Consider the following 72089-nt stretch of genomic DNA (forward strand, 5'->3'; position numbering starts at 1 on the left):
CCATATAGATTCCACTTTTGAGAAATCACTATGATTGTTATGTTATTGAGATACTTATTTTCATTTGAGATGTATGGATAATGCTTTTGGAATACTATTTTATTTATATTAAAAATGAAAATTTTGGATCATATTTTTGGTATGTTACATGTATTGATTTTCTAATCGGTCGGCCTAAGTCTTGTAAGAGACGTTTGAGGCACAAAGCCTCATAAATGCCAAGAGCCATACTTCTAAATTCCGCCTCTGCTGAAGACCGAGCCACAACATGTTGCTTCTTACTTCTCCATGTCACCAAATTTCCTCCAACAAAGGTAAAATAACCCGAGGTAGATCGACCATCAACCTTTGATCTTGCCCAATCTGCATTTGTGTATACTTCAACACTTTCACACTTTGAATTTTTCTTGCAAAGAACTCCCTTTCCAGGAGCTGAATTTTGGATACCTTAGTAAATGCATGACTGCATTCATATGTTGTTCTCCTAGATTGTGCATGAACTAGCTAATTACACTTAATGTATGTGCAATATCAGGATGAGTGTGGCCTAGATATATCAATCTCACCACCAGTCTTTGATACCTCCTCTTCTTATCGGTTGGAACATCTCTTTCCTCATTCTTAAGTTTTAAACCTTCAATCATTGGAGTATCTGATGGTTTACAACCTGACATGCCAGTTTCTTGTAACATATCCAAGGTATATTTTCTTTGGGATAATAAGATTCCAGCTTTGGATCTGGATACTTCAATCCTAAGAAAGTATTTTAGAGGCCCAAGGTCTTTCATTTCAAACTCTTGAGACAAGTAACTTTGTAGAGCTGCTTGTTCATCCAGATCATCACTAGTAACCACCATGTCATCAACATACACAATGAGAGCAGTGATTTTATTGTTTTTCGTTTTAGGAACAACGTGTAATCCACATTACTTTGATTGTATCCAAAACTTTTCATACCTTGGTAAATCTTCCAAACCATGCTCTGGGCGATTGTTTAAGGCCATACAAAGATTTCTTTAATTTGTACACTTGGTCCTTCTGGCTCTCAGTCAGAACGCACCCCGGTGGAGATCCATATATACTTCTTCAAACAAATCTCCATGCCAAAAAGCGTTCTTAACTTCAAATTGTCGTAGTGGCCAATTAGGATTTGCTGCCAAAGATAACAAGACCCGAAAAATATTTATTTTGGCAACTGGTGCAAATGTCTCTGTGTAATTGATTCCGTGAGTTTAAGTGTAGCCCTTTGCTACCAATATGGCTTTATATCTTTCAATACTTCCATCGGCCTTGTACTTCATAGTATAGATCCATCGATATCCGACGATCCTTTTTCTTGGTGGTAGTTCTGTAAGATCCCATGTAGCATTCCTTTGTAATGAGCGTATTTCTTCATTCATGGCTTCTTTCCATTTTGGGTCAGTCAAATCTTCCTGCACGTTGTTAGGAATATCTACAACAGATAATTGGCTTACAAAGGCCTTGTTTGTGTCAGATAGATTATGAACAGATACATAATTGCTCATTGGATACCTAATTTTGGAAGATAGATCAGCTTCATATGTCGATTTAGGTATACCCATGTTGTAGCGAGGAGGAAATTTCCATATTTATAGTGGAGATTCAAGAATTTTTTCTTCAACTTCTTCAACGATAAGAGTCTCCTCATCATCTTCATTACAAAACTGGAAGTCTTCTTCTTCTCCATCTTCTGGTGGAATTTCATTATCAACAACCTCTTCACCATTTGTTTGTATTTCACTGTTTCCACCATTTTCCCCTTGAGATTCATCTATGGTGACATCAAGAGTCTCATTAATATAATCAAGAGTCTGAATTTCATCGACATTTCCCCTCCCTGAGATTTAGACTCATGAAGAAAAAATATTTTGTCTTCATGAAAAACAATGTCCATGGTAACATACATGTTTGTTGGTGGATGATAGCATCGGTACCCTTTTTATTGCTATCATATACAACAAAAACACATCTTAAATCATGTGTATTTAGTTTGGCTTGTTGGTGTTTATAGAGATGTACAAATACAACACACCTGAAAACAAGAGGGGACAATTCACGATCAGTTGGAGCAACAACCGAAGTTGTTAGAGCTTGATGAGGAATTTAAAAATTAACAGAGCTTTACGGAACACAGTTTATGAGGTAGGTAACTGTGGTAGCAACATCACGCTAATATGCTATTGGCATATGAATTGTAATCAACAATGCTCGCACAAATTCAAGAAGATGTATCTTTTTTCTTTCTGCCGTTCCGTTTTGTTGGGGGTATTTGAGCATGTAGTGCGGTGAACTACTCCATGCTCCTCTAAATATCGTTGGAGATTAGCATTTTTATACTCTCCACCATTATCAATATGGAGAATAAGTATTTTTACATCATATTGAGTTTCAACCATTTTATAAAACTTTTGGAATAACATATTCACTTGATCTTTTGATTTCATGCAGCATAACCACGTCATTCTGCTATAGTCGTCGATAAAGGTGACAAACCATCGAGCTCCACCCATTGTTGGGACCTTGGAAGGACCCCAAACATCAGAGTGTATAGTCATGAATGGAAGCGTGTTTTTACTTAATGTTGAAGGATAAGATGCACGATGACTTTTAGCGAATTCACAGACTTCACAACGAAACTTTGAAACATCACAATTAATAAATAAAGTTGGGAATAATTGTTTTAGATAACTGAAAGATGTATGACCAAATCTAGGATGATACAACCAAATATCTAATTCCATATTATTCCATTGATGCCCTTTTACAACTAATGCTTTCATTGATCCTTTTGAAATCCTTGGCTCCAACTTCAAGTAATAAAGCTTTCCTCTCGTAACACCATAGCCAATTGTCTTCTTTGTTGGGATGTCCTTATACACACAATAATCAGGCCAACAAATTTACAACACAATTCAAGTTAGTTGTAATTTGAGACACTAATAGTAGATTATGATATAGAGATGGAACAACTAAAACTGAGTTCAAGTTCAATTTTTCAGTAACATTTGAGGTACCCTCGCCCATTACTGGAGTTGGGGTACCGTTTGCGGTTGTAACAAATTTTTGTGATGTATATGTAAGAGATGTTGTATTTTTAGCATCAAATGTCATATGATCAGTTGAACCCGAGTCAATAATCCATTCACTATTACCAACATGTATAGTGGAATCTAAAGACATACCATTATGGAACTCGACATTGAGAGCAGTAGCACCAGTATGATTGTTCTCAACAACTCTTGTCATGGGTATTGTATTGAAGTTCTTCTTATGTTCACGATTGTGATCCCACCGATTTGGATATCCGATGATTTCGAAACAACCTGTTTTGGTGTGATCAATTTTGTTGCACTGAGTACACTTAAATGAACTTTTGCCAACATGGTTTGTTTGCTGTGGTTGTCTGCTATCATCACATCAGCGTCAAGGTTATCAAATTCGTTCATAAGGGTTGCATGGCGTGTGGCTTCTCTATGTATGAGTGCATAACATTTCTCTAATTCTAGAATAGGATGTTTTCGGAGTATCTCGCCCCTGATATGTTCAAACACAATATCTAGACCCGTAAAGAAAATATCTACTCGTAGGCGATCAATTACCTTGCGATAAGCTTTAACATCATATAGGTCTTTCATGACCACTTTATAACAATGGTATAATTCAAGGAAAATTGCAGTGAATTCGCCATATTATCCAGAAAGTGATTTACCATTTTGTTTAGATATAAAGGCTTTTTGATTCAATGTGAACACTTGCAATTCATGACTTCCATCATAGAAGGCCTTTGATACTGTAGTCGTGTAACGCCCGTAGATCCGGGCTAGTCAATTTAGAGATAATAAGGGTCGAAAACGACTTTTTGACAAGATTATTTAGAATAAATAATCTTAACCAACCTTTATAATATGTCTCAAGGGTTCCGTACATATAAAAAACGCTGAAATCCGAGTTATAACGAAGAAGTTATGGCTCGCCGAAGTTTTACGGCAAAACCGGCACGGCATCGGGAGACGTAAATAGTGAATTTTTGATAAACGAATTTTTAGCCTTATCGATCCAAATAAAAGTTATAGTATATGTTAAACCGAGAACATACAAAAAAAGAACCCCCAAATCTGACTTCGTATGAGGAAGTTATGAATTTTATAAGATTTGGCATAGCAGTGCACGATCCGAAACTCAAATTTTAGTTGGAGCAGTTTTTGGCCTACGCGACCTAAATGAGAATTGAAGATCTCATTAATAGGAACTCAATGGTAAAAAAAGACAGACGAAAACAAAGTCCGTATGTAGAAGTTATGAATTTTACGCGGACATTTAACAATATAATCTCCTCGTACTGTTAAATTTAAGATCGGTCGAGAATTAGCTGACGGAGTCAAAATGAAAGTTGTAGATCTTATTTTTACCTACGCGTGGATATAAAGAACGTCAAAAACGGAGCTCGTATGTGAAAGTTACGGATTTTAGAAGTTGGAAGTGTGTTGTGCGAAAATGGGTGATGTGGCACAATCTTGACCATTGCTTTCTCCCCAAGTCTTGCCACTAGATGGTGACATGTGGCACCAAGTTCAACCATTTTCACCCTATAAATAGAACCTCTCACACCCTCATTTTCTTCACACATTTCCCATTCTTTCTTATCTTTACTCTCTCTCTAGAACCTCTCTCTAGCCCCGAAACCCCCCGAAAAGGCTAGGGAACCTCCCTAGCACGAGGCGGAAGCCCCGGAGTGCTCGACGGCTCCGAGAAGAAGAGCTTTTCGGCTCGGAAACGCTGCTCCAAGCAAAGCCCGGTTTTCTGTAAAACCCGTTGTAAGTGAGCTACGCCTACTCTATTTTTAATATATCGTTTATTTAATTATGGTAACATTATTAGAAACTTATAATAAGTACTTGGGCTATTATTATGAGTTATACAAGTATTGTTTAACGCTTATATAATAGTAATAATAGCTAGACTACTTATTAGTCTCGACAAATAATAGACTAAACTCTAGTGGTAATAATACTAGGTTTCGTCGGAGGAAATTATTTTTAAGAAGCGAATCACTGTCTGAGTTCGGAATCACCACCTTTTCAAGTGAGTGCATAGTCCCTTTCATGAATATGATTTTAATACAAGTATTAATTAAAGTATTAAATATATGTTAAAGATTTAAATATTTGTTGAAGAGTTTATGCGTGAGTGCATAGTCCCTTTCATGAACATGATTTTAATACAAGTATCGATTGAAGTATTAAATATATGCTTATGTACGAATTATTTGATGTTGCCTGAGATACTTGTTAAAGAACATACCTGATTATATATGCTGATTTAGGATAAAGAGTAAACCTAAATTAATTATTAGGAATATTGGGTAGTGTTTTCTTACGATAACGAGTGAATTATACTCAGAGAATAAAACCTTAGTATATGTCATTGATCCGGAAACATGGATTAGACATAGTCATTGTCCCTAGTCCGAGAGTATGGATTAGGCATAATCATTCATCATTAATCTGAGAGTATGGATTAGTCATTTGTCCCTAGTCCGAGAGTACGGATTAGGTAAAGTCGTTCATTTTTGATCCAAGAGTATGGATTAGGTAAAACGGATAATCTTAGGTCCGAGAGTATGGATAGTCTCGTTGTGAGGATCGACGGGGGTGGGATAAGAGTTGTTTATATATGGTCAAATTGTATATTTTGTGAGTTTTAAACTATATATATGGTATAACATTGTGGGATTGAAATCCCTATGTACTCACCAGGTTTCCCAACCTGACTCACTCAGTTTATTTATATCACAAGTGTTGATATGAAGTCACATTACACTGAGAGATTAAGGAGATATAAATCACTAGTGATAATGAATGTAAGTTTTGTTTATGCTTATGTTTCTGTATTGACGATGACATCCCAAATGTTTTAAAATGAATAAAAATACTTTACTTCGGAAGTGCTTTGATAATGTATTTATCATGTTTTACTGGGAACAAATTCCGCAACATTTTTATTAAAAGAGGTACTCTGATTTTTATAAAGCATAAACAAAATCGGTCTTTTCTGGCCATGAAAATGGGGATGTCACAAGTCGATATCTCATATGCAGTTGATAAGCGTAGATACCTTTTAATGATCTCTGGTTTCATCGACATGCGTATCCACCTCTTCATGTTTTGGTTGTCGGCATATCGCTTTTCGTATTTTTCATTGGTTTCTTCTGGTGGGTTTGTTTTCCCATGTATATAGCATAGTTTCTCTCTTCCTGTGATATGCATCTCCATTAGTTGGGACCAAACATCATAGTTTGATTAGGTGAGTATGATGCCGACATTAAACACCCCCTCTGAATGGATGATGACCGATGAGATGGTTGACGAAGACCCACTATTCTCTTTATCGGATATCGTTTAGAGTTTTGAAGGTGGCGATTTGACGGGAGAAGGGTTTCTATGAGTTTGTATATTTAAGAACATAAACCTGCTTGATACCATATTGAAACGATCAATCTTTCTTATTATCAAATCAAAGAGAGAATATAATACTTATAGGAAAAGGAAAAACAACTATCCCTATGAATCAGGAAATAGATCCACCACATCTATTCCTAAAATATCGATATATATCCACTCTTTTAGTTTAAACAATAAATCTTAATATCCTTCCCATAAGTTTCTGATGGAAGATTTATCCCAATACTCCACTGATGATGTAGTCATTGACTCCATTTTTGTTAAATTTGAGATCAATGAAATCTAAACGATGATCGAGTTCATTTCCATCATTGCTCTTACTCGATTGATCCAAATTTGGAAACAACTGTTGGTGAATTAGCTAAAGCTGCAATTGTAGATTTATAACAATAGGACAACGTCGTTGATTTACCCAGTTACTCGGAAGGGAACGAAGATTGATTTTGACATACTCGCACAAAACTTTGTTGCACGTGTCCTCTGATGCCTACGATTCTCTAAGTTTCATATGTCTAATTATTTATGTTAGTTCAGTTCTGAGGAGTTTCAATCTTCCGAGTTGATGTTCAGCTACTGGATTTGTGTTACTATTAAATTAAAGCATCTTCAAACTTAAAATTTTTCATTATATATATATATATATATATATATATATATATATATATATATATATATAGATCCGGTAAGAAATTTTTTTTGGTAGGAAAGTAAGAAAAAAAATTTCGACTTTTTTTTTTGGCGAACAAAACAAATGATTCACTAAATGAATCAATAATAACAAGACTGACCAAAAAAATCCCAAAAAAAGTGAATTTCGATGATTCATTTTTAAGATGATTTTGTTGATATTCATTAAAATTGTCATAAAAGTGATTTTTTTTTATTTACCTAAAAATGAATCATGAAGGTGTTTTTTTTTCGGAAATTTTTCTTGTGAATCATCTTACTTTTGAATCATCTAATGATTCATTTCATATTTTTGCTAAGAAAATGTGCATATAAAAAATCTCTTACCTTCCTACCAAAAATTTCCTTCTTATTTGATATTGACTATATATATATATATATATATATATATATATATATATATATATATATATATATATATATATATATAAAAGGTTGGCTAAAGAGACATTGCATGGCTGTTTAGACAACCCATAATAATTATACAATGATTATCTACTTTTGACTTTTTAACGATGATTATTATTTGTTATTTCTTAATAACTATTTTTATTAACTTTTATTTTAAATAATATTTTATAACAAAATATTAACAAATATTTTTTTTTATCTTATATACGTATGCTTTCTTTTCTCTATTAGAACAACTTTTTGTTTTTCGATACTATAAAAATAATAAACACTATTAATAAATATATTTATAAAGTTTTGTGTAATTAATTTACGTATATACTTATAGACTACGAGTGTTTAAACATTTTATCAAATTTATAATCTAATTATTATATAACTATATAATTATTACTTGTTATTTCCAAATAACCATATTTATAAAGTTTTTATTTTAAATGATATTATCTAATAATTAAAAATAAATAAACATAAATGTGAGACAAACTTTAATCATTCAATTATCATCTAATTTAAAAATTCTTCAAATACGAGAAACAAATAATATTATTTAACAATCCTCTATAGTTATAAATCTTTGATTACGAGGCTCCAATTGTCTATAAAATTGTAGACATTACATAAACATCGTTTCCCATCCAGCTGCACACGGGGCTCTATTGCGGATCCAATAAGCTGAAATGGTAGACATCGGATAATCTTCTTTTAGTTGTACTATAACATAATGATCACCATGTACAAGTGAAATTGTAATAATCCGATGGTACAAAAATTCTTTTAGGACTTTCCAAAGAAGAAAGAAAGTTAGCGAACCATGCTTGGTTAAGAAAGTAAGGACCACACCAAACCTGTCGGCAATCAGAATACACATGCATAACCATCTGGTGTTTCTTTGGTGCATGAGATTCAAAGAAATACAATAAAGTCCACAGTTCATGGATTCCATATATGAAAACCATAGTGTATGCATTAGATGCACTATGTAACTCGTATACCAGTTGTTTTCGAACGTAGAGCCATTAATCTTCGCTATACCCGAGACAAACAAATAATGGTCGAAATCCGCAATGTCCATCACCCTCAACATTTTGTATATATGAGACGTATGGATGAAACACGAATGGAATTTCATCCATTAATGGATGAATGTAGCATGACAGAGGATCTTGGTTCGAATCCTAAATTTCATTTAAGTTAGGAATAGCTTCATCAAATTCTGGAATTGCTTCATCAAATTCTGGAATTGCTTCATTCATGTCTGGAATTGCGGTTACATATGAACTATGTCTTGCTGGTTCCTTGTCCATCCATGTTGAATTCATTCCATCATATTTTGATGTGGTTGTATAGCTACGTCTTTTGGGAGCTTGATTTGTAGAATCAACTCGTTTTTTGTTGTTTTCTCAAGTTTGGTTGTCCACGGGTATTTTTTGAATTGCGGGTTCCTTAATGTGTGTTTTACTTGGTAGGAACATATCTCTTAGCTTTCTTATCATACATTTTTGTTTGCTGATAGAAGTTTTTTTTAATCATTTCTAAATCATCCACAACGAATATTCTCATTTGCTGCAGAAATTGACTCTGATAAATCAAGCTTTCTCCGGAGTATATCTATCGAATCTAATGGAATATACTCACCTATATTGAAATACCATTAATATATAAAAATTCAATATATTAATTAAATTTAAAAGATACATGTTGAATATACTCACCCGAGTTCAAGTAAACTGATAACATGCAAGCACATGGTAAGGCACAACTATGTTGTAGTTTACAACCATAGTTTGATGAGTCAATTTGATTTTCACTCAACCGATAAAATTCCCCAACTAGTTTATCGAGAGCTTCATGTGACACTAAACCCCACAATAATCTAAAACATGACAAGTCGTGTTCCCGCTTACGAACAATTCTACTCTTTTCACGACTATCATGTATCGATGGAAGTTGAGACCTCACAAATCGATCAAGACAACCGATAAATTTATCAAGAGAAGAATTTGTGCCATCTAAGTACTTCTTTAGATTTGAATGTGCGCTCTCAACTCTATTTGTAGTTCGTTGTCCAAAGTTGAGATGTCGATTGATCCTGAGACAAACATTTCCTTATATTTGTTTAACCAAACTTCATCCAAGTAATTTAAAACATCTGCAAGCATATAAATGTTATTTATCTATAAAAATAATCTAAAATCATAAATAATTAGTTAGAAAATAAGAAGATTTGTAGCTTGATATTTTCTCAACATCGATTGGAGTGTTTGGTAGTTTTCAGTGTACGTTATCCATCATGGAGAGTCAACAAGTACAGTCCACATTAAACGAAAGGATTTCCACTCATCGTCTATCTTGAATGTATCTCCAACGCTTTCTAATATTTTTCAGTAATGTACCATCTACAAAGTAACCGCGTGGCACCGGGGAAAACTTGTTGACATGCTTTCATCAGCGCCAATTCCATGTCTGTTTGCTATAACGCGTGGGTGCATGCACTTGTCTAGTGTGGAATCTAGACACATTAACACCTAATTATAGTTCTCCTCCTTTTCGTTAATGATAAAGACAAAAGCTATGCTAAATGTCTTGTTGGTTGAAGTCGTGCCAACAATCTGAACAAAAGGCATGCAATATTTGTTGGTCTTATATGTTGCATCTATAATCAAAACGTGTGGAAATGCATTCCATATATTCAACGACTATGGATGAATGAAGAAAAGATTTTCCAATTCTTTTGAAATACTGTTTACAGAGAACTCCGTAACAAAATGTTTCTCGTTCAAAATTTCCATTAGAACCTACATTTAAATAATGTTAATTAATAAAATTTCAATATATAAATTAAATTTAAAATACTACTTGTTGGATATACTAACCTGCATTGGAGCTTTTCCATAATTTTGGGACAAGCGAGGCTTGAGACACTTATTGTATATGGTTTTTAGGGTAGAAACATTATTTTCGTCACGCTCCTTTAATATCTAGAGTATGTCATTCAGTGCAACATTCTGATTTTTCAAGTTAGCCACCAATTGTTTCTCACGTTTTTTCAACCGTCTAACAAAAGCATGTCCCTCCATATATTGTGCAGGTGGATGTTTATGTTGATCACATGTCACCCTGAGCCTCCAACTGTCATATTGTTTGATGTAGGAACCTACCAATTGCAAGTTACAATTGTTTTTTTTGGTTCTAGAATTTTTAATTGTTGCTTTACTTTCGTATTCACGACCACGATCACAAATAAGTGTGATATAAGACACCACACCATTTTTTTCCTTTGATCTTCTCATCATGATGACATAATCAAGAGAGAATGCAATGTTTCGTACCCATTCCATCAACTCATCACAAGATGTAAACACCTATTTAATAAAATTATTAACAAATTGTAACGCAATGATAAAAAAAATTTTATCATGATAAATATTATACCCTCTTGGTAGAAAAGGGGGATGTCGATGTAGCGTTCATGCCTTCTTTTAAATTATTTCCATTGGGGTTCCACATTAGTTATTAAACACAACAAAAAAATTATAAAAACTAAAATTATGTATAAAAAAATAATTTAAAAATAAATAAATTTTATAACATTTTAGTATAGAAAATGTGTTTACTCTAACCGATTTTGTTAAAAAAAATATATGTTAGCCGATGTTAGCCCAATTTTAAGACCCAAACCAATCTCCATATATATACTAAAAAAACCCTAATCCTTTCATTATCCACTCCAAAAATCGATTCTGCCGTCGCCTCCAAAAACCAATCGTCTGTCTCTCCCTACTATCACTCTCATAGCCGGAAATCTCCACTCCTTTAGTAAACGAGTGGAGATTTCCAGCGATATTGATTTTTGGAGGCGATGGCAGAATCGATTTTTGGAGTGGATAATGAAAGGATTAGAGTTTTTTTAGTATATATATGGAGATTGGTTTGGGTCTGAACATTGGGCTGACATGGGTTAACATATTTTTTTTAACAAAATCGGTTGGAGTAAACACGTATTCTATACTAAAATTTTATAAAATATATTTATTTTATAATTATTTTTTTTATACATAATTTAAGTTTTTATAATTTCTTTTGCCGTGTTTAATAAATAATGCGGAACCCCAATGAAAATAATTTAAATGAAGGGATGAACACTACGTCGACATGTCATTTTCTACAAAGAGGGTATATTATTTATCATAATAAAAAAAAATTATCATTGCGTTACAATTTCTTAATAATTTTTTTTAAGTAGGTGTTTACGTCTCGTGATGAGTTGATGGAATGGGTGCGAAACATTGCATTCTCTTATGGTTATGTCATCGTGATCAGAAGATCAAAGGCAAAAAATGGCTTGGTGTCTTATATCACACTTATTTGTGATCGTGGTCGTGAATACGAAAGTAAAGCAACAATTAAAAACTCTGGAACCAAAAAAATCAATTGTAACTTTCAATTGGTAGGTCCGTACATCAAACAATATGATAGTTGGACCCTGATGGTGATATGTAATCAACATAAACATCCACCTGCACAATATATGGAGGGACATGCTTTTGCTAGGTGGTTGAAAGAACACGAGAAACATTTGGTGGCTGACTTGACAAATTAGAATGTTGCACCGCATGACATACTCTAGATATTAAAGGAGTGTGACGAAAATAATGTTTCTACCCTAAAAACTAGATACAATAAGTGTCTCAAGCCTCGCTTGTCCCAAAATTACGGAAAAGCTCCAATGCAAGTTAGGGGTGTCAATTTATGACACGACACGACAAAAATACACGACACGAAACGAAATCGGGACGAAATCAAAATTTGAATTCGTTTTCGTGTCGTGTTCGTGTCAAGTTTATAAAACACGATGTCGTGTCGTGTCGTGTTCGTGTTTAAAAATCCACACGAAATTGACACGATTGAGCATGTATTTGTCGTGTTTGTCGTTTTTATCGTGTTATATATGATTAAATATGAATTAAAAAAAATAATAGTTATGTAATATTATCTTTGTCGTGTCGTGTCGTGTTGTCGTTTTTTAATTGATTCATTTTCGTGTTAGTGAAAAAAAAACACGACATCGTGTCGTGTCGTGTTCGTGTTACAAAAAACCTTATCGTGTCGTGTCGTGTCGTGTCAGACAAAAACACGACACGACGGCCCGATTTGACAGACCTAATGCAAGTTAGTATATCCAACAAGTAGTATTTTAAATTTAATTTATATATTGAATTTTTATTAATTAACATTATTTAAATGTAGGTTCTAATGGAAATTTTGAACGAGAAACATTTTGTTACGGAGTTCTCCGTAAACAGTATTTCAAATGAATTGGAAAATCTTTTCTTCATTCATCCACAGTCGTTGAATATATGGAATGCATTTCCACACGTTTTGATTATAAATGCAACATACAAGACCAACAAATATGGTATGCCTTTTGTTTAGATTTTTAGCACAACTTCAACCAACAAGACATTTAGCATAGCTTTTGCCTTTATCATTAATGAAAAGGAGGAGAACTATAATTGGGTATTAACGTGTCTAAAGTCCACACTAGACAAGTGCATGCACCCATACATTATAGAAACGGACAGGGAATTGGCACTGATGAACGCATGTCAACAAGTTTTCCCCAGGGCCACGCAGTTACTTTGTAGACGGTACATTACTGAAAATATTAGAAAGCGTTGGAGGAGTACATTCAAGATAGACGATGAGTGGAAATCCTTTCGTTTAATGTGGACTGTACTTGTTGACTCTCCAAGATGGATAACATACACTGAAAACTACCAAAAACTCCAATCGATGTTGAGAAAATATCAAGCTACAAATCTTCTTATTTTCTAACTAATTATTTATGATTTTAGATTATTTTTATAGATAAATAACATTTATATGATTGCAGATGTTTTAAATTATCTGGATGAAGTTTGGTTAAACAAATATAAGGAAACGTTTGTCTCAGTCTGGATCGATCGACATCTTAACTTTGGACAACGAACTACAAATAGAGTTGAGAGCGCACATTCAAATCTAAAGAAGTACTTGGATGGCACAAATTCTTCTCTTGATAAATTTATCGGTCGTCTTAGATCGATTTGTGAAGTCTCAACTTCCATCGATACATGATAGTCTTGAAAAGAGTATAATTGTTCGTAAGCGGGAACACGAGTTGTCATGTTTTAGATTATTGTGGGGTTTAGTGTCACATGAAGCTCTCGATAAACTAGTCGGGGAATTTTATCGGTTGAGTGAAAATCAAATTGACTAATCAAACTATGGTTGTAAACTACAACATAATTGTGGCTTACCATGTGCTTGCATGTTATGAGTTTACTTGAACTCGGGTGAGTATATTCAACAAGTATTTTTTAAATTTAATTAATATATTGAATTTTTATATATTAATGGTATTTCAATACTGGTGAGTATATTCCATTAGATTCGATAAATATACTCCGGAGAAAGCTTGATTTATCAAAGTCAATTTCTACAGCAAATGAGGATATTCGTTGCGAGGATGATTTAGAAATGATTAAAAAAAACTTCTATTAGCAGAAAAAAAAATGTATGATAAGAAAGCTAAGAGATATGTTCTTACCAAGTAAAACACACATTAAGGAACCCACAATTCAAAAAATACCCGTGGATGACCAAACTTGAAAAAACAACAGCAAAAAACGAGTTGATTCTACAAATCAAACTCCCAAAAGACGTAGCTATATAACCACGTCAAAATATGATGGATTGTATTCAACATGGATGGACAAGGAACCAGCAAGACATAGTTCATATGTAACCGCAATTCCAGACATGAATGAAGCAATTCTAGAATTTAATGAAGCAATTCCAGACTTAGAATGAAGCAAATCCAGACTTAAATGAAATTTCGGATTCGAACCAAGATCCTCCGTCATGCTACATTCATCCATTAATGGATGAAATTCCACTCGTGTTTCATCCATATGTCTCATATATACAAAATGTTGAGGGTGATGGACATTGCGGATTTCGAGCAATATTTGTTTGTTTGTCTCGGGTGTGGCGAAGATCAATGGTTGTACGTTCGAAAACAACTGGTATACGAATTACAGAGTGCATCTGATGCATATGCTACACTTTTCATAGATGGAATCCATGAACTGTGGACTTCATTGTATTTCTTTGGATCTTGTGCACTAAAGAAACACTTGATGCTTATGCCTAAAACAGGTATTCTGATTGCCAACAGGTTTGGTGTGGTCCTTACTTTCTTAACCGAGCATGGTTCCCTAACTTTCTTTCCTCTTTGGAAAGGTCCGGAAGAATTTTTGTACCATCGGATTATTACGATTTCACTTGTACATGGTAATCATTATGTTATGGTACAACTATAAGAAGATTGTCCGATGCCTACCATTTCGGCTTATTGGATCCGCCACAGAGCCCCGCGTGCAGCTGGATGGGAAACGATGTTTATGTCACATCTACAATTTTATAGACAATTGAAACCTCGTAAAGGATTTATAGCTATAGAGGATTGGTAACTTAAACTCTAATAAATTTTTAACAACATTAACAATATTTACATTGAAACTTAATATGTTTTATGTGGGTTGGGTTTCTAATATGTGAACGCTCAGACTCATATACTTAAATAAGTTATGTGAGTTGGGCTGGGTTTATGTTTCCAACCCGCCAACCCATATATTATATGGGTTGGGTTGAATTTATGTTTTCTGACTCGCCAACTCCTGACCTGCCAACTCGAACTCAACCCAATTGTCAGGCCTACATTTTACTCATATAAAACTAAATAACTAAAACCTAGACAATGTAACTCATATTTATTTACAGAACTAGTGATGAGGCCCACACATGGGTCAGGAGGGCAAAGAGGTAATATATGGTTTAGCAAAAATGTCTGTTTCTACACATAGCAACATAGCACACATAGGGGTTGTTGTCATCTCACTCTCATTCTCTATTTATTTACAAATCCCACCTTATGTGATACCTACTGCAAATATGAAAAGGTAGAGGCTAAACCGAGCTGCAACTATGCGAACCCCAAACACCTTTGTGGCATCAGGAAAGCAAAAATACAACACCCATTTATAAATTAATATTTCATGGTGTTTTTTATTTATATTATATGGTATTATTTGAAAGCCTAAATAAATGTCATTTAAGACTATTAAGTTTAACCAAACACCTAATGTTTGAAAAGCAACAAAAAGACATTTATGTTCTATTATAGAAGATGGTCGGACTTCGTATAATTTTAATTTTGATCTATGTTCACAACTTTGCCAATAGCTTTGTCACATAACCGAAAGATATCATCCATAAAATGTGAATGTTTCATTATGTAATATAAATCTTGATATTATTTCTTACCTATAATAGCAATGTACTTGTATCAACATCAACCATATCACAGTTCCATTTCTTCTAGTCAACCCTATTTCGTACCTGAATGTGAAGGTAATATGTCAAGACTAATTTATATCTTAATTAAGCTCTTTAGCATCCCAAATGGGTGAGATGTAACTTAAAGTTATGCCATCGTAGTTTTATAAAGTAGAATGATATAGTATGAAAAACTAATAAAAGCCTAAATTGATTTCTTTCTATTATGACACACTCACCTGTACACATAGAAACATATACACTTACAATTAGAGACTGCAACAAAATTATTGGTCATTATAGAGTAAAACAGCCTCAAACTTCAGAATCAAAGCAACATAAATTACAAACACCGAGACACATGACGAACAAAAGCATATAGAAATCGATCTGACACACCACTAATCCTTAATTTTGATTTTTTTTTTGTTATTTAACCATTACTTTCAAAATACAACGCATAATTACGAAAAGAAAAAAAATATTTGTAACATAAATGCAAGCTTTCACCTCATGATGTGGCATCTTGCCAACAAGAGATGCGAGTAAAACATTTCCTAGAGGCTAGAGGCTACACCCTACAATACTATCATTGGACACCAGCTCACTTTTCTTGATCTTAAAATCAAGTTGTTGATCGAACCTAAAGCCATGGTAGTTTTATCCAGATAGCAATCACAATCAAATAGCAGTAAAATCAATTACATGGACAAATCCATCATGTTTGATAAATTGAAAAACTTTAATCTACACCTTGTAAGTAAAAGGAACCAAACAACAAACTTTTAGAGATAAACATCATAACTTCAACATACCAACCAAATGAAGGAAAAACAGCTTTAAGAATAATCCTAATCAAGTGTTGTTTCAGCCAAACTTATATTACTGCCAAATCCAGCCAAATTCAAAACTACAAAAATTGAGTACTAACCTGATTTGTGTCAAAAAAGAATCCAGAGGATGAGCCTTTTACATATAGAAATCAATTCAAAAGCACTCATGGAAGCTAGAGCTTCTGCTTTCTTAACTGGACCTGACATATTTTTCCAAAACTTTAGGAACTACCTTAACAAAGGCAATGTAATATGCAAGGTTGTAATATGGAGAGTTGTTAAAGTTTGGACATTTTTACCCCTGACCCGTATTGTGAATCCAAAATGTTCTTGCGCCACTTTGGCAAAGTTTCTGAAATAAAAAGATGTCAGATTTGTTGGAGAGAGTAAGGAGTTGTTGCAAGAATATATTTATAATAGAGATAAATGTAAAGTTACTTAAGTATCCCTAAGTTCAAGTACCAAATTATTTATTTATTAGGATTAAACCCAAATGGAAGCAAAATCATACCGAGATTTTGTCGATGTGTTCATCTTCAAAGTCAATGTAATCATCAGTCGCGTTATCATCCTCCTCCTCAAGTCCACCAACGATACCTTCATTAAGCCTAACATTCTCCAGCAACTCATGGTAAGCCCTCAAGATCCTGGCCTCGTCATGCATGTATCATCTTACCCGTCAATATAAGCCCTAAATTATATGATATAAAATGGTTTGAAAGAGCGTATGAGAGAGTATATGAGTTGGGGTGAAAGATGGAAGATGACTTTCAGATTGGGTGAGCAGGTGGTAGAAGCGGTGGAGAGATCGAAGGTGGGGAGGGAGCGGTGGGAGAGCACAAGAAAACGCGTGTGAAGACGCCGATGACGGTGATGGATAGGAGCCGGTTGTGGCGGTGGAAGGTTTACTCTATCGAGTAAAACAATAGTCAGCCGATGAAAAATCTATCAAGCCGATAAAGGTTAAAATCAAATTTGATGAAAATCTATTATATATATATATATATATATATATATATATATATATATATATATATATATATATATATATATATATATATATATATATATATATATATATATATATATATATATATATATATATATATATATATATATAACCCGTGATAACCACGGTTATAAAATTAATTAAACTTTCGTATTAAAAAATCAAAATTATTAATTAATTATTTTAAATAAATTATTACTTAAGAGATATTTTTTTAGTTATATAAAATTATAATCGTTGATTTAAATAACCCGTGATAACCACGGTTATAAAATTAATTAAACTTTCGTATTAAAAAATCAAAATTATTAATCAATTATTTTAAATAAATTATTACTTAAGAGATATTTTTTTAGTTATATAATTATAACATCGTTGATTTAAATAACCCGTGATAACCACGGTTATAAAATTAATTAAACTTTCGTATTAAAAAATCAAAATTATTAATCAATTATTTTAAATAAATTATTACTTAAGAGATATTTTTTTAGTTATATAAAATTATAATCGTTGATTTAAACAAATAAGTGGAGTTATATCATTTTATAATTTATATTAATTTTATTTTATTTTTTAATCTAATGTTATTAATTTAATATAATTAAAGAAAGAAATTTTAAAATTTGAAATTTAAAATGAAAAATCAATTATTAATTTAATAAAATTAGAGTGGGAAATTTAAAATTTGAAATTTGAAATGAATAATTAATAGGTTGACAAGTGGCATGATAAATGATATATAACATTAATGAGGGTTCTAATTGCATGACACTTGTCAATATGAGATTAAACCTATTCTTTTATTAGAATAGGGATATATATATATATATATATATATATATATATATATATATATATATATATATATATATATTAAGTGTATCATTTTTGCTATAACATTACTTCTCATTATAGAGGATAATACTTTTTTTTATTTTAACTCATTTGGTCTTTAGATTTTATTATATGCTCTTATAATATTTTGGTTAATTCACATTGTATTTTAAAAACTAAATTATATAAATGGTCTTTGTGGCTCGGTAGTTCAAACACCTTGAGTTTAAGTTTTGTATTCATCGATTGTTTATTGTTTAGTTTTTGTTTTCTTGCATGATTGGTCTCTAAGTCGTTAAGTCCAACCGTTTGTGTGTTTAACTTTCTTAAATAATAATTTTATCATTTTACCCTTTTTGTCTTTTTCTTGAAACAACCCAAAAATACCACCCAAAAATTTCGATTTTTATTATAACAAAACCATGAGACTGAGTATCACATGACAAAACCATATACTGCGTGTTTCGAAAACCATAATAAAATACTGTGAGAAAAACTGTATCACAACTGTTATCCAAACATATCAAGAAAACTAAATCAACTCCCAGGACAAAACTGAAGCTGTGGTGTGTGCGATGCCATCATCCTGAGCTCTTCCCTTTGCTTGCGGAAGTACCTGAAACCAAAACTGAAACTGTAATCACGAAGCTTAGTGAGCTCCCCCAAACTACCACATACCAAACAATACATATAAAGCACATACTGGGTCTTGCCCACTGCATCCGACCGAAGTCTAGAACTAGCTGCATCGGACCGAAGTCCGGAACTGACTGGGACCTTGTCCCCTGCATCAAACCAGAGTCCGGAACTGACTGCATCGGACCGAAGTCCGGAACTGACTGCATTGGACCGAAGTCCGGAACTAGCTGCATCGGACCGAAGTCCGGAACTGACTGATCATGGCATAACATAACACATATCAACTATTATAATCACATATACTGCATACTGCATCGAAACAGAGTCCAGAACACATAACACAAACAGGCTTGAATCACAAAGACATCAAGCACTCTAACTACTGCATCGGACCAAAGTCTGGGACTACTGCTAACTAAACGGGCCGGCATTGTGGCCGTAGATCCATTCCTACTGGAAGGAAACTCACCTCGTGAACTGGCTGCTGTGTGAAAGGCTCTGGAAGCTAACTGCTGCTACTCCGGTATCTCCCCGGCTACAAGTCCATAAACACACTCAATCAAATACTAAACACTACACTGGGGTAAAATGACTCTTTTACCCTTGGTCAAAGTCAACTCTCCCGGTCAAAGTCAACCCTCTCGGTCAAAGTCAACCCACAGTTGACCTGACTCGCCGAGTTGGGCCGCCAACTCGCCGAGTCTCTAGTCTCATTTCACAACCCCACTCATGGCTACTCGTCGAGTATGGCATCGACTCGACGAGTACTCTCTCGATCCAAGAACTCAGACAATCTGCATCCGGCTCCCCGAGTCATATGAACAACTCGACGAGTTGTTCTTGAGCTTAAGAAGATTGCCTTGGACTCGCCGAGTTGTATGAACAACTCGTCGAGTCCCTCCATTACTGAGTCTGCTCTCCAACTCACTGAGTCCACTCTACTACTCACGGCTTCCACTCGACAACACTCAAAAAGGGGAAAAACGGGACTCGCGACCTGACTCGCCGAGTCACATCCATGCATCTACTCTAAACTCGATTCTGCTTGAATCCATTACATACAAATGATAGATCTGGGTCCAATAAGCTGATTCACCACGTAAAGTTTCCAACTTTATGTGTACATACACATGAAAAAGGAGATAAAGGCTAAAAAGGCACTTAGAAGAGTAGATCTAGGGTTATCATGCAAAATAGCTCCATAAAGATGATAGATCTACGATTTTGAAACTGAAACATGGCTGGATCCGAAGGCTAATCAATCTAATGTGATCCCTCTACCAAGAACAAGCTAAGAAATGGCTAAAAGAGGCTAAATATGCTTGCTAAAGAGAAATCAATCATAGAAACAGAAGGAATTCGGCTAATACCTCAATGAACTCTGAAATGGGAGCAAGACCTTGGATCTTCTTCTTCTCCTTTGGATCTAGCCTCCTTCTTCTCTTCAAAACTTCAAGATTCACACAAGAAATGCACAAATAACCAAGGAAACGATTAGGGTTTGCTAAATGATGCTCTGAGGGTGAAGGGGACGAGTTTGGGGGCTTATAAGATGGTTTAAATAGGGTGTAAACCCAGGGATTTAGGGTTTCTACCTGGCAGGCAGACTCGCCGAGTCCCGAATATGGACTCGCCGAGTCGCCAACTAACACGTGCACGAAAACTCAACCCTACTCGACGAGTCAGGCCATAGACTCGCCGGGTCCCTCAATAAAACTTCTAAATAAATCCCACGGGGACAACATACCAGAGACGGGGCGTTACAATTCTCCCCCACTTGTCTCAGACTTCGTCCTCGAAGTCTGCTGCGACTGAATCTGCAAATAACTCTGGGTAGTGCTCTCTCATTTCTTCCTCAGCCTCCCACGTCCACTCAGACCCCTTCCGGTGCTGCCACTGCACCTTCACTAACTGAATTGCCTTGTTCCTCAAGGTCTTTGTCTTCCGGTCCAGAATCGCGACCGACCTCTCAATATAATTCAGGCTGCTATCAACCTGAATATCCTCTAAGGGAACGACTGCTGACTCATCCACCAAACACTTCCTCAACTGAGACACATGGAAAGTGTTGTGGATCTGGCTAAGCTCTACAGGAAGATCCAACCGATAAACAACTCGACCCACTCGGGCCAAAACCCTGAAGGGACCAATGAACCTGGGGCCCAGCTTGCCCCTCTTCCGGAACCTGATGACACCCTTCCAGGGTGAGACCTTCAGGAGGACCATATCGCCCACCCGGAACTCCAAGTCTGAACGCCTCCTGTCGGCGTAGCTCTTCTGCCGACTCTGCGCAGTCTGCAGTCTACTACGAACCTGCTGAATCAACTCGGTCGCCTTGAGCACCACCTTTGTGCTCCCAACGACTCGCTGACCGACCTCGCCCCAACAAATCGGGGTCCTACACTTCCTCCCATAAAGCATCTTAAAGGGAGGTCGATCAATGCTCGCATGATAACTGTTGTTATACGAAAATTCCGCTAATGGAAGATACGTATCCCAACTGCCACCGAAGTCTAGAACACATGCCCTGAGCATGTCCTCGAGAGTCTGAATCGTCCTCTCACTCTGCCCGTCCGTCTGAGGGTGGAAAGCGGTGTTGAAATGAAGACGAGTACCCATCTCGTCGTGAAACCGCTTCCAGAATTTGGATGTAAAACGGACATCTCGGTCTGACACCACCGATACCGGCACTCCATGACGTGCCACGATCTCACGCACATAGATATCAGCTAACTTTTCTGCCGATATACTCTCCTGGATCGGGATAAAATGAGCACTCTTCGTCAATCGATCCACTACTACCCATATCGAATCTACTCCTCGTGCGGTCCTGGGAAGCTTGGTGACAAAATCCATGGTGATGTCCTCCCATTTCCACACGGGAATGTCTAACGGCTGCATCTTGCCGTGAGGCCTCTGGTGCTCCGCCTTGACCTTCCTGCAGGTCAGACACCTCTCAACATACCAAGCGACATCCTGCTTCATGCAGGGCCACCAATAATCGGGTCGAAGATCTCTATACATCTTCGTCGCCCCTGGGTGGATAGAAAATCGAGACTTATGAGCCTTGTCCATCAACACCTGCCGTACTCCTCCCGAGTACGGTACCCACACTCTCCCATGAAGTGTCAGCAATCCCCGACTATCATAATCAAACGAAGCTACTCGGCCCACTATCCTCTCACACTTTTGCCTCTCCTCCTTGAGGCCCTCACCCTGAGCCTCCTTGATCCGCTCCAACAACGGAGTAATCACTGTCATCCTCAAACATAAATCTCTGATAGGGACTGCCGACACTTTGCGGCTTAGGGCGTCGGCCACCACATTGGCCTTCCCTGGATGGTAAAGGATCTCACAATCATAATCCTTCAGCACATCCAACCACCTCCTCTGCCTCATGTTCAGACTCGGCTGATCCATAAGGTACCTCAAACTCTTGTGATCCGTGTAGATAGTACAACGGACCCCATAAAGATAATGCCTCCAAATCTTGAGGGAAAACACAAGCGCCCCCAGCTCTAAATCATGGGTAGGATAGTTAGCCTCGTGAGGCTTCAACTGTCTCGAGGCGTAAGCTATCACATGGCCTCGCTGCATCAACACTGTTCCCATACCTGTGACTGAGGCATCACAGTAGACTACAAAGTCCTCTACTCCCTCTGGCAAGGTAAGGATCGGAGCCTCGCACAATCTCTACCTGAGGGTCTCGAACGCTGCTTGCTGCTCAGGCCCCCAACGAAATACCACCGACTTCTTGGTCAGTCGGGTGAGCGGCACTGCTATCTTGGAGAAATCCTGAATGAACCTCCGGTAATACCCTGCCAGCCCTAGGAAGCTCCGAATCTCAGATGGAGACTTCGGGACCTCCCACTGCATCACGGCCTCTATCTTGGCCGGATCCACCAAAATACCCTTCTGGTTGACGAGGTGACCAAGGAACTGCACCTCGCGCAACCAGAACTCACACTTGGAGAACTTTGCGAAAAGTCTCTCCCTCCTCAAAACTTCCAGCACCTCCCTCAGGTGCTCCTCGTGCTGTTCCTGCGTCTTGGAATATACCAAGATATCATTTATGAATACTATCACTGACCGATCCAACATCGGCCTACACACGTGATTCATGAGATCCATGAACGCGTCTGGGGCATTGGTGAGCCCAAATGGCATCACCACACACTCATAATGACCATACCTGGTCCTGAAAGCAGTCTTCTGCACATGCTCATCCCTAACCCGCATCTGATGATACCCGGAGCGTAGATCGATCTTGGAGAACCAAGACACTCCCTGAAGCTGGTCAAACAAATCATCTATCCTCGGAAGTGGGTAACGGTTCTTCACCGTTACCTTATTCAACTCCCGGTAATCAATACACATACGATGCGACCCATCCTTCTTTCTCACAAACAGGATCGGCGCTCCCCAAGGCGAACTGCTCAGCCGAATGAAACCCTTGTCTAGCAGCTCCTGCAGCTGCGTAGACAACTCCTGCATCTCAGGGGGAGCTAAGTGATACGGTGCCTTGGCTATCAGAGCCGCACCAGGAATCAGGTCGATCCTAAACTCAACCTGCCTCTCAGGAGGTATCCCCGGTAAATCCTCGGGAAATACATCCGGGAAGTCTCGCACTATCGGAACATCATCAACTGTCGTCTTGCCCTTCTCCCGGGCATCCAATACATAAGCTACATAACCAGCGCAACCTTGCTGAAAATAGCGCCTCGCCCTTGCGGCGGAACAAAAGGTCGGTCCGCGCTGTGGCCTCTCGCCCTGAATCACTAACTCTCCCCCACTGGGAGTGCGAACCCTCACTAGCTGAAGCTCACAATCAATCACCGCCCCATTGGGGCTTAGCTAATCCATGTCCACAATTACCTTATTCCCTCGCAGGGGAATAGGAACCAGGTCCACCGAAAACTGCTCATCAAACAACTGAAGAGAACACCCTCTATGCACTCTGCCGACCCTCACGGTCCTGTCATCTATTATCTCAACCTCTAATGGACAATCCAACTCCCCTGGAGCTCTGCTAAATCTCTTGCTAAGCGCAAGCGATACGAATGATCAGGTAGCCCCCGAATCGAATAATACCATAGCAGAAATGCCGTTCACAGAGAACGACCCTATATAAAACATACAATCATAAGCAATAATCAATCAATAATAATAAAGAGATGAAGGGAAGATACATGCCCGTCACCACATCAGGAGTCGCTCGTGCCTCCTCTGCTGTCATCTGAAACGCTCTACTCTTCGCCACTGGCACCTCAGCTCGGCCCTGCCGGCCATCTGTAATCCTCAAGGTAGCAGGGGCAGGTGCAGCCACCTTCCCTACCGTAGCTAAACTCGGACACTGGGACTTTTATGTCCCCTCTGATTGCACTGAAAGCAAATCAGATCTGATGCTGCAACGGCGGTAGCAGGGGCCATACAATCCCTGCTCAAATGCCCAGTCCGACCGCACTTGTAGCAACCGGAACTCCCTGCCTTGCACACCCCCTCGTGCAATCTCCCACACTTGCCACATCGACCGTGGCTCTGCTGACTCCTGGATCCGTGATCAGAAACCTTGGGCTTTTTGCCCGAACTGCCTGAACCCGAAACCGCCTCCGGTTTCCTCTTCTTTTCCATCTCGAGATCAATCTCCCTCTCCCGAGCCCTAGCAATCATGTCATCCAGCGTTTTACAGCTGGACCGGCTCACAAACTGGCGGATATCGCTCCGCAACATCTCATGATAACGGGCCTTCTTCATTTCCTCATCGGCCGCATACTGAGGAACAAGAAGAGCCCTCTCCCTGAACTTGGCGGTGATCTCCGCCACGGTCTCTGTAGTCTGGGTGAGGTCCTGAAACTCTCTGGCTAGCTGCTGCACCTCAATAACTGGTGCAAATTCCGCCCTGAACCTGGTAGAGAAATCAGCCCAGGTCATGGCATCCAATGCTGCATCATCTCCAATGGTATGTCCGACCTCCTCCCACCAATCTCGTGCCCTGTCCTTCAGAAGACAGGACGCCAATCTGACCTTGTCCCCCTCGGGACACCTGCTAGTGCGGAACGCGTTGGCCACATCCACCAACCATCTAGTACTCGCTATAGGGTCCCGCGCCCCGTGATAGTCTGGAGCTCCACATGCCCTGAACTCCCTGAATGTAAGTGTACGCGACCCCATCATGGCCGCCACCTCGGCACGAAAGGTGCCCAATCTCTCATCCATCAGCTCTAAGATACCCTCCTTGATCGAACCGAAGATCACAGGAGTCTGCTCTAAAATGATACGAGTAATCTCTGAAGAAAGAAACTCTCTGGTCTGCTCATCCATGCGCTCGTCCCCCGAGCCTGATCCTGATCCCTCCCCGGCACCTCCACTGTCGGCTGCTGTCCTCGGACGCAAAACCACCATTCTGAAACACATCATAGCAATATTAGAAAACTGAAATATCTCAAGGGATCATTGATACTACTACTAGCTCCCTGGTCTTGTCTCGGCCTTCCTTGATTCGAGTACGGATCCTCTGCTTTCAGTAGTACGAGCCCATACTACCTTCCACATCTATCCGTACTTTCCTCAAGAACTGCCTTGACTCCACCAAGTCACTTCTACTACTACTGATCTCTGCTACTCTCATCCTAGGCTTGCCCTAGGGAAATCTCTGACTCCACTCAAACTAGTCCTCAGCTGCTGAAGGCCTCCTTGTAATGCTAATTAGCCACCACCTGAATACCACCACATGCAATGAGGCTCGGATAATCCTTCGAGTAAAAGACTCGTCCCTATAACGGTTGGACTCAAATGAGAGCTGCGCAATAGGGCCAAATCCAGCACTCTGAGATTATTCAACCCTGATCACATGTGATGTGACGCATTCACCCAATGGCTAACTCCCACCACTTAGAGTCCCACAAGGCACAAAGCAAGCAGCATTCGGATAAGGGAAACATACTCAGGCAAACTATTCTCATAACAAGAAGCTACTCTAGCATACAATGCTAAGCTCGTGCTACCAGGCATAGCCTAAACAGGCTATCCTATTGCTGTCTACTCAATACTAGCATGCAATTCTCATAAAGTTGTAACACATATAGCAGGCACATAAGGCATCCTCCTAGATCCTTAGTCCTATACTAGCATGATGTTCTACTGAAACTGGAGCAATTAATCATAATAATAAAACTTGTATTGGTAATTTGGGAGTACTTACTTGAGCTCGGCTGATCGCATGCACCACACCCTTATCTTGTTTTAAAAAATTCTTTTCTTTCTAAGTGCTTTTCAAAATCTCATTCGAAAACATTTTTTTCTTTTTGAAAATCTTTTTATCTTTCCCTTAGTTTGAGTTCAGATGCACCCGGAGGTGTATCCGAATCCCTCAAACCAGGGCTTTGATACCAACTTGAAACAACCCAAAAATACTACCCAAAAATTTCGATTTTTATTATAACAAAACCACGAGACTGAGTATCACATGACAAAACCATATACTGCGTGTTTCGAAAACCATAATAAAATATTGTGAGAAAAACTGTATCACAACTGTTATCCAAACATATCAAGAAAACTAAATCAACTCCCAGGACAAAACTGAAGCTGTGGTGTGTGCGATGCCATCATCCCGAGCTCTTCCCTTTGCTTGCGGAAGTACCTGAAACCAAAACTGAAACTGTAATCACGAAGCTTAGTGAGCTCCCCCAAACTACCACATACCAAACAATACATATAAAGCACATACTGGGCCTTGCCCACTGCATCAGACCAAAGTCTGGAACTAGCTGCATCGGACCGAAGTCCGGAACTGACTGGGACCGTGTCCCCTGCGTCGGACCAGAGTCCGGAACAACTGCATCGGACTGAAGTCCGGAACTGACTGCATCAGACCGAAGTCCGAAACTAGCTGCATCGGACCGAAGTCCGGAACTGACTGCATCGGACCGAAGTCCGGAACTAGCTGCATCGGACCGAAGTCCGGAACTGACTGATCATGGCATAGCATAACACATATCAACTATTATAATCACATATACTGCATACTGCATCGGAACAGAGTCCGGAACACATAACACAAACAGGCTTGAATCACAAAGACATCAAGCACTCTAACTACTGCATCGGACCAAAGTCTGGGACTACTGCTAACTAAACGGGCCGGCATTGTGGCCGTAGATCCGTTCCTACTGGAAGGAAACTCACCTCGTGAACTGGCTGCTGTGTGAAAGGCTCTGGAAGCTAACTGCTGCTACTCCGGTATCTCCCCGGCTACAAGTCCATAAACACACTCAATCAAATACTAAACACTGCACTGGGGTAAAATGACTCTTTTACCCTTGGTCAAAGTCAACTCTCCCGGTCAAAGTCAACCCTCTCGGTCAAAGTCAACCCACAGTTGACCTGACTCGCCGAGTTGGGCCGCCAACTCGCCGAGTCTCTAGTCTCATTTCACAACCCCACTCATGGCTACTCGTCGAGTATGGCATCGACTCGACGAGTACTCTCTCGATCCAAGAACTCAGACAATCTGCATCCGGCTCGCCGAGTCATATGAACAACTCGACGAGTTGTTCTTGAGCTTAAGAAGATTGCCTTGGACTCGCCGAGTTGTATGAACAACTCATCGAGTCCCTCCATTACCGAGTCTGCTCTCCAACTCACTGAGTCCACTCTACTACTCACGGCTTCCACTCGACAACACTCAAAAAGGGGAAAAACGGGACTCGCGACCTAACTCGCTGAGTCGTTCTTCCGACTCGCCGAGTCACATCCATGCATCTACTCTAAACTCGATTCTGCTTGAATCCATTGCATACAAATGATAGATCTGGGTCCAATAAGCTGATTCACCACGTAAAGTTTCCAACTTTATGTGTACATACACATGAAAAAGGAGATAAAGGCTAAAAAGGCACTTAGAAGAGTAGATCTAGGGTTATCATGCAAAATAGCTCCATAAAGATGATAGATCTACGATTTTGAAACTGAAACATGGCTGGATCTAAAGGCTAATCAATCTAATGTGATCCCTCTACCAAGAACAAGATAAGAAATGGCTAAAAGAGGCTAAATATGCTTGCTAAAGAGAAATCAATCATAGAAACAGAAGGAATTCGGCTAATACCTCAATGAACTCTGAAATGGGAGCAAGACCTTGGATCTTCTTCTTCTCCTTTGGATCTAGCCTCCTTCTTCTCTTCAAAACTTCAAGATTCACACAAGAAATGCACAAATAACCAAGGAAACGATTAGGGTTTGCTAAATGATGCTCTGAGGGTGAAGGGGACGAGTTTGGGGGCTCATAAGATGGTTTAAATAGGGTGCAAACCCGGGGATTTAGGGTTTCTACCTGGCAGGCAGACTCGCCGAGTCCCGAATATGGACTCGCCGAGTCGCCAACTAACACGTGCACGAAAACTCGACCCTACTCGACGAGTCAGGCCATAGACTCGCCGGGTCCCTCAATAAAACTTCTAAATAAATGCCACGGGGACAACATACCAGAGACGGGGCGTTACATTTCTCTTTAAAAAAATGAATATGATTATTATTGTTGTTAGGTTTCGGAGTCTAAATGCATGTTGGGTTGGAGTTTGTTGCGAAAGTTTGTATTATAATATCTTAGTCTTCAATGTATAATTCCGATAGTATGTTTGGTTTCAAAGTTTTGTATAGCTTAGGTTTCATAGTGAATGTTGCATAACTGTTTTACACCCATGCCACATTCTATGTGTCATAACCTTATTGGTTATTCTCTAACCAACTCCCTGTTTGCCAACGATATTAGTTAGAAAGTAGAGAAAGCCTTTTGCAAGTTCTTACTCTAAATCAAAAATGAAAATTATTTACTCTCTTGCGCAATCATTTATGGTATTCAAACATGATTTCATATATTTCGAATAAGTGCATCAATCCAACAAGTGGTATCAAACCACGAAAATATTTGAGTCTATTTCAAATCGTTGAATTCTCCTGTGTTCGTCGAGTCGTTCTTTATTTTTGACATTTCAAGATCTCTTTCGCAATTGCAATTTATTTGCATTTTGATATGGAAATTCTTGTTCTAGAACTCGTTTTGAATTTCTATTTCAGTCATTGATTTGTATCATTGTTTAAATTTCAATTGAAATCATGGCAAAAGAAGATTCTCACATTGTTGCGTTCAAATTGTTGAGCAATATTAGATCTAATACTCGTGTTCCAACTATCTTTATACAAGGTGTATGTACTGTATTTTAAAGATTACATTGATGGAATCGAGAAGCATGGTTCATACATTTGGAAACCAATAACTCAAGGTCCACATAAGTTCACGAAGACAAAGGAATCAATCTATTCTCAAGAAGATTATGAACTACTTCATGAAAAGTATATTCATATGACCGTCGGAGAGAAAGAGAAACTCGAGAATGAAGTGAAAGAGATGAGTGAAACTCTCTTCTCACTTGCACAAAATACTTTCAGGCTTGTAAGTTCATGCAAATATGCAAATGATATTTGGAAACGTTTGAAAGAGCTGTATTTAGATGACGATGATCAACTTCACTCTGTACAAAACTGTGTTTCTTTCGGAGTTTGGTTCATTCAAACAGATGAATGGAGAGAGTGCATATCATGTATCAAAAAGATATAATCATTTGTTGAGTAGACTGATGAAGTATGATTTGAAACTTCAACCAATCGAGAAGGAGGTGGCGTTTCTGAAAGGTCTCTATCCTAAGTGGAAATCGACTATATTGATGGTGAAAACTCATGAATACTCTAAATCTTATAAACTGTCACAAGTGATTGGAATTCTAAAGTCACTGAAGGTTCGAAGTTAAATGTTGATGTTGGTCCATTGTCTTTAGTTGTGAAAGAAGAAGTTTCCAAGGTGAAGAAATCGAAGGAAAAAGTTGTAGTAGATTATGACTCTAATGCTACAGATGATGAGGTTACAAGTGAAGATAAGGCTTTAATGGTGAGAAATCCCAAGAAGTTTTTGAATATTTTTTTTCGAAGTTTAGAAAGGTGGTAATTCATTTTTTGATAAGAAAAAAAAGTGATGGCTATAAGAATTATCAACAAAGTGATGATGAAAAGAAAGAGGAAAAGCTACTTGGTGATTCTGGTTTTGATTGTAATTTTTGCAATGGTAAAAATCACTTTGCAAAGGATTGTGTCTTACAGATGAAAAGTAAGAAGAAAGTGAAAAATAATGATGAAGCATATTATGTGAAGAAGATTGAGGACCACAAAAAGATTAATATTCAAGGGAAGGCATTGATTGTGGAGGAAGAGGAAAGTGATGTAGGTGATGGGTTTTGAGCATTCTAACACTTCCTAAGTGTACATGCAACCCTAATAACCTTGGATCTATGTTTGTCTAATTATCATGCAAAGTTGAATTCCAAGGTTATATTCCTATCTAGCATACATGGGGAACAATTTCTAACTTGAATGAAAGATAGAATAACTTACCTTGTTGTTGCTTACGTTCCTTGAAACCTTGTGAGCCTAGCACCCCAAGTGTGATGCCTCAAATGCTTCACACAACACCAAATGCTCTTGGAAAGACTTTTGAGAGAATACACACTTCTTGAAATCGGCCTAGCCCTCTTGTTTTATATATGTAGCCGATTTTGGTGGAGCATGGGATTCTTATATAGTGTTGACACACCTAGGGCTACACCATGTAAACCCTAATGTGTCATGACTCTTAATTTCCATGACCCATGGGTTTGTAACTCCCATGGAGCATCCATGGAGCATCCTATGGGTGGAACCCAACTTGATAATCCATGGAGCCTCTTAGCCCACTATACAAGATATGAATGATTTACATAATCAACCCATATATTTAATTAGTTATCTTTTGATCACTTAATTAATTCTAAATAAATTCTTTGATCAAACTAATTAAATAATATTATTAATATATTAGAACTTATAATATATTAATAATCTCTAAGTGTTATTTCTCTCATTTAGTCTATCTAATTGCATGGTGCCATGTAACCCAAATGGACCATGCCGGGTCGGGTCAAGTACTGACCAGAAATAGTTATGGACTTAGACACCTTATCCAACAGTCTCCCACTTGGATAAGTCTAATAACTATAACTCCAGTACTTCAGGAACTGACCGGCAATCGTAGCTCTTTCAAGGACTCTCGGAATTGAGAAGATGTTGATACGCCATTTAAGATAAGTGATCATATAATCCTTTGTTCTAGATATCAGTCGGACAAATACATGGAACAATGTCTTGCTTATTGTCCAACAATTTGTTTCCCGATTTCCGATTTGTTTGACAAAGAACTTAATTGAACACATCAACTTAGTTCTGACCGGGCCCGGTACATAGGTCAAAACAAAATCATCGAGGGGCCCAGATATCAGCTTCTAATCCAAGAAGGAACAGATAAACTTCGACTCATATGTTTGTTCTACCACTCATTGAATTATACACAAAAGCACGTTTTATGACATCGAGTTACCAATGCGTTTTCGTACAATCAATGCATAACCAACTTGTAAGTAACAAATCATATCTCTAGGTTTGAAGAATTATATGATATTACCGTCTCACGATCACTCGAGATAAATTCCATGAAGTGATTCCAGTGAGCGTGGGTTGAGTCCAATGCTCAAAACTTATGAGCACTCATGATTGTTGTAGCCTTGTCCAACACCTTAGACCTCTACAACCAATCATGACAGTCTTGATTCATACCTACTTCCGACATATGACTGACTGTGGAGGTTTGAATAATATGTTATACCAAACAAAATTATTCTGGAAGTCAAAACATGCAAAAGAAATATAGTAAACGATCGACAAGAGATAGCAACACTTTACTCATAAATAAAACACCTTTTATTCATCATCTAATGTCAATTACACTTTACAAATTTCTAGGTTATCTAACTACTAAATCTAATATCATCCTTCAGCCCTATGCTCCGAGCATGCTGGAGATGCTTAACCCGAGTCAGTCCCTTCATGAGGGGATCTGCTGGGTTCTCATCCGATGATACCCTCTTTGCCACGAGGAGTCCTTCTTCTATCCGATGTCTGATAAAATGGTATTTTCTGTCGATGTGTCTGGATCTCCCGTGATCCCTTGGTTCCTTGGCTAAGGCAACATCGCTTTCACTATCACAGAAAATTTCCATTGGCTCTTTAATACCTGGTATAACTCCAAGGTCTCCAATGAAGTTCTTCAGCCATATCGCCTCTTTTTCCGCCTCGCTAGCTGCAATATACTCTGATTCACAAGTTGAATCAGCCACTGTCTCTTTCTTGGAACTCTTCCAAGAAATTGCTCCTCCGTTTAGGGTAAAGACCCAGCCCGACTGAGAGTGGAAGTTATCCCTATCAGTCTGGAAGCTAGCATCACTATACCCTACAACTCTCAAGTCATCACTCCCACCGAGGGTAAGGACCCAGTCCTTAGTCCTCCGTAGGTACTTGAGGATATTCTTTACCGCAGTCCAGTGTGCCTTGCCAGGGTTCCCCTGATACCTGCTAACCATGCTCAGTGCAAAGGCTACATCAGGTCGAGTACACGTCATTGCATACATGATCGATCCTACAGCCGAAGCATAAGGTATTCGACTCATTTCTGCTATCTCAGCCTTAGTGCTAGGGCTTTGTGTCTTACTCAATCTGGCGTTACTCTGGATGGGTAACTCTCCTTTCTTGGAGTCCTGCATGCTGAATCTTTTCAGCACTTTATTCAAGTAGGCACTCTGACTAAGTCCAATTAGTCTTTTACTCCGATCTCGCAATATCCTTATCCCTAGAATATAAGCAGCTTCTCCTAGGTCCTTCATAGAGAAACACTTCCCAAGCCAGGACTTGACTTCCTGCAGAGTTGGGATGTCATTTCCTATGAGTAGTATGTCATCCACATACAGTACCAAGAAGCTAACTATACTCCCACTAGTCTTGACATACACGCAAGACTCATCTTCACTCCTAGAAAAGCCAAATTCCTTGACCTTTTCATCAAAGAAAAGATTCCATCTGCGAGGTGCTTGCTTTAATCCATAAATGGATTTCTCAAGCTTACACACTCTATTAGGGTACTCGTTGCTGACAAAACCCTCTGGCTGACTCATGTAAACATCTTCAGCCAACTTTCCATTAAGAAAAACGGTTTTGACATCCATTTGCCATATTTCATAGTCATGAAATGCAGCTATGGCTAACAGAACCCTAATAGACTTAATATTGGCTACTGGAGAAAAGGTCTCATCATAGTCCACTCCAGGAATTTGAGAGAAGCCCTTTGCAACCAGTCGAGCCTTATAAGTGTGTACTTTACCATCCATGTCGGTCTTCTTCTTGAAGACCCATTTGCACCCTACTGTCTTACGACCTGGTACATTCTCAACCAAGTTCCAAACTTGATTGTCATACATGGACTGTATTTCGCTGTCCATTGCCTCTTTCCACTTGGCTGACTCAGGGCCTACCATGGCTTCCGCGTAACTGTTAGGTTCATCCAGACCTATCAGTGTCTCATCACTGATAAGTGTATCACCTTCTGCAGTAATGTGGAATCCATATTAATGCTCAGGAGCATTCCTAACCCTTGTGGACCGCCTCAGAGGTACAGACTTGTCAATTGGCTCAACAGGAGTTTCCTCCTCAAGTTGAGTGCTAGGGTTTGAAGTTCCTTCACTGCTTGACTCTTGAATTTCTTCAAGATCAACTTGCCTCCCACTGTTTCCTTGGCTTATGAACTCTCTCTCTCTCTCTCTCTAAAGAAATCCCTCCTAGCTACAAAGACCACATTTTCACTAGGTCTGTAGAAGAGGTAACCAAAGGATTGCTGTGGGTAGCCGATGAAAATACACCTCTCGCTTCGAGGTTCGAGCTTATCATGAGTCTCGCGTCTCACGAAAGCCTCGCAACCCCAAATATTGATGTGGTCTAGTTTAGGCACTTTACCAGTCCACATCTCGTGAGGAGTTTTGGCAACTTTCTTTGTAGGGACTAGATTAAGGATATGGGCGGCAGTCTCTAAGGCATGCCCCCAAAATGAGATTGGTAGCGAAGCTCGACTCATCATGGAACGAACCATATCCAAAAAAGTTCAATTACACCTCTCAGCCACACCATTCAACTGTGGTGTCCTGGGAGGTGTCAATTGTGAGACTATCCCACATTCCCTTAGATAGTCAAGGAACTCTGAACTAAGATACTCACCACCACGATCGGATCGAAGCATCTTAATGTTCCTGCCCAATTGATTCTCGACTTCCTGTTTAAATTCCTTAAACCTTTCGAAAGTCTCTGACTTATGCTTGATCAAGTAGACATATCCATATCTACTGTAATCATCAGTAAAAGTCAAATAATAACGATTAGCATCCCTTGTGGCATGTTTGAATGGTCCACACACATCCGTGTGTACAAGGTCCAACAAACCTTCACCCCTCTCACTAGAACCTGTGAAGGGTGACTTTGTCATTTTTCCAAGTAAGCATGACTCACAACTATCATTTGACTTTAGGTCAAATGACTCCAAGACTCCATCCTTTTGGAGTTGTCCTATGCGTTTCTTGCTTATATGTCCAAGACGACAATGCCATAATGATGCTTTATCCAAGTTATTATTAACAGAATCAATACACAATACATTATTTCCTAAGTTATGAACCACATATACTGTTTCATACACACCATCACAAGGTAATGCTTTAAAATAAAGAACATTATTAAAGAAAGCATTAATCGAACCAACTTCATTATCAAATGAAAAGGTGAAACCTTGTTTATACAATGCATGAAAGGAAATAATATTTTTTGCCATTTCTGGCGAATAACAACACTTATTCAAATCTAAACTAAACCCACTACTTAGCGATAAAGTGTATACTCCAATCTTGGTGACAGGTAAAGCTTTCCTATTCCCCATGATTAGGTTTATTCTTCCTTGCTCCACATTCTCACTTCTTCTTAGTCCCTGCAAGTCACAACAAATGTGAATACCACAACCGGTATCTAGGACCCAAGATTTAGAATGGGGTGAGTTATTAGAAATGATAGTGTAAATACCTGCATGGTTGGGTTTAACTTTCCCATCCTTCACATCTTGCTGGTATTTTGGGCAGTTCCGCTTCCAATGTGATTTTTCATGGCAATAGAAGCATTCAGCCTCTTTTGGGTCAGAAGAAGGAGTGATGAAACCTTTCTTGGTTCCATTTGAAGAAGAGCCATCAAGGGTCCGAGCCTTGGTACCCTTTGAAGAGCTCTTTCTCTTTTTCCCTCGACTTTTCCCGATTGCCAAAACCGGAGTAGAGTTTGGAGTAGGGGTGTTAACAACCGACTTCCCCTTAAGACCCGTTTCTGCGGTCTTGAGAAGTCCGTGAAGTTTGCTGAGTGTGACCTCTTCCTTATTCATGTGATATGTCATGCGGAATTGATCATAGCACGATGGTAAGGAGTGCAAAATGATATCTATTGCAAGCTCCTCAGGGAAGTTCACATTAAGCTTCAACAATCGATCCACATACCTTTGCATTTTCTGCATGTGGCTCATGACGGATTCCCCGTCCTTTATCATGGTTGTTATCATGGAGCAGATGATTTCATACCTCTCTTATCGTGAACTTTGATGTTATCTTTCCATCAGATCTTGGTGCATTTCATAAGGATAGAAATCCTCATAGGAATTTTGGAGTTCCGCTGTCATTGTGGCCATCATGATGCATGCCACTTTGGTAGCATCCCTTTCATGTGCCTGAAAGTCAGTGATCTCCTGGGGAGTTGCAGTGGTCTCATCAATCTCCTTAAGCTCCTTGTCAAGGACATATTCTTTGTCCTCGTAGCGGGTAATCATCCTGATGTTTCTGATCCACTCATTGAAGTTGGATCCATCAAAAGTGACTTTCCCACACAAGTTCATAAGGGTAAAGGAGCCATTGGGATTAGAGCCATAAGCAGCATTGTTTGAAGACATCTGAAGGAAGAGGACAAGATTAGTTTAGATATTAAGAGAGTCCTTAATAAAACACCCAAATGTAATATTAAGGCTAGGATCCAATCACAATATATTATAACTTAGAAGAGGTATGCCGTAATCCAAGCTATAACATATTTGAAAGGTAGGTGAATGACGATTCACCAATTTCCACCACGAAAAACGAAATATTAAATATTAGGTTTTTGATTGGTTCTTAGAAATTCCTAGATTCTTTGAGATTCAATGAACTTTTCAAAGGCATGTTTCAATCTCGAGTGTGCCCTCCAAGTTTTGTGACTGGGATACCGAGGATCACAAAACGAGGTGTGAAGTAGCCATGCAAATCACTTGGTACCCTTAAAGTTTATCACTCAATCGATATGCCGGTAAACCACACATGCTCCACCGATACTATAATAAATTTTAAGTCACCCTTTACCTACCTTGTTAAGTCCAAGTTAGTGTGCCGGTTAACCACACACGCTCCACCAACGACTTAAACAAAGTGTAAAGTGTAATTTCATGGATTAGCACCTTATTCACATTTTTCCTAAAGTAACTAAGATTGGGAATTTAATAAAACATTTAGTTACTTTATAATATTCATCATACTTTTAATGAGAATTTATAAGTCCTTGTCCTACCCGTTCGGCTAACGACCCTCCACCAGTCAAGCAAGCGGTGGGTGAGAGTGGACACTCATTAAGTTGTCATTTTATAGGAAACAACCTTATACCCACCTTATAGACCGGCTTCGTTAATGAGTCGTACTAGCGGTAAGACGACTTTAATCTTATATATATATATATATATATATATATATATATAATAATAATAATATTATTATTATTATTATTATTATTATTATTATTATTATTATTATTATAAGTATAAGGGTAGAATTTTAACTTTTAAAATTCTAAGGGTTGGAACTAAAGTTTTAGCATGACTTTACTTGTTCCAAAACTTGAGGGCAAGTTTTGTAAACTTTCAAAACTTTTCGTTTCTTGTAACTTATGAGTTTATTAGAGTAATAAAAATGAAGACTCTTCATTTTTCTAACTCTTGTGTTCTTTTAATGGTTTTAACTCAAGTGACTTTTGGTTTTCCATAACTTGAGGACAAGTTATGGACTCCATTAAAACACATTATGATCAAGAATTAAACTACCACATAGGTTACAAATAATTCCTATGATCATCTAAACATCATAAGATCAAGAACATAAACATGAACACTTTCATGAATCAAAACTACACTTAAAACTTTGTAATTTTGATAACTAGTTGTTGTAAATGGATTAGCAAAGACATTACACCATCTAAAACAAGTTTTCAAGTACCAAAACAGTTTAGGGTAATGTTTCTAGTCCATTTCCAGCAACTAAAGTCGAAAATCTACACTATGTGGCTCCTACTCGCTGAGTGCATGAACCTACTCGGCGAGTAGGTTGAAGATACAAGTGAACTCGACGAGTCTCCCCATGGACTCGGCGAGTTCATCAGGCAGACATCAAGCTTTTCGACTTTTTTCAACTTTTAAGCACAAATAACAAATAAACAAGCCTAGGCTCTGATACCACTGATGAGTTTTGAGCATTCTAACACTTCCTAAGTGTACATGCAACCCTAATAACCTTGGATCTATGTTTGTCTAATTATCATGCAAAGTTGATTTCCAAGGTTATATTCCTATCTAGCATACATGGGGAACAATTTCTAACTTGAATGAAAGATAGAATAACTTACCTTGTTGTTGCTTACGTTCCTTGAAACCTTGTGAGCCTAGCACCCCAAGTGTGATGCCTCAAATGCTTCACACAACACCAAATGCTCTTGGAAAGACTTTTGAGAGAATACACACTTCTTGAAATCGGCCTAGCCCTCTTGTTTTATATATGTAGCCGATTTTGGTGGAGCATGGGATTCTTATATAGTGTTGACACACCTAGGGCTACACCATGTAAACCCTAATGTGTCATGACTCTTAATTTCCATGACCCATGGGTTTGTAACTCCCATGGAGCATCCATGGAGCATCCTATGGGTGGAACCCAACTTGATAATCCATGGAGCCTCTTAGCCCACTATACAAGATATGAATGATTTACATAATCAACCCATATATTTAATTAGTTATCTTTTGATCACTTAATTAATTCTAAATAAATTCTTTGATCAAACTAATCAAATAATATTATTAATATATTAGAACTTATAATATATTAATAATCTCTAAGTGTTATTTCTCTCATTTAGTCTATCTAATTGCATGGTGCCATGCAACCCAAATGGACCATGCCGAGTCGGGTCAAGTACTGACCAGAAATAGTTATGGACTTAGACACCTTATCCAACAGTACGAAAAATTGAAGTTTGGCCTACATAATCTAAGGATGAGGAAGTACGAAGGCCTATTCATGGTGCTTGATTTTTTTATAATGTTTCTAAAGGTACAAAAGATAGAAAGTGTCTGATGGTGAGAAGTTCAAACTATGAAGGTCTATGCTATAGTTCTGAAGGTGGAGGACATTTAGACTCAAATTCAAATGATTCATATTTATCAAAAAAGAGTGATGGAGAGAAAGTGGAGTCTTGAGAGAAGGTAATTGAGAAGGTACATTCTATTTCTCAAATACTAAGATATCTCTACTTATTGTTATGATAATGCATTAAATGAATTAAGAGATGCCATTTTGTAATTAACTGAAAGCCTAAGATGGAACATAAGAAAAATATCTAATCTTGATGATGATCTTAGCACATGCACTTTTAGAAATAAGGAAAGGAGGTTGAAGATAGAGACACTAGAGGTTGACATAGTTAGAGTTAGATATGATTTGGTTGTAATAAAGAATGACAATCGGTTATTAATGATCAAAGAAATATATTTTGTCATATAGCCCAAAGAATGTATAGACAACTAACTTAGCTTTATAATGCATTATAACATGCTTCAATTCATAGGATTAAATGAAAAAGAAATTGATGCAACATCTTACGAATGTTAATCCCTTGTATCTTCAAATGAATCTTTTAGTGACTCTTATAGAGTAGGATTAGAAAAAGTGAAGAGTTTTTGAAAACCAAAGAAATTAAGAAAATGATGAAAGAAAGTTTAACTGAAGAAGATAAGAAACAATTTCCAAATGATTCTAATGATAAACATATATTGTTGTGTAACAAATTTAATTGTGATGAGTCGTAGAGTGTTGAAATTGAATATGACTTTGCTGTGTAAGAAATTGGATTGTGATGAGTCTGAGAGTGTTGAAAAAGAAAATTAATTCTTGAATATTCTCTTAAATTTGAAAATGTTGTTGAAAATAAAGGAGGTGAAAATCTCAGTGAAAAAGCCATTGTTTTTCCGGAAGTAAAGGGTACTCCTAATCAAGTGTTTGTTTGAAAGGTCTGGATAAAATTGTCATTGTTGATTTGACCACTATTATGAAGACTGATAATGCTAATTTTTGTGAAAATCATTTTTGGTTAGTTCTGGTATATAATGGTGATGAGCTAATAGGACTTTCAGAGAAAGCCTCACGGATAGTGAAACATAGATACATTTCTGGTTCTTTAAATGTAGAGTCTACTTTACAGATTGATTTATGAAAATTTTGATGCTCATACTATGAAACCAATACCAAAATTGAAATCTAAGCTGAGTGATTTGAAAGGGAAATCAAAGATATATGATCAGGATGTTAAGGTAAAAAAGAATAAGAAAGAAATTGATCATGCTAGGAGAGCTAGATATAAGAAGAATCTTATTGAGAGAAGGAACTTTTTGAAACAACGTAAGAATTTAGCAGCCTCTGATAATGTTTATAAATCACAAAATGATGCTTGTTCTTGTTCATGTTCAAAATCTCGTTTTTAAAATTCAAAATCTAACAATTCATTAAGGTTTTCTAACCAGAAGAATTATTCACAAAAATTTCCGAACACTAAAGCTTAATTTGGTCTACACGCTTACTACAATAAGGGTGCAAAACCAAAGAAGGTTATTCTGAAACAAAAATACGTTCCAAAGAAGGATTTTTCAAAATAAAATCCTCATTCCTAGAAAGTTGTTTCAAAAGAAAACTTTGTTCCGAAAATGAATGTAACATTCAAGTTTTTGGAAGGTTCTGTTTTATCCCTTTTAATGAAAATTGTTAACATTTTGGTCCCTGTTTAGTACGCGGGGCATACTCTATGAGTACGCTCAGTGTACTCTAAAAGTACGCTTAGCGTACTAGCTCATTAGCTGATCGCGGGTTTCACCCATGTACGCAGGGCGTACGTGGAGTATGCATGGCATACATGGTGCAGAGGCAAAACCTAATTGCCTCTTGTGAGCTTTGAGCTTGTAAGTGAGATTTTGGTGGTGTTTTAGTGAAAGAAGAAGAAGAGGAACTCTTAGTGGTTGCTTTAAAGTAGCTTCGACTTGTGGGATCCAGTTTCATCACCATCTTTTCAAGCCATTTGAGGTATAAAGATCTCTACTTGATGGTTCATTATTCTAGATTTTGTTTTGGGGCTTACTTTATGCATTTTAGGTCTTTTGAGTTAAAGTTGAGCTTTTGATCTATTCTAGAATCCATGGATGTTAGATCTTAGCTCCATTAAGGACCCATGTTGATAAAAATGCAAACTTTATGGAGGATATTGGTCCATGCATGTATTCAGATCTTTTTTAAGCTACTTTATGAGCTTTGAGTCCCATTAAGGCATGCATGAGTGTAAAGTTGCCAACTTTACGTATTAAGTCACCCTTAGGGAGTAGATCTGAGAGTTTGGAAAATTGGTCTTAACTGGTTAAGTGCTTAATGAAGTAGTTTGGGAGCTTGAGGCATACGTTAGGCGTACGAGCTGAGTACGCCCCGCATACTCAGCAGATGGACGTTTGGACTTGGCAATTCTTGGTAGTGGGCCATAGTTTGAGCTTTTAAGATTGGGCCTTGTTGGGCCATTAAAATTTTGTTTTGATCTTTTGACTAGTATATTGGACTTCCTTGGATTAGGCTCGTGATGTGTTTTGGGCCTAATTTGGAAGATTAGGCCATATCGGTCTTTAGGATGCCATTTAGGATTTGGGCCTTTTGAGTAGTTGGGTTGGGCCTTGGTTTTGGGAAAAGTAAGATAAAGGGTAAAATGGTCATTTACCCTGGTTATGGGCTACGTAGCTTAGGTTTTTCGTTATGGGTCGAGATCCAATTATTACTTGGATATTATTTTGATGATGATAACGCAGAGATTTTTCGGACCAGCAGACCGAGATTCATTTGAGTATTTTAGCATCTAGAGGTGAGTTTTCCTTACTATGTTTTGCGGGTCGATGGAACCAATGCCGACCCATGGTTTATTATTTTTAGGATGCTAGATGTCTGTGTGACTATTGCATATTTTATGTGTTGATATGTTTACCGTGCAGGGCCTGATGACGGGCGGGGCCTATTATATGTTTGTTATGTATGATATGTGGTATTTTGGGGAACTCACTAAGCTTTGTGCTTAAGATTTTCAGTCTATGTTTTCAGGTACTTCTGGTTCAAATTGGAAGAGCCCGGAATGATTGTAGTGCACACACCACCTCGTTCCACATTTAATGATACTCTGATATTTTAGGAGGTAGTTGATATACTTTGTTTCACCATAGTTTTATGATGATGTTTTGGATAATAGTTTTATTAATTTAAAAACAAAAAATTTTGGTCTTAATTTTATCAGAACCTTTGTTTGAGGGATTCAGACATACTTTCGGGTGTTTCTGAATTGAAACTAAGGGTATGATAGAATTTTGCAAAAAGAAATGTTTTATAAAAGGGTTTCTAATTAAAGAAAAAGGATGTGGTGTAGGCAAGCAATCGAGCTCAAGTAAGTTTTCCCAAAATACCCATACATGTTTTATGATATACTTTGATTTATGAATCTCTAAATCGCATGCTAGTTAGGGTTAAGGATCTCACTAAATTCAGCTAACTAGTAAGCGAATATGCTAAGTTACATATTACCAAAACTAAATAATTTTAGAAGGTTAGGTTTTAACTCTATTGTTCAACTCTTGTTTGAGTCCAACCATTGTTGTGTGAGACCTTTCATTCAAAGAATTAGCTGGTGTCAGTAATATGTAATTGTATTTGAAAGCTAGTTAGAGGGTGCTAGTAGGAGTTCCTGATGGCGGAGAGTGATGTGGTGATTGACCTAGGAAAACCTAGGAAGAGATTTAGTTTTGGGAGCCTTGTCTTGTTTAGGAGTGTATGTGTGGATAAGGAATAACTTGGAGGATTCAAAGCGATCCTTGAGGAAAGTATGGATAGATGTGGAAGGTAGTATGGGCCCGTACTACTAGAAGTAGAGGATCCTTACTCGAGTTAAGGAGAGTCGTGATGAAACCCAGAAACTTGCAGAGTATGAGACTCCTCAATATATATATATATATATATATATATATATATATATATATATATATATGCATATTTTGATGGTTTATATGGTCTATTTTCAGTATGGTGGCTCTTTGAGGCAAACCGGTTGGTGGTTCTCGCTCGGGTTCTGGAGCGGGGCAATTTCCTGATAAGACACGGGAGTTCATTTCGTCTTATATTACCTGCAGCATACTTGATCAGACTCCTATAATCTTTTGTACGATTAAGGAGGGTATCATGGAGGTGTTGGAGGAGCGCTTGGGCTCTTTCCGTTCTAAGATGGTGGCTTTGATTGGGGCATGTTCGCTGACTTTCAGGGAGTTTCGGGCATGTGGAGCTCCTAAGTACATCGAGGAGAAGGACCCGATTGCGAGCAGACATTGGTTGGTGGATGTCGTTAATGCCTTCCGCACTAACAGTTGCCTCGATGGGGCAAAGGTTAAACTTGCTTCCTATCTTCGGAAAGACAGAGCTCGAGACTAGTAGGAGGAGGTTAGGAACTCCACCAATGATGATGTAGTGGATTCGATGACATGGGATGATTTTGTGAATAGATTTAGAGCTGATTTTGCACCAGTGATTCAGGTGCAACAGTTGGCGAGGGAGTTCTAGGACCTTCGCCATACTACTAAGATAGTGGCTGAGATCACTGCGATGTTTTGCTAGAGGGCGCTGTTGGCGGACGAGGAGATGAAGAAGGTGAGATACCATGAGATATTGAGGAGTGACATTCGACAATTTGTGAGCCGATCCAGTTGCAAGACACTGAGGATATGGTTGTGAGAGCCAGAGAGTGGGAGATTGATCTTGATATTGAGAGGAAAAGGAAGCCAAATCAAGCTCAGGTTTCTGGGGGTTATGGAAAGAGGCACAAGGTATTTGATTCGAGGTCAAGAGGTCAGCATGGATGAAGCTGCTATGGCAATTGCAATAAGACGCACAATGCGACGTGCATGGTGGGTGGTTCTGGCTGATTCAAGTGCGGCTGGATGGGTCATATTAGCAGGGATTGTACTGCTACTACTACTACCACCACCCCAATATCTGATCTAATTTGCTTCCATTAAAACAACATGCTAGTTATGGGATAAGGATCTTCAGGATGTCTACATTATATGATGCCTAATAGCCTAGGGTTCTTCTATAATGGAATTGACATCATTACGTAGTTGCTTAGTGTATGCATCATGGTCGTACATAACTAAGATCTTATAGCCTAAGAATGTTTTGTTTTGCCTTATTTCCTGTTCTTGTTTGATGGATGAGTGTTGCATGGTTGGTGGAAGTTTCATGGATGAGTGGTGTGTGGTCAGTCGAGCTGTTTTGATTTATATAGTTATCCTCTAGGGTGTGAGGATAGAGAGTTGGGCATGCTAAAATTATTGTTAGGGTTGTTGTGATGATCGTCTAGGACAACTACAGGTAGGTGTGGAAGGTAGTATGGGCTCGTACTACTGAAAGCACATGATCCGTATGCGTAATAGAGAAGTCACAACCCCTAGGGCTTATTGGGAGTTGGTTCCCCTATTATGTTATGCGTATTATCTGATATCACCCTAGTGTATTTTCAGTATGGTGACTACGAGGCGAGTTGAGATCGGATCCGAATCAGGATCAGGAGCCGACAGGCAGATTGGGGAGAATGAGTTGGATGCCCGAATTAGGGAGATTCTTCATGACGAGTTTGTAGCCATTATCCAGGAGCAGATACCAGAGCTGTGTGGGTCTATTAAGACCGCGATGATGGAGTTCTTTGATGATAGATATGCAACCATTGCGAGACTACTGCTTCTGCAGCCTCCGCAGCCATAGCAGCTGCTGGTGTTGGACCGGGTTAGGTTTTTTAGTATCAGGACTTCGACAATACAAAGCCCCAAACTTTTGATGGAGTGCATGACTTGATCATTTCCATAAGGTGGGTATCGGATATGGAGGGATGTTTCTTCACTTGTTTATGCCCTGGTGACCAGAAGGTCAGGTGCGCTTTGAAGCTTCTGAGGTTCGGAGCGAAGGATTGGTGGAGACTCGCTACCAGTTCCTATTCTGCTGAGTAGAGAGCTGCTGTGACTTGGGAGTAGTTTTCTAAGATGTTCCGCTCCTGATATGTTCCGATGGTTGAGCATGAGAGGCTAGTGTAGGAGTATCTGGATTTGAGACTAGGTTCTGAGATGGTGACGGAGATCACCAAGATGATTACGGAGAGAGCTATGTTCTGTCTTGAGTTTGTTGTATCCGAGCAGGCTTAGATGACCCGTTACTTGAGCATGCTCAAGACGGAGATCAAACAGTTTGTTTCTACTCAGCGTTATGGTTCATTGTTGGAGATGCAGAAGGCCGCCAGACGACGTTAGATTGAAATTGACTTGCAGACAAGGGATCTGAGGCCGACCCTAGCTTAGTTGCAACCTACGCCAAAGCAATTTAAAACCGCTGATGTCAGATCCGGGGGCCGAAAGGGCCGCACTTGTGGGAAGTGCGGTAAGGCGTATAAGAGTGCCTGTCGATCATCGTCTGGGTGACACAATTGTGACCGGCCGGGCCACATGGCGAGGGATTACTGCCAATAGGCACCAGCACTGAGTTCCAGGATTTGTTATCATTGCGACCAGGTTGGCAATGTGAAGGCCAACTGTGCATCACTCGCTGCCAGGCCGACATAGGCTCCACTGCTGGCTACTTTAAGGATCACTAATGGAATTTAGGGCAGGACGGAGCCCCAGAGGGCTCGAGGTCCGCTTTTCGGCTTACTGCCGAGGAGGCCACAACAACACCAGATGCTGTGACCGATATGTTTTTATCCCATATCTTAATGATTAAGTTTGTATTATGCATATATATATATATATATATATATATTTGTACCTTTGGTAGGTACGTTCCTAGTGAACTCCTTGCTTGCTTTAGTGTTGTGTGAATCGGTCCTTTGTTTATGGGTCATTTAGTAGGGAGTTTGCTATTCCCTTTAGGGAGTTGGAGTGTCCGTGGCAAGTTTCTATCACCAACGAAAACGGGGTTTCTGCTTCTTCGGTGTATAAGGGTTGTGTTTTGGATATCCTCGGTGTATCCTTTCCGATCGATTTGATCCCTATCCCCATGGGGGATGTCTGCATGATTGTGGGTATAGATTGGCTGAGTGGTTTTGATGCCATGATCGATTGTGAGGGGCAGCGCATGGTAATTTGAAAACCAAGTGGGGAACTGTTATTTATGGAGATGACACCAGGATGGGTTCAAGGTTTTGTTCTGCAGCTAGTGCTCGGCAGTATATTCAGCACGGGTGTGCAAGTTATTTGTCTTATGTGGTGTACACACGAGTTAGGGATCAGGTTTCAGTCTCAGAGGTCCTAGTGTCAGGGAGTTTGTCGATGTATTTCTGAAGGAGTTACCCGGTGTGCCTCCTGAGAGGCGGGTCGAGTTCAAGATCGACCTTATGTCAGGTGCAGCCCCGATTGCTAAGGCTTTGTAACATTTGGCATCGCCTGAGATGCAAGAGTTGTCATCTTAGTTGCAGGAACTACTAGGCAATCAGTTCATCAGACCGAGTAGTTCTCCGTGGGGAGAACCGATTTTATCCGTCAAGAAGAAGTATGGTTCACACCGGTTGTGTATTAATTACTGGGAGTTGAACAAGCTAACAGCGAATAACTGTTATCCCCTTCTGCGGATAGATGGTCTATTCGATCAGTTGCAGGGCGCATCTTGGTTCTCCAAGATAGACATGAGGTTCGGGTACGATCAGGTCAGGGTGAGGGAGGAGGACATGGATAGGACTGCGTTCTGGACTTGTTATAGGCATTACGAGTTCGTAGTGATGCCATTTGGGCTCACCAATGCACCTATAGTATTCATGGATTTGATGAATCGGGTATGCAGGCTCATGCTCGATTGTTCGGTGATCGTGTTTATTGATGATATCGTGGTATATTCCAAGACTAGAGAGCGGCATGAGAAGGATCTTTGCGAGCTTTCGAGGTTTTTGAGGCAAGAATGACCTTATGCTAAGTTCTCAAAGTGCGAGGTTTGGTTACGAGAGGTTCAGTTCCTTGGAAACCTCGTTAACTAGGATGGGATTTTGGTTGATCCGGCCAAGATCGAGGCGGTGACGTACTGGGAGGTTCTGAAATCTCTCTCGGATATTAGGAGTTTCTTGGGATTGGCGGAGTACTATTAGAGATTCATTCAGAATTTCTCCAAGAATACGATACCCCTTATTCATCTGACGAGGAAGGTTATGGATTTCTAGTGGGGCCCCGGGCAACTGTCAGCATTTGAGACCCTTCGGCAGAGTTTCTGCGAGGCCCAGTTTTGACCCTTCCGGAGGGAATTGAGGATTTTGTGGTTTTCTATGATGCATCCATCAATAGTTTGGGAGCAGTCCTCATGTAGAGAGGACGAGTGATAGCATATGCTTCGCTGTAGCTGAAGTCGCCTGAGACGAGGTATCCCACACATGATCTATAGTTGCGGGCAATAGTCTTTCCCTCAAGATTTGGAGGTATTATCCGTATGAGGTCCGCCGTACCATCTACACTGATCACAAGAGTTTGAGACACATTATGGATCAACGGAACCTGAGCATGAGGCAGCGCAGGTGGCTGGATGTAGTCAAAGATTATGACTACGAGATCCTTTACCATCCAGGTAAAGCGAATGTGGTGGCGGATGCCTTGAGCTGCAAGTCGACAACATGGTGTTGCTAAAGGTCTCACCTTGGAAAAGTGTGATTCGCTTCAGGAAGAGGGGGAAATTGGGTCCCCGATATATTAAGCCATTCCAGGTTATTTCTAGGGTTGACAAGGTTGCTTATAGATTGGATCTTCCTGAGGATCTTAGTCAGAGTCATAGCACTTTCCATGTTTAACAACCGCAAAAGTGCGTATTGGATGAGGATGCAGTGGTTTCATTGGATGATATTCAGGTTGATGAGCACCTAAACTATGTCGAGAGGCTCGTAGTTATTCTGGAAAAAAAGGTAAATGTTTTGTGTAGCAAGGAAGTACCTTTAGTAAAGGTACAGTGACAACACCTGAGGGGCTCTGAGTGGACTTGGGAGATGGAGGCTGAGATGCGAGAGCATTATCCGGATTTTTTTACTGCAGCAAGCTTCGAGGACGAAGCCTAGTCCAAGTGGGAGAGAGTTGTAACATCCCGACTTCCAGGTATAAAAATTATTCTATTAAGTATGTTTTTCGATTGGAACAGAGTGTGGTGGAAGCCTTACCACAACATGTTGAAGGACTTTGGGCCACATAATTTTATGGACCAACACGGCATGTTGGTGAGGGGAAACTTGGTGTGTTGGCGGCTAGATGAGAAACCTTAAATTTTAGGATTTTGCACCCTATATAATCCCCTTAAGTCCCTAGGGCTGATCTTTTATCAGCCTCCAGACCACCATATTGGCCCTTGTGAACCCTAATCATCCTTCCCTATCATTTTGTGAACTAGTGTGGTATTTTGGAGCAAAATAAGAAGAAAGTTGGAAGAAGGAAGCTAGGATCTAGCAAGCAAAGCTCTCATCTTAAGTTTGGCACTCTTCTGGACCTTTGTAAGTGTCCAAGATCTGATTTTTATTCCTCTATATAGCTAGATCTTGAGTTTTGTCCATTTTTCTCCTTATTCTTGGATGTTGTAATGGATGTGTCTCATAATGCTTGCAACATTATGAATCTCCAGGTCAAGGTGACCATGTAGTGGTTTGGATGTGGTCTTTAGCCAAGTTTTTATGCCATGCATGGGGTTTAGGTCATATTTCCCCTTTTTGACCTATTTTGGGTTCAAGACATGCAATGAACATTCATGTCTATAAAGCAACAAACATTGGGTTGATTTTGATGCTAGAATCTCTTCTGGAGAGGTTGAGTTTCAAATCTCAAGGATTTTGTGCTTATTGGTTAAGCCCTTGAATCTTCAAGCCTTGTGGATGGGTATTTGAACACTTGGAGTGGCCCCAAAGGATAAAGTTAGAAACTTCATCCTTTTTTATAGCATTTGAATTTAGATCTGACTCATGGAGTCCCTGGAATCGTAGGAACAACTGAATGTATTAAGCTCGGGTAAACACGGCGTGTTGGCTGGGATTTTCCGAACCATCTGATTTCTATAAAAATTCAATGTGTTGATTAGTGCACTCGACGAGTTAGGTCAACATGGACTGTTGACCTTGACAATTGACTTTGACATTGACTATGGTTGACCAAGTTTGACTTTTGAGGGCATTTTGGGTATTTCAAAATTTTGATGGAATTGGTCACATGGTGGTTGTAGGCACTTGAGTCAGGAGCTGAGATTCGGAGTCAGACCTTATCAGTTTTTCTTATTGGTTTGATAACCTGATTTTGTATACTTTCAGGTCGAAGGCACCAAGGTTGGCCTATTGGTTTGATAACCTGATTTTGTATGTTGAGTATGGAGTAGATATGTATGCTAGTTTGGTAGATCTGTAGGACTACTTGTGATATTGCATGTTATTTAAATATGATATTATCTGTTATATGTCGACATATGGTATGGCTTGGGTTGAGGTTGTATTGCTTTGTGTTGTAGCCAACAAACCCTAGAGTATACCAGATATGAGATGAGGGACAGGTAGGCCATGACAGACTTATACTGAAGGGTCATTAGCTTTGCAGATACGAGCTGAGTGCCGGGTAGGGAAAGCCAGACTCATACTGAGGCCCGGTGAGCAAGCCATGCTTATGCTTTGGGCTCAGGGGTAATCCAGTCTGTTTGATGTGGACACATTGCATGCTGTTATTATATTTGTGTTGTTTGCTATGTATTAGTATTTTAGGGGAACATCATTATGATGATATGATTTTTATAGACATTTATATAAAATAATTAAACATAATAATTGGTAAATAACAATATATATATATATATATATATATATATATATATATATATATATATATATATATATATATATATTTTAATTTAGCGAACGTTAAATTTTCCAAGATGATGATTACTATTTCTTTGGTTAGCTTCAATAGATTTTGTAATTTCAATGATTATCTTTATAATTTATATATATTTGGTGATTATCTTTATAATCACATTCAGTGATTATCTTTATAATTTCTTTATATTTGGTGATAGACAATGTAAGACAAAAAAAATATTTATATGAAATTTAGCAAATGGTTTTAAAATTATGTAAATTATATTTGAATTTTTTATAATATCCTTCATTGTATTATTAAAAATATAAATATGTTGTTGAAAATATTAAAACAAATATATGTTGAATAATATAACATAAAGTAAGGTAGGAAGTGGTTTGAAGATGATGTTCAGTGTTGCGCCACAAAATGGTTTTTAGTTTAGAAATGTTTAAAAAAGCAAACAACTGCGAATGTTGAACGGACCGTTTGTTTCTTAAAAAAAAACATTTCTAAACACTTCTGGCTGCGCCACACAGAACACGCTCAACACTTAGTTTTTCGTAGCTGTATGTTTTTCTTTTAAATACTTTTGGTTTAAAAATCGTTGCACGTGTATTGCACGACGCAACACTGAACCTTCTTTTTCAAACCACTGTCCACCTTACTATCAGTTATATTTTTCAATATAAAATTGTTTTAATTTATTCAATATGTTTATTATTTTAATAATATTATGAAAGATATTATATACAATTCTAGTATACTTTATATAATTTCAAAATCGTTTTGTAAATTTCATATAAATAATTTTTGTTACATTGTCTATAACGCAATATAAATAAATAATAAAGTTAATCAATAAAATGACCAAATCTATTGATGCTAATCGAAGAAATAGCTATCATCTTAGAAAACTTAACAAAATAAACATGTTGTTTGTTAAATTAATAATTTTATTTATTATTATTTATCAATTATATATAAAATATAAAGATCTTTGTGATGATATATTTTTGCATATGGTTAAAACTAAATAAATTTTGATTTAGAATAACTTTTAATGATTATATGATTAGTTTCAGTTTATTTCAATAGACTGTAAAAGTTCAAAAACAATCAGATTTCTTATTGTAGTTTGCAATTGTTTGATTCACCTCTTCAACTGATGTAGAATGTTGCAGTTGTGGTTCACAAACTACAAACGTTTTAGCATCGAAAAAATAAACAACATCCAAATATATTTAATTGAAATCAAACTTGTTTATATTAAAATTGTATAGTTTTTGGAATGTCTCTCTCACGAAAAAAGATTCAACCGAATTATAATTGGTTTACTCAGTTCGGATAATAACTTGTTTGAATTATATAGGTTGGTACTTCAAAAATTTTAATATGTTTGATTTCAAATCCTTTTAAACCACTACATTCAATTGTACCTACTATTATGTACACGTTTTAGTTTCGTTTGATACCCTCTTGATCAATATCACACAAGTCATCAAATTATATTTTTATAATAACTATTTAAAATATAAATAACCACTTGTTTGATTTCGTAAAATAAATATTATTATTGTATAATCGACCTTGTGAAATTTCAAAATAGACCTTTACTAATAGCATAAGTGAAACTTCTTATGCATGGGAAGCATAAGTTATCAACTTATTACATATGTCACTACGAAAAAAGTGCACCCTTCATCACCTCATGCTTCTTTAAAGAAGTTCATAATGTGATGTTAAGCAAGCACTTTATATTATTATTGGTATCATAAGGAAACTTTCTATTTAAAGAAACTAATTGCCATCGTTACATGGATGGTCCACATTTGGTACTACTTTCTTGTCCTCATGGCCGGTCTAGCTTTTTAGCTTTGAGTTTGTCTTGGGCGAGCTCTTTGGCTTTGAGTTTGTCTTGGGCAAGCTTTTCAGCTTTAGGACAATTAAAGTAGCAGAAGCACATGTGTTTCCCTCCACGCACGTGACATGCTCCATGGGCTCCACCCTCCCAAGATTTGCACTGGCCATCACAGTGTCCGGTGTTGCCACAGTTACCCGACCATGTCTTGCTAGGTTTCTCGCATAGTTCTCCTCTCACACTCGTGATATCTGGACAATGTATAACTCATAATTAAGGACAAATAAAAACATGAAAAACAATAACTTAGTGAAGAGAAAATAAAATAGTTTACTTTTCTTTATAGGATACGGCTATATATATAAAATCTAAAGAATAAGCTTATATACTACAACGCAAAATGCTTGATCACAAATAGTAGATTAGGATTTGATCACCTGAGATAGCTAGAACGAAGAGGATAAGAACAAATGTGGAAAAGACAACCGACTTTCTCAACATTTTTGAATAATGAGTTAACAACTTAATACTCACGATTTGGATGAAGAGAACGTTGATGCGGTGAAGGGTATTTATAAGAAGTGAGGGCGGTTCAAGATGACATGTTTTGAAGACAAAGACAAATCTTGAAGGGTTAAAAATCAGAAAAGATCAAGAAATTTCAACATTACTTGTGTTGCATTCAAATTTTGCGGATGCATGTATTCTTGTTCTGCCACGACTTAGGGTTCAATACTCAAAAAATATTTCTATAAATAGAAAGAGTCGAGTCAAACTTTTCTACACATACTTATATATAGAAAAGGAGATGTCACTAGGGGTAGAATTATGGTTTCTTGAATTGCGGTATCACAGTACCTCCAATCGTTATACAAACATAAAAAATCAGCCACAGTATAATTCCTTTTTTTCTTTTTTTAATTATTGACAAGATAAATTTTATTTAAAATATTTAGTAAAATGATGGTATATTCTTGAAAATAAAGACAGAGAAAATCAACAAATTTACCAAAAAAAAAAAAAAAAAAAAACGAATCAGTGGAAAACGTCAAATTTCTCCAACTTTTTATAGTAAGTCATTTTTTTTTTTGTTTTTGTTTTTGTATTAAGTGAAAAATAAAGATAAGACAAAACTGAAAAAAATGGTTATCATGTATTTTTTCTGAGTTTTAGTTCGAAACTTGACTTTTTTGGCTTGGTTGTACTTTTGAGCTAGTTTCATTGTAGATTTGGTTCCTCGACAAACTCAAATGACTATAATACCCTTGCGGTACTTATTTTTAATTTTTTTAAAATCTAGTAGTTATTTATTTATTTTAATAATTAAAAAAAAATGGTCTCTCTCTCTCTCTCTCTCTCTCTCTCTCTCTCTCTCTCTCTCTCTCTCTCTCTCTCTCTCTCTCTCTCTCTCTCTCTCTCTCTCTCTCTCTCTCTCTCTGGAACACGACCAAAAAACATCAACCACCAACCCCCATCCTTCATCCACAACTGAAAATCCAAACACACACATACACTTGAAAAATTAAAAACACACACCGAACTCCAAACAAGAATTCTGATTTTGTTACCTAGAAAGTTTAGACTTTCAATTTGTAACCAAAAAACCTATAATCGGACCAATAGGGTCTTTTTAAACCCCCAATCTTCTTGAAAATTAAATGAAGTGATTTCTCTAGTTGGTTGACGTTTAAGCATTTCCATCCCGATCGCCATCAATCTTCCTCACTAACCCTCAATTTTCCGACGCAAAGGGTTTCTAGATATGCAAACCAGATCTTCAGCTCCATCGTCGTCGCTTCCACAACCACCGGAAATGACGAACCTTGAGCTCGTCACCGCTACTAGATCTGCAAATGAGATCCTTAGATCTAAAAACGAGATCCTTAGATCTGAAAGTCATCACCACCTCGAAATTGTCACCGCTACAAGAGAAGACTTACCATGCAACAGCATTAGGGATTGCTTTAATAGGAGGAGGAGCTCGTCGTTTGAGGAAGAGATCAGAGACTCATGCACTCAATCTGATTTTGTCTTCTTGAAGGTGTTCATCCAAAAACCCTTCATCATATTTGATTTTATGTGTGTGTGGAGAAGAAGGAGATGGTAGAGGTTACCAGAAAAATCAATTTATAGAAAAAGAAGGTGAAGGACACGGTGGCTACAGCCACATATCTTGCCAAATATTCATGACAAAATGGGTACATGTGTGGATAAACCTTGTTATGATCTTTAATGCACACAGCCACTTCGTCATGATCTGATGCCTTCTCATCGACTATGTATGTAGTAAATCACCTGCCCTCCAAGTACCACTGCAAGAATAATTAGCAATATTAGCGACAACCATTAGTGGTGACAACCACCATTAACAGTGACACCCAACATACGCACTGAGTGTCGCCGCTAATAGTCGATATCGCAACTAATAATGTTGCCACTAAAGGTATTCAACTCCAATCTGCGTCATTATCTAATATTTCATCCTATCCGTTGATTAATTGAATCAATCCAACGGCTACAAGCATGTTTTGTACAATGCCGCCATTGCAAATAGTTGGCGTAGCAGATTAATCCGTGATCACTTCAATCTTTCCCTCATCTGATTAGATCCCTTTTCTCTCTAACTTTTTCTTCGACGATTTCAGGACACAACTTCTGCCAATGTCTTTTTCCACTGCTACCATAGTTCCACCACAACAACACCCCCTTCAGGTAGTAATTAAACGTCATAGCTATCTCCTTCTTGTCACACCCCAAACCCGAGAACGGCGGAATACGTTCTGGGGTGGAGGACGTCATGTACAGTATCATAACAATTGCATAATATTAAAAACAAGTGACAACAACCATTGCATTAATATAGTAAATTTAATTACAAGCGTGTTCTGTATAGTTTTGATAGACACCAAAAGTATAACAAAATAAAAGATGAGTCCTGTATACGCTCCATCTTCTCAAAAGTTGCACCAGTACCTGTCTATCTTTGACCCAAGGATACAAGTTATTTTGAAAACGAGTATCAGCATAAAGCTGGTGAGTTCATAAGAATTTAGTGTCGTTGCTTGTATAAAAGTGTTTACAATCATGTAGTATGAAAGCTATAATTAATGTTTAAGAATAGTAGAAATCCTTAGAAAATCCTATATTTTCCAAAATTGAGAATTTGTAAGTTAAATCCTTCGAGTGTGTAAAAGTATTTCCATTGAAACCTTCAGTTATAAAAATAAGGTAATAAAGTTCATTCAAGTATCGTAAATAAGGAAAAGCATTGCCGGTTGCCTGTAGTAGTGTTGCAAACTTCTATTAGTAATATATGTTTATTTACTTCGGGAAGTTAGCTTAGACTTTAAGTCTTAGTGTGTTAATTTGGATATGGATGTGATCTCTCATGTAACCAAACTGAATGATAATAGAGGGTCCGATGACCTTCCCGGTCATACGTAGTGTAGCGATGTAGTGCCATCCCTGGGCCTAGTCGGCTCGGACTGTAGTTAACAGTCGGGATGTAATAGCATCCATCCTATATAGATCTATACATGTAGTGTTGCTTTCCTCCCGGGAAGCTCTGGTTACATGGTATTTGCGCAGTAGAGTGCCGTATAGACGGGTAGTGTGTTATGTTCTGGATTAGTGTATTCTCTGGTATTATAGTATAGTAACTTTTAGTATAGTGTATAGAGTATTCTCTTTATTGTGCATTAACTTGTAGTAGTAGTATTTATAGCAGATATCATAGTAATAGAGGTAATGAGCAGTAGTCTTAACTATACCTATTATAGTTAATTAGTGTGTGGGATTTCAAGCCTTTGATTCACAAAGGTATTAAATATGATGAAGACTTTCATATCTAACACAAATATATATGATATATAACTAAGAATTCAATGACAGTCGAACGGATAACAGTATACCCTAAGACCACAATCAAACAAGAACAGGAAATAAGGCGAGTTATCGGTCTTAAGTCCTTCAATTCTTACTTATATAAATATATTGGTGTAGATATAGTTTAAATGAAAAGTAATTCAAAAGCGGTTTGGAAATAATTTGATGACTATTGAACATGGAAAATGCGTTTGATGGTTATCTAAAACAGTTTTATTGACAAGTAGCTAAAAGTATAGAAAATCCTTTTTAGTTGCAAGTTATAAATCACATATGATTTTATACTAAAACTTGTTGCATTTAACTTGTATCCCCCCCTAAAACATGTAAAAACACTTAAAAAGGTTAATTAAAGGGCTATGAACTCACCTGTAGTGAGTAGATTGAGTGGAAATGTCGGATGCGCGCTTGGTGTCAAGTAAAGACTTGACACACTCTATTACCCTAGTAACATATGATGACATATGTTTACGAGTAATTAGTGATTAAGACCTTAATTAAACACATATAGACATCCTAATGTGAAAAAAACGCTTTGGTCAAGTGATAGGAGGCTATTAGGTTGCAATGAAAGAGTATAAAGCCTCACCATGGAGTTTACTCTTCTAATACTCACCTTAGGTGAGTTTACGGCTGAGGGACCACTTCCCCCATGAGTTTACGGCCGTAAACTCATGGGAGGAGTGTATTTGTGTGTTTTCAAGTCTCTTGTATCACTAGGAAGGGTTCCAAGGTAATTTCCAAGGCTTAAGGGGTGTTTATGGTTCAAAAGAGGCACTCCCTAGGAGTTTACGGTCCTAGGACCACTCCTTGGGAGTTTACGGTCGTGAACCCCATGGTTTACGGCCGTGAACTCTTGGATGCCTCTCATACTTCGATTTTGGGGTCCAAAGCTCATTCCTAAAAGTTTCTAAGTGAATATCCAAGGCTAAATAGGGGTTTAGGGCTTAATTTGCATAGTTTGAGGGAGTTTATGGCCTAAGGGTGTTCTTGGGCTGTAAACCCTCTTTTAAGCCTCTAAACATAAGATTATATATCTAAAACACTTCTAGGGTATGTTCTAAGTTAGCCTCTAAGCCTAAGGAAGAGATTTGGGGGCATCTTAGCACACTTTTAGGGGTTTACCACCCTAGAGTGTTCTTGGGCCGTAAACTCCTTACTCTTGGACTTCTTGGATGATTTTCAAGCTATAATGACCTGTATTGAGTTGTAGAACAATTTAGGGTAAGAGTACTTACAGTTTGGAAGCTAAAACTTGCGGATTTTAGAAGAAATCGAGCCTTGAAGAGAGAGAGAGAGAGAGTAGAGAGAGAGAGTGACTAGGGTGGTAAAAGGTCCAAATGATGTCTTCTCACCCTTATATAGGGGTTGGGTTTGTGGCCAGGCGGAAATCTACCCGATATTGACGTTAAACGGCGTTTAAAGTTCTACCCGATTAAATGGTCGTAACACGGCTTAGTCGTGAACTAAAATTTTCTCAAATAAATTCAAGGTGTTACCTGTGTTTTTATTTCGTTTAAAAAAAACATTAATTTATATTTCTAACCCAAATATTAACTGAAATAATAACAATAAATGTTATTTTATTAGCGGAACTGGGTTACAATGACGGAATAAATTCCGGGTTGTCACATCATCCCCCCGTTAAGGGAAATTTCATCCCGAAATTTAGAATTTAAGCTGCTAAGCTATTACAACACAACTAAGCGAAGAGATGAGGATATTTAAGTTTCATTTGATCCTCGCGCTCCCAAGTGAACTCCGACCCTCGCTTGGCGTTCCATCGAACCTTCACAATTGGGATGCGGCTTAGTTTCGTTCGTTTGACCTCCCGGTCTATGATCTCCGCAGGCTCTTCCACGAAGTTGAGGCCCTCGTTGACTTCGATCTCGTCGAGTGGAATTACAAGAGTCTCGTCGGATAGACATTTCTTCAGGTTTGAGACATGGAAGGTAGGATGTATGTTACTGAGCTCGCGGGGTAGGTTGAGTTTGTAAGCTACGGGGCTGATTCTAGTGAGAATCTCGAAAGGCCCTATGTACCTTGGGTTTAGCTTTCCACACTTTTCCAAAGCGTATCGTGCCCTTCCAGGGCGAGACTTTCAAAAGGACTCGGTCTCCCACGTGGAATTCCAAAGGTTTTCTTCGTTTGTCCGCGTATCTTTTCTGTCGATCCCTAGCGGCTTTTAATCATTCGCGAATCTGTACAATCTTCTCGGTCGTTTCTCAAATGATCTCCGGAACCGTGAGAGCACTATCAGGAACTCATCCTTTAGCTAACTGAGTGTCACCCACCTCAGCCCAACACAGAGGGGATCTGCACTTCCAACCACTCCTCGGTCCCTACTCCATCACCTCTCGCGCCCAACACCAATTCCACCAGCGGTTTCTGAAAATCTACGACTTTTTCAAATGGAATCTAGATTTGTAACTTCATAAACCATAAACTTTTCAACTTGAGAACTCAAAAACCCTACCAAAATCAATTTTATAAATCCCTTTATCTTTTATCAAATCCCCACTGACCTGAGAAATATGTGATTTTAACCTTGTGTGGAGATCTGATTACCCAACAAAAGTTGATGGACTTCGAAGGAAGAAGAGATAAGAGAGGATTTGAGAGGAAGACACCTTACATGTGGTCGTCAGTGGGGTGAGGTCGCTCGTCGGAATATGTCAATGGCCATAGGAGAAGTGATGTAAAGGTTTGGGGAATGTGATAACAGAAATGAGAGTTGGGTAGGGATAAAACAGGGACTAGTTGGGAGGAGGGTCTTTTTATTTATTTATTTATTAGTTGTGAGACTCATGTATTACATGAGTTAATTTAAAAAAAAAAAAAGTTAAAATATTTGAGAACTTTGAATTTATAAGAAAAATAAGAAAAATAATGAATTATTATAATAGAAATGTTTTTTGTCTTTTAAATTAAAAAAAATAATTTAAACAAAGAAAAGAAACTAATGAGCTTTAATTTTTGGAATTTTGAAATTAAAAGGTAAGTTTCTTAATGAAATTAAAATCCATTTATTGTAATTATTATATTAAAATATCATGTCGAATTTAATAAAATAGAAAAACTCATAAAATTAAATGTGGAAAAAAAATTAATTCAAAATAATCACAAAATGACATAATTAAATGAGAGTGTGACAAGTGACAAAAAACCTTCATTTATTAAAGATGATTTTTTAAATTATAAATGATAAATAATTAATAAAAAAGAAAAAATATATTAAGGATAAAATAGTCTTTTTATGTTTACACAAATCTATCATAAAAGCGTTTGAGTTAAAAAAAAAAAAAAAAAAAAAAAAAAAAAAAAAAAACCGAACCAAGCGTGCAAATTACCCGAAAACATAGGGACCATCTGTGTAATTTACTCTAAACTATTGTTTTAACTTTTAAGTGTCAATGATGCCCCATATCTATTTTTAAAGAGGCAAAAAGCTTATCTAAGAATTTTTATGATCAAAGATCCGGCAAAAAATTTAATGTTATCATCAACAATAAGATGCTTTGCAACACAAATGTCAATTTCATCACTTCTATCTAATAGGATTCCATTCCAGTTACTCTTTCTTATTTGTAATTATATGTTTTATCTTTCAAGTGTGGGGTAGATGATTGACTATGAAGAAATGCTTATGTATTGTTTGATTAATGTAGAAATACATGATTATAAATTTCAACTTAAAAGATAAAACAATAGAAAGCATGTTATGAAAATAATGCTTAACATAATAAATATTTATTGTTTTTATACATCCATAGTTTAATGATTGATCTTATAGAAATTGATTAAGTAAAGTTAGTTGTCAAAGTGGAATATTTGAAAAGAATAATAGTGGTTTGGTATTTATCCTAACATTATCCGTCAACATACACGTTAATTGAATATACTAGGCATACATTATAGGTTTTTTTACAGCACAATTTCATTAGTCTCGCCGGGAAAGCTAGGAAAAACAGAACAAGAATCAGGTATACATTATTGTTTTACGCTAAACTATATAAGTTTGTTAAATTCCTTCAGCAAACATAGCAGGACAATGTTTAATAGTTACAAATATTAAATTTAAACCCCATAATCATATAAAATTTCTTCAAAAGCTATAATAAATTTCACGTAATCATAAAAAAAAATACTTAATTGGATGGAATCCAAACTTAATTGGTGTTTAAGTTAATGGCATACTGTGATTCTTGCACACTTCCGGTAACATTGTGTTGTTAATAAATATTGTCAATGGATCTAACCACACTTGATTATGGTTTTTGGGAGATGTCCATTCATGCGTTCTCTCATAACTATATTTTAATTTAAAAACACAAAACTATAAAAATAGATGGTATGTATTTTTTTTGGGTTTTAGTCTAAACTTCAAATTTTTTGTATTGATGGTCCTTTTGACCATGTTCGTGTCTATTAGTAAACTCAAAATACTAAAATGCTCTTCGGATATATTTTTTATGTTTTTCTATTTAATTTAAAGTTTTTCTATTAAAAGAAATTGACTCTCTCTCTCTCTCTCTCTCTCTCTCTCTCTCTCTCTCTCTCTCTCTCTCTCTCTCTCTCTCAAAAGCTATAAATATAGCCCCTTATTTCGTCTAGAAAATAGTGGTGAGAAATACAGAAGAAAATATAGAAGATTCAGAACAGGGGAAGACAACACAGAAGAAAAAGGAATTGTATCAGTTTATTCATCATTATGTTTAGCATTCCTTTAATTTCTTTTGTTTCTTTTATTTTGTTTATGGGCTAAGTCCATAATACATTTGTTTAGGACATAGATGAACTTAATTTATTATATGTTTATTCATTGAAAGGATTTAACATATTATATGTTTCTTGATTATAGATCCATGAGTATTAGTATTGATGTTTCTATTCTATGTAATCGAGTCTCAAAATTTAAATTGACGTCATATTATGTTTCTTTCTTCATACCAATTTGCTAATATTAGAGTGATTACTAGAGGAGGAATCCCTAGGTTAGAGATAATGATATTAATTTAATGTTCATGATTATACTATTGAAATAAGCAATTTGAAAGGCCAATCGATACCGCATGGGGCCGATCATACCAATAAAGTCCTGCATAATATGAATTAATAGAAGTGTTGTAGAAAAGTTATAGTTACTGGTACATAACTTTGAAACATATGATTATGGATATGAAAATTGAACTAATTACTTCAAAAATGGATGAATGGCTATATTTAATAATATCCATTACACTACATTTGAATCAACAATAATCATTAAGGAATTCTTTATTATCAAAATTTATTTATTATTTATTGTTAGAAGTTTAATTAGTTTTTTGAAATGCATGTTACTTAATAGTTTGATAAATTCCTTTTTAATTACTTTTAGTAGTTGAATTCTTTATTGTTGGTACATCCATGTTCCCCTTGAGTTCGATATGGTTTCATCACTCCTATACTTTTAATTAATTAGGTACATTCCATGCTCGTAACTGGTCTAAGTTTCGTTAATTCGCAAAATTATAAATAAAAGACTTCATGTTTAAAATAAATCAAAGTTTTGACTAGTTTTACCAAGATTAAGAAGCCAATATGAAATTAGGCGCGTGAAATAAGAGATTGATGTGTAATATTTATCAACAAAATGTAGTTCAAAAACCAAAAAAACAGTCTATTATATACTCCATCCATCCCTTATTTATTGTCCAATTTTGACTTTTGAAGTCTTTATTCTTTAATTTTAATCTTAAATATTTTTATTTGTGTTATAAATTACTTGATGAAACTTACAACAATGAAAAGACATTTAAAACACAATTCATTCATATATTTTGCATCAAATATTACATATAAAAAACAAACAATACTTGTAACATCCTGGCTCCGAGGTATGATATGTTTATTAATTTATATTATGAGTTTGACTTATCAACTCGTCAAGTTGGTGTCTCAATACGTCGAGTAAGGATGAATTGGCCACGTGGGTTTATTGATCAACTCAACGAGTTGGAGGACCAACTCGCCGAGATGGCGCTGTGAGATGAAATCCTAAATCTCCGTGGTTGGGACCTATTTATAGGACCTTATATCCTCATTTACGCCTCACCAGCCACCCAACACCCCTGTGTGAAACCCTAATCGGCCATTTGAGCTAAGAGAGAGTGAGAAAGCTAATTTTGAGTGTTTTTGGTGAACCATTGTAAGAGAAGAAGAGAGATTCAAGCAAGGAACGAGGAAAGGTTGTGGGATCTAGTGTTCTTTCACTTGGAGCTTCTGTTGGAAGGTTAAAATCATCACCTTGCTCATCATATTGTTTAGACCTTGTTAATGAGGAAATTTTTGGGTTTTTTTTCCATATTTCCTTGAGATTTTGTGTGGCTTGTGCTTGCTAAGCATTGAGACGTTAGATCTGGACCTAGTGAGGTCCATAGAGTCCAAAGGTCCCAGCTTTATTCAGCTATAGTAGAGCTTTTGTGTGTAAAACCCTAAATAGATAATGTTTTTGGCATTTCAAGCCCTAAGTGCCATGCATGGATGTAAAGCTTGTTGCTTTACGTGATATTCAAGCCTTGGGAGGTTGGATTTAGAGTTTGGGATGGTTTTCTATTTTGAAATCGTCTAAATGGAAAAAGGGTTTGATAGGACTCGACGAGTCGATGAGCTGACTCAACGAGTCGGCTAGGGTTTTCCCCGAGGAGTCTAGTTATGGGTAACATGGCAAGTTGATGAGACAACTCGACGAGTTAATTTGGATATTCGCGACATTCTGAAGAAAAAGAGGTGACTCGATGTAACAACGTAAATTTTTAAGCCAAAATTTTCAATTTCAAAACACATTTATTCCAATAATAAAACCACAAAAAGTCATAATGTCAAATCATCAAAACTCATGTCCAAAACTATATATATATATATATATATATATATATATATATATGTATGTATATATATATATATGTATGTATATATATATATATATATGTATATAGGATCCTCTCAATCATAAATCAAATTCTGATGTGTGTACAATCAAGCCAGCACCTTCCCGTGCTCCTAAGAAGTACCTGAAACACATATAACACATAAGACGGTAAGCACAAAGCTTAGTGAGTTCCCCAAAATACCACATACAGCTCATTAGCCACTCTAGGCTATAACTCAATAAGACCCTCCGGTCAATGTGTCTCAGTGGGACCCTCCGGTCCCAACTCAGTAAACTCCTAATAATAATATTCAACATAAATCACAAAGACAAAATGTAGAACATCACAATACACTGATAAGAACATAAGACAACTCAATCATGTAAATATACCACTCTTGGTAAGTATAGTGAGAAGACTCACCTTGTAAGCTAGCAAGTAAAATATCGTGCTTGGGAATCTCGAACTAGCCTCCGCCTAACACATTAGATAAGTATCTCTAATCAATACCCCACTTTTACTCAAATACACCAAAGGTTCTTCTCTTATTCTCTCTCTAACTCTTGGAATGGGTAAAATACCATTTTTACCGTTCCATGCTCTCCATTACTTATGTTGACCAAACCCTAAAGTCAACAAAAGTCAAACTCGAGTCAACAGTCCCAATTTGACCTGACTCGCCGAGTGCACTCATGTGACTCATCGAGTCCAGTCGTTATTCAGAGGTCTTCATGAAGGTCCAGCTCGTCGAGTCAACCCCTAACTCGCAGAGTAACAACATAGCCAACTCATTGGGACAAACCCTAACCGACTCGTTGACTCGGCGAGTCTATTCAGACTGTTTTCTCTTTCAGACGATTTTAAAGAAGAAAACTTTGCCAAACTATAGATCTACACTCTCAAGGCTCATTTACCACGTAAAGTCACAAACTTTACGTCCATGCATCACACTTTGGGCTTGAAATGCCAAGAACATGCTCTAATAAGGGTTTTTTTTCACTCAAGATCTCCATTAAGGCTGAATAAAGTAGGGACCTTTGGATGCTAAGGACCTCACAAGGTCCAGATTTGAAGTCCAAACCTCCATATGAACTCAATACCCTCAAAGTCCCAACAATAGATAGAAAAGATACCCTAGTCTCCAAAAATATGATATCTACCCAAACAAAAGAGAAAGGTATAAACTTTATACCTTTAACAGGAGCCCTTGGATGAATAACAACAGATCTAACAGCCTCCTCTTGCTCCTTGCTTGAAATCCTTCTCTTCTCTTCCAAAGATACACCAAAGTACTCAATGTTCGCTCACACACTCTCTCTATAAGCTGAAAGGGCAATTAGGGTTTCTCTCAGGGAAGTATAGCCGCAAATGAGGTTATAAGTGCCTTTAAATAGGTCCCAAACCCGGCGATTTAGGGTTTCTCATCACAACGTCTACTCGGCGAGTCGACTCTCGAACTCGTCGAGTAGGTCATTAATCCCACGTGGCACATCACGACTCTACTCGACGAGTTGTAGCACCGACTCTTTGAGTAGCTCAATAGTCCTCAAAATAAATAATTAAACAAATACACAATATACCTACAAGTATGGACGTTACACTCAACGAGTCACATGGTTGCACTCAGCGAGTTGGGTCAACATGGACTGTTGACTCGAGTTTCACTTCTGTTGACTTTAGGGTTTGGTCAATCATGAGTTATGGAGACCATAGAGGGGTAAAATGGTCTTTTTCCTAATCCAAGAGTTAGAGAGGGAAAACAACTTAGTTTATTTAGAATCTATTATTTAAGTGTTAGTTACAGATAATTATCATATGTGACTAGGCTGAGGCTAGATTCGTTGATTCGTGTTCGAGGAGTACACATTTTCTTAGCTTACGTAAGAGGTGAGTCTTCTCACTATACTTACCATGAGTGATATCTTTGTGTGACTGGAGGGTCTTATGTGCTTACTTGAGTATCGTGTTATCTTGCATTATATATTTTTGATTTATGCTAAGTATTATTTTGAGCTTGTTGAGTAAGGACCGAAGGGTCCACCCGAGTTATGGGACCGGAGGTTCTCCACTGAGACACATTGACCAGAGGGTCTTATTGAGTTTCAGCCTCGAGTGGCTAATGTGTTATGTGTGGTATTTTGAAGAACTCACTAAGCTTCGTGCTTACCGTGTTATGTGTTATGTGTCTCGAGTACTCCTCAGAACCGCAGGAAGGCACCGGCATGATTGTACACACATGTTCGAGACTATGTTGAGGATTCTGGGATTTGACTTTTGTTGTGGATTTATGTTGACTTTTGAAACACTTGTGGTTTTTATGAAATACTATATAAGTTTTATGTGTTTTAAAAATGAAAAATTTGGTTTGAAAGTTTACGGTGTTACAAGTTGGTGTTAGAGCCTTGGTTTGAGGGATTCGGATGGACCTTTGGGTATGTCTGGACTCAAACTGAGGATTCGAGAAAAAATTTCAAAAGAAATGATTTTTTCCAAAACGAGTAAGAGTTTCTACGAGAAAATGACAAGGAGCAGTGTGTGCAATCAGCCAGAGCCCGAACGGTGGTTTCCCAAAATACCCTTAATTGTTTACTTTATGAGATGTTTATGAGATACTAGAAATGCATGCTAGAGAATAGGCTATGTATTTCATATTTTAGGGCTAGAGTTGCCTGATTTGTGATGACTTAGCCTAGGAGATGCTATTGATCAGTGTTATTCATATTTTCCCCAAGTATGTGCTGAGTTATGAGTCGAGGGATAATCTTGGAGAGATACTTAAATGAGCATACGAGTAGCCTCATGAGAGAGTAGTCTGATATTTGTGAGAGATAGAGTACTTGTGAATTAGAATCCTAGGAGGAGGACTTGGGGTGACTACAGGTTGGTGTGGAAGGTAGTATTGGCCCGTACGACTGAAAGCACTAGATCTGTGGGCAACTCAAGTAAGAATCCTTAGGGTGCTAAGGAACATGTAAGGGTGGGAATTCAAGTGTGAGTACACTCGAGTAAGTCTCTGACAATTTTGTGTTGTGTTTCAGAGACATCATGATGGGTACGCGCCACAACCCTGAGATCAGTGGGACCAGTGATGAGGAGATCCGCAGGATCATTCATAAGGAGGTGACCGCAACTATCCGAGAGGCTATACCAGAGATTTTTGGATCTATTAAGACCACCATGATTGAGACATTCAATGAGAGATATGCTACAGTTACTGAGGTTGCCGATGTTGTAGCCATCGTAACCATAGCCACTGTTAGGCCACCGGGAGGTGACTCGTTATTGCTATGGCAGTTCAGCAACATGAAGCCACCAGAGTTTGATGGGACACAGGAACCGATTACTACTATGAGACGGATCTCTGAAATTAAGGGGTGTTTCTACACGTGTTCATCCCATAGCATCTGAGGGTTCAGTTTGCACTGAACCAGCTTCGCTTGGGAGCGAATGACTGGTGTAAGTTCGTGACTGCCAGTTTTACTCCTGCAGATCATGTCGCAGTTACTTGGGAGAGGTTTACACGGTTGTTCCGAGACGAGTATGTTCCCCAGGTGGAGATGGAAAGGTTAGCCCAAGAGTTTCTATCGCTCAAGCAAACGACAGAAACTGTGACTGAAATTTCGAGGATGCTCCATGAGAGGGCACTGTTTTTCCCTGAGCACGTGTCCACTGAGCAGGCACGTGTGAGCCGGTATTTGAGCATTTTAAGGAGGGATATACGGAAGTTCGTGGCGAACTCTTCTTATCAGACATTGGCTGAGCTTCAGACCAATGCTAGACGGAGAGAGATAGAGCTTGAGTTGCAGGCGAGGGAGGAAAGAGAGTCCCCGGGGACGGAACGAAGACCAGTGCAGTCGCAGCCAGCGACAAAGCGGGCAAAGCTCACTGATGCGGGATCTGGGGGCCAGAAGGGCCGCACTTGTGGCAAGTGCGACAAGAGTCACAAGGGATCTTGTTGGGTGGGGATTTGCTATAAATGTGGCAAAGAGCGACTCATGGCGAAGGGTTGTCCCAAGGGGTTTGCAATTTGCTTTCACTGCAACCAGATCAGCCATTGGAAGGCTGAGTGCCCTCAGCTTATTCAGGGATTAGCCCAGGGTTCCACTCCTGCTGCTTTGTGTGCTGCTGATAGTCAGCCTGTGAAGGCCGAGGCTCCGAGGGCTCTTGGGAGAGCTTTTCAGCTGACAGCGGAGGAGGTCGCGCAACACATGATGTCGTGGTAGGTACGTATTTCCTTATTTATTTTATTTTTAGATTTATTGTTCTTATTATGTGTTGTATTTAGGTACTTTTCTTGTGAGTTATGTACCAGCTTTGGTGTTATTTGACTCGGGTGTGAGTCGATCCTTCGTGTCTTTAGCGTTTAGTCGTCACATCAGTGTCTGACGTGAGACGTTGAGTCGACCACTGAGGGTTTCCATAGCCGACGAGCATGCATTTTCTGCTATTGATGTATTCCAAGGATGTGTGTTAGAGATTTTTTGTGTCGAGTTCCTTATAGATCTGGTGCCGATAGCAATGGGTGATGTCTGTGTCATCGTGGGCATGGATTGGTTGAGTCGTTTTAGAGCTGTGATTGACTGTGAGCGTCAGTTGGTGACTATACGAGACCCTAGTGGGGGAGTGCTTACTGTTGGGTCAAAAATATGGTTTATACTTTACTTTTATAGAAAAATGTATTTTTGTGTCTTGGACCCAAAACAGCTTGGTGTTTACGGCCGTATACGTGTTTACGGTTGTGTTTACGGCCATAAACAGGTTTACGACCGTAAACCCATTCACCGGCCATCTTCACCAAGCCCATGTTTCTTATGTATAAATATAAGTGTAAGGGGTGAGGAGTAGATTGATGAACAAAAAAGGAGTGTACGGCCTAGAGAGAGAGAGAAAAGAGTGTGTGTTGTGTGTAAATCTTGTATTTGGATCTACATTCTAATCATCAAATATTACAAGATTCATCATCATCTTCTTCTCCTTCTCTTATATTTGATTTGAGATGATCCGTTTGATTGGGATTCCGCACCATCAAACGGATCTGATTGATACACAAGAAGATTGGGGACTTACAATTGGTATCAGAGCTTGGATTGTATCAGTCAATTTTGTCAGATCTGGAGCTTATTTAATCTTATTTTCAAAAGATTTTTGCATTTTTGGATAGATCTCTGAAAATTAGGGGGGGGGTTGTTCTTTGCATTTTTCATAAAAACGGGTTTTTGATCGAGTTTTGGAATCAAAAAAAGGCAAAAATCACTGTTTTTGGTCGTAACCTGTGAGGGGGTGGCGGAGTTTGCGGCCAGCAGGTAGGGTTTCCGGAGTTTACGGCCTCGGTTTGCTGTCCTCGGTGGTTTACGGCTCAGTAACGTTTACGGCCTCGAACCTCGCACCAGGTCCTCGCATCGCATCGCTTCGTCCTCGCCTCGCACCTCGGTGTCGCATCTGGTCCTTGCTTCGCAGCTGTCTTCGCAAGCAGCACCCTCGCACGCAGCATCAGCAAAAATAGATTGGATTTTGGAGCTGCGAAGAATCGAACACGGGCCCCTTGGGAAATCAACTCAGCACCTTACCAACTCCTCTAGGAACGCTTTTGTTCCTTCCTTCGCAAAAATAATTCAAACCCAATCCCTGTCGCATCATTATTTCGAAATCTTGTCACTTTTAACCCCAAAATTAATTTTCTTTTATTTTTATTTTCCTTTTTCATCCAAAATATAAAAAATAATAATAATAAAAATATATATATCAAAAAATTTTAAAAATTTAAAAAAAAATTAGTTTTTAATTTTTGACTTTATTTTTTAACTTTTGACCTTAAAATTTTTACTTTAACTTTCAAGTTTGACCTTTGACTTTAAACTTTGACTTTCTCGTTTAATTTTTAAATTTTCAAATTTAGCTTTTCGGTTTGACTTTTAAGTTTGACTTTTTAAATTTAACTTTTAAGGTTTATAGTCAAAGGGCATTTTTAAGTTTTAGTTTGATGTTTAAGTTTTATTTTAGCTTCGAGTTGTGCTTTTAATGACTTTTGAGGTTAACAAGGGAATTGAAGATATGAAAGAGAATCGTCAGGATACGTTAAGACAAAATTTCAACATGTTTAACTACATTCCCGGAGAAACCTTGGAAGCTTAGTTGCAGCGATTTACCACACTCACTACTGAGATGAATATAGCTGGGATCTTCTTGAACAAATCTGAGATAAACAAAAAGCTATTGAATTCACTTCCGAAATCGTGGGATATGAACGTAGTTATCACGAAGAAGACAAAAGATCTTAATCGTCTTAGTATTGCTGATGTAATTGAAGAGCTTGATGCTTTGAAATGTGGAAAAATAATGAGTTCCACAAACATCCCGGCCAATGAAGTTTCATGCACTCCATCTTGTGAAGATACGATTAAAATTCTTCGTGAACATAATGATTTGCTAAAAAGGGAAGTCGAGGACCTAAAATACGAAGGATATCAACTTAGGAAATGATAGAAACCCCTGAAGGATGAATTAGAAGCAAAAACCAAAGACTTTAGGAAACTTCAGGAAGAGTATAGCAACAAGTGTGAAAATTATGACTATATTAAGAGACAACTTGCTGCTATAACTGAAGAACTTGACACTTTGAAAATTAAGTGTGGAAAAACAGATGTTAGTTTCAAAAGTTATGCTGCGTCAAGTGAAACAGTCGAGTCCTTATTTGAAACCCAATTAAAATTCAAATATAATCAAAACAAGGGTCTAGGGTATGATAGTGTTCCTCCACCTTTCAATCATAACTACACATCCATCCCTATGAGACAGGAAGAAATTGACAAGGAGGCACATCTTCAATATGGCAAACAAGCTGGATTTGTGTAAGGAGGTATTCAGGTTGAAAATACTAATGTTTCTACTTTATGTGCAAGTAAAGTAGCAGAAGATGAGAACAATGAGAACACTACTGAACAAACCAATGACTCCTTGAACTTAGAATCTGTTGCTTCGAATTCTGTTACTCCTAACAAACCTGCCGTTAAGAAATACAGGCCTCCAATTCTAGCGCAATAGAGTTCTTGTTGCAAGTGTGCATGTGGGATCAATAAGAGACAAGGCATGGATATGCTACCAGGGGCAGGAAGAGACAACTTCCCAGTGAAGAAAAAGACATATTCTAACTGTGGAACACCTGGACACATTGCCAGAAATTGTCCTAATCGCGCATACGTTTCCTACTACGCACACGGATCGCAAAACGCGCCAAGTGGGAGATACTTCAAAAGAAACCCTTCAAGGTCACGTTCAGACAGTGGTGACTGGAATGCGTAGAAGGCCAAGAATCAAACCCACAAGGCAAAGAATCCGAATCCCAATGGCAAGAAGGAAATGCCTGCCAAGAAGCCAAATCCAAGAGATGCTCATGTGAAGCCAAGACCGGTTAAGTCAATGTCATCTCACCGGCCGACGTCAAGATCAAAAGCAAGTACTGAGCCACCCATCAGATCGAAAAAGAAATGGGTTAAACCAAACTATAAATGGGTTCCAAAGGCTCACTCTCCCAAATTTCCTAATGCTTCTAATATTTCTACATCTTTTGTTTGTGATAAGCATGATATGTCATGGGAGAGAGTACTATGCAAGGATGAAAAAGGTCGACCTAGTTTCAAAATGGAATGGGTTCCAAAAACCAACTAATCCCGCTCTGTGTAGGAGCAGCTATGGAGACATATCATCAGACTTCGGTTTGTTGATAGTTGCTGTTCCAGGCACATGATATGGGACATCTCTCAACTGTGCAACACTCAGAACTTTGTTTGAGAGTATGTTTCCTTTGCGGGGAAGGAAAAAAAGGAAGGGATCACTCATGGGGTTAGTGCTTAATGACATGAAGAATTTTCGGATCTGTTCTGAGATTATGCGTGCTGTTCTCAGACTTTCTGGATGCAAATTCAATCGGTGAATTACAGTTTGCGTTTTCTTCTCTATACTCCTGAGTTTATCTTACTATGATTCGTTTTAAAGGCAATTTTTCATTTTCTTAACAGTTTTTGTTTGTAAGTATTGTTTGGGAAGTGATATAAAGATAAAGTGATAATGGGCAGTCTAAAACATGTGTAAAGGACTGAATCTGAATTATCTAGACTCCGTGTTCAATGTGCTGGTAGGAACGAAGGATTTAACAGTGTGGATTTAGATAGGATTGTTTGGAGTGACCATACGTCGCTCGGGTAGATTGAGCAGTGAGATAAACACGGGAACCCACGATATACACTGAATTAACACACATCTAGAACTGCGGTTCGACTTTTGCTTGATGTACAGACTTATGTCCTTAATTCTGGTTTTGATAGGGTGATTGGGGGGTTCTGATAAAGTAGGTCTGTAGAAGATTATTTTCTTTCTTTCTGTCTGTTAGTAATATGTTGCTTCCTCTGCGTGATCGGAAGATCTGACATGGAATGCAACATATGCAACTCTATTTCTACGCATCTCTTTATCTATGAAATTCTTTCTATCTGTTAGCCATATGTTGTCCCCTTTGCGTGATCGAAAGATCCGACCTGGGACACAACATATGCAACATTCTACCTCTCAATCCCTCTATCTCTGTTAGTCATATGTTGTCCCCTCTGCGTGATTGAAAGAGATTCGACCTAGGACACAACATAGACATCTATCTCTAAATATGACTTCCTCCTTAATAATTGTTTCCTCACCTAAAGTAAGGAGTCCTTAGGAAGTTCTTGATAACCAGAGTATATCGGGAAGTGGGGAACACGTTCTAGTGCAACTAAAATCGAACCATTTAGAGGTTATCTGTAGATCTCGCTGCTTAATTTAAGTGGACAACAATACCCGTAGTCGTCGTCAGCTAAATGGTTTATTTAGAAAAGTTTGTCAATATCCTTCGTGTTTAAGTGGACCACAATACCGGCAATTGAATTTGTTCATAGTTTTCCTCTATGCACAAATTTAGGGGGAGAATTAAAAAAATAAAAAATCAAACAAAAAAAAAACAAAAAAAATCAGAAAATTCAAAATAAAAAAATAGTGTTATATACTGTTTTATTTCTTGGTCAAGAAAATCAAAAATCCAAAAATATTTTTGTTTCTGTTTTATTTTTTTTCAGGAAATATGAAAATTCCAAAAATATTGTGCGTTAAGTTTTCTTTTAGTTTTGTTTTGTCTTGAAAAGTGAATTCTGGTGTAGATGAGACTCATGAAGACTGAATCGAAGATTTTCTGAGCCAAGGCTTCATCCGTGATCATCGAAGAATTCTCATTCGAAGGAGCAAGAAATGAAGATTATTCTTTAAACATTCAATTTTTCTACCCCAGAAGCAAGGTGAAGCTGAAATTGAAGATTATGTGACAGATTACACTGAAGCCTCCTCAATCAGTCTGCTGCTATCTTAAACCTGCTAAAGTGATCCAGAAAATTTGTTCTCTCTGATGTTCTCTCTGAAAATTCTCAAGCTGAAATTGCTATCTTTCAAGAATCAGTACATCAAGCCTCCTCAGCCAATGTGCGTTCAATTGCAAATCTTGAAGAATTGCCCAAGTGCTCAAGATGAAGTCATTCATTGAAGATAAATGCTAAAGCCAATCTCCAACTGAAGATTAACAAGAAAAGCCAGCTATGTTTTAGGGGGAGCTTGTTGGGTCAATTAAGAAAAGAAAGTTATAAACCAAGGGGGAGATTGTTAGGCCAAAAATATGGTTTATACTTTACTTTTCTAGAAAAATATATTTTTGTATCTTGGACCGTAAACAACTTGGTGTTTACGGCCGTATACGTGTTTACGGTTGTGTTTACGACCGTAAAAAGGTTTACAACCGTAAACCCCTTCACGGCCCATGTTCACCAAGCCTGTGTTTCTTATGTATAAATATAGGTGTAAGGGGTGAGGAGTAGATTGATGAAAAGAAAAGGAGTGTA

At 37.9% G+C, this 72089-nt stretch overlaps 1 long non-coding RNA gene across 3 annotated transcripts; it reads right to left on the bottom strand.

The window, feature by feature from the left end:
• Positions 1-5924: 5924 nt before the first annotated feature.
• On the bottom strand, positions 5925-17752 carry LOC145064921 (uncharacterized). Of its 3 annotated transcripts, none has more exons than XR_013688148.1 (5): positions 17307-17752; positions 17095-17147; positions 16894-16995; positions 15951-16025; positions 5925-6489 (listed from the first exon to the last, which is right to left on the bottom strand). It is a non-coding gene; the product is annotated as an uncharacterized LOC145064921 (long non-coding RNA). The 3 variants fall into 3 exon arrangements; XR_013688147.1 differs by lacking the exon at positions 5925-6489 and adding an exon at positions 14193-15037; XR_013688146.1 differs by lacking the exon at positions 5925-6489 and having other exon boundaries at positions 15772-16025.
• Positions 17753-72089: the final 54337 nt, after the last annotated feature.

This window comes from Lactuca serriola, chromosome 7 (genome assembly GCF_051521515.1).
Source record: "Lactuca serriola cultivar US96UC23 chromosome 7, Lser_US96UC23_V15, whole genome shotgun sequence".
NCBI classification, from domain to species: Eukaryota; Viridiplantae; Streptophyta; class Magnoliopsida; order Asterales; family Asteraceae; genus Lactuca; species Lactuca serriola.